This window comes from Corvus moneduloides, chromosome 18 (assembly GCF_009650955.1).
Source record: "Corvus moneduloides isolate bCorMon1 chromosome 18, bCorMon1.pri, whole genome shotgun sequence".
Lineage (NCBI taxonomy): Eukaryota > Metazoa > Chordata > Aves > Passeriformes > Corvidae > Corvus > Corvus moneduloides.
Genome location: NC_045493.1, coordinates 9,633,499 through 9,704,865, shown reverse-complemented (window position 1 = coordinate 9,704,865; position 71,367 = coordinate 9,633,499).

Below are 71,367 nucleotides of genomic sequence, written 5' to 3'. Positions count from 1 at the left end.
TGCCGCCCTCGTTTGCGGCAAATGTAAATTCCTATTTAAATCACTTCTTTGACATTTCAGATCGGTAGCAGCACTTTGCAATTACCAGGGGATAAGAGTGCACACACGACAGGGAGCTTAGGTGACCTGCAGCAACCTGTTAAGTGCATTTACTTATTTGCAGAAAAGAGAGAGGCAGAGTAATGAACTGAAAAGCTCTGACGAGGAAAACTCATTGTCTCGCCGTGACTTCCACATTAAACCCAGCCCCAGCCGTGCTGGGCACGGCTCCCCGTGACCCTCCCCATTCCCAAAGCACTCTGCTCATCACCCCCCTCCCGATCCATTAATCCCGAGGTCCCGGGTGGGTGGGAAGCAATGGATGCAATTCCCTTCCCAGGCGTGCAGATCCCGGGGCAGTGCTGCCAGACACCCCCTCACTGGGCAGTGCTGCCCTTGCCCTTGCCCCGTCCCCAGGGCAATGCTGCCAGAAACCCCCTGGCCAGGCAGGGCTGTCCCTGTCCCCGTCCCCAGGGCAGTGCTGCCGGAGCGGCGCTGGCTCCGGCGCTCATTCCTAAGGTTACATCCCATGAAAGGTAGCTCTGAGTGGAAAGAGGAGCCCGGCTCTTGAAATCCTATATCCCCCCACGTTCGGTGCACAGCTGCCCTTGTGTCTTTATTAACAGCCTCTCTCTGTGCTCCCATTCTAATGTTTCCTTTGCCTCCCCACCCTAACCCCGCGCTCTCTCTCCCCCCTCGGAGCCCGTGTTCAATTAATGCCTAATCTCCATGACTCTCAGCCGGGAGGCGGATCAGTTACTGCCACCAAGAATGACTCCATTTACGGGGCTCTTACAGCGGGCGCAATGTGATCCCGAGCCCATGACTTTCCCAGTCCATTCACAAAGTCCTTCAGACACCCCCCTCATTAAAGGGTCCCTCCTTGTCTCCTTTGGTCCCACCTTGCTGGGCACCGGAGAGGAGACGCATGCACTGTGTGGAATTTCTCCCACACAAAGGCAGCTCCAGGGAGCACGCCCCTCCCCTGCCAGCTGTGCGGCTCTGTTCAGAAGATGGCAGCAGTCTGGAGGGTGATGGCAAACCCCAAAACTTGGGGAGCTGCTGGCTCAGCCTGGGCTGGCCCACTGAACCCCAAATGTGCTGCAAGGGACAGCTCAGAAAAGTGGCGTCAGCCCAAAAGTGCTTGGCAAAAAATGGGAGGAAATGAAAGATTCCCAGATGCAGTCGCAGTGGGGAAAGCTGCAGTGGGAACATGGTGGTCCCGCAGTGTAGTAGAGGAAAAGCCAGCCAGAGGGGAGGCAGATGGGATTTCCCCATCCCTGCTGTCAGAGGAGGCTGGGTGGAAGTGAGGGCACCACAGGAGACTGAGTTGGTCTGGAAGAGGGAAGGAGGATGGCCCTGAACCCACCAGCTCCCTCCCAGCTTGAAAGGATCCAAGGGCAGTGACAGGGAAGACGGGATGGAGGAAAAGACACTGGGATCCCTGTGCCAGCTAAGCCTGGCATGGCCAAAGGAATCATGCCACAAAAGACAGTGCCCAAAACTGATCTCCCCTGCATTTAGTCTCTGATGCAGTAGCCAAAACTCTTTGCATGGGTGTTACTCAAATTATTGGTATTTTGGTCATAAATTGTTGGGAGTTTATTGGTGATAAACCACCTGAGAGCAGGTGGGATTGAAGGATTGAGGTTGGCTGTGCTGTGCCAGCCTGGAGAGACGTGATGGGCACAACCCTTGCTTGTGCGCCCTCACCACTTCTAGTTTTAATTTAGCTTAAATGTTAATTGTCCAAGTCACTGAATTTACATCTTTCTGGCCGTCTGTATTTGGCAGCTTGTTTGCATGACTGAAAACTCTTCTGACCTTTTACATCAAGTAGGTTTCGGATCCTGGGAAATCAGAGAACAAATTGTGTCCATCCAAAATGTTTTCATCCCACAAAAGCTACAAGGGCTTCCCCCCAGAAGGGAGGCTCTGGGTTGGGAAAGGAGAAGAATTAATTCCAGGTAAATATTAGTGCTGGGTAAATGGTAAAAAGTGCAGAGAGTACTTTTTCAGGTTCAAAATATACCTTTGATTTGGCTGGATTGTTCAGCAAATCTCACGTATTGATTTGCAGGTTTAGAGGCTATCAAGAAAAATTCTCTGCCCAAGAGCTTGAAACCAGTCAGAGTCTATGGAATAGCACATTAAGAGCAGAGTCAAAGAATCAGAGAACCACAGAATCATGGAATGGTTTGGGTTGGAAGGGAGCTGAAAGCTTGTTCCATCCCCTGCCATGAGCTGCCCACCTTCCTGAGTCAGTTATGAAATTATCTTCACATTTGGGGGCAAAAAAATAAATATTTAATTGTGGTAATGGCCATCATTTGCATCGAAATGTTTCTCCGAGCAAAAATTCCTCGCTAAATGACACCAAAGGCTTTTGAGAATGATGAATTTATCTGAGAGCATTGCTTTCTGTGCCGCTGAACGTCCTCACCAGAAAAATGGCTGAATTTAGCAAATATAAAAAAAACCAACCCAAAATAAAAAAATCTCTTTCCTCAGCTGTAATAAATACAGCGGGCAGTAAAGAGGAGCGTGAAGCTGTGAGGGATATTGTGGTTCGATATGTGGCAGAAAAGGCAGAAAGCGAATAAGGCGTTTTTATGCATCAAAAAATCCCCTAATCCCGGTGTGTTCCACATGCCCTGCTTCTTCCTGGGCTGTCCATGGGCAGACATTGATTGTCACACACAGCTCCCCGCCCTGCACAGGGGTGCAGATCGGAGCCACCATCCAGGGGATCTTTGGGTGCCCCCTTTGCCTGGGGAGCATTCTGGTGTCGTTCATCCCACATGTGGATACAATTCCTTCCTGAGGTCAGGCTATTCCACGTTATCTTTCCTCTGTGTGTGTGTGTGTGCCAATGGAAGATGCTTCTCTAACCCCTTGAAATTTTGTCTCCCGTTTTCCTTCCCAAGGCACTGCCTTATCCACCTGGGTGTCACTCACAGCCACGGGAAGCCCCAGCCTTTTCCCTTTGCCAGCTTTCTGAGCTGGTTTTTTTATTTCTCACAATTTCCTTTCAACCCTGAACACTGTTTTTATGCCTGTCCAGTCTGCTCCTCTGTGGAGATAATCCCATGACTTGATTTTCAAGTACATTTAGTGTCTAGACAGGGCACTGGATCCTTTGTGCTTCCCTCCCTGTTCCCTTGTTGATTCAATGGCACTTTCTAAATTCCAAAATCGCCAGTTCCTGTGCCCTCAGTGTCCCTCAGAGCTTCCATTCTTCTGCCAGACTTTCTTCTCACTCCACTCATAAATAGCCAGGAGAAAAAAAAATCTGTGGTGGGATATGGCTACTGCAAAGGAGAAGGGGAAAAGGAACACAGGGAGCAGCCACCCAGGTGGGAGCACCCAGCCCTGGGAGAGGGGGGGGCCCAGCAGCCCCTCTCACCCTCTGCAGCATCTCCAGGAGGAGCAAAGCTCTGTCCCTGTCTCAGGCATTCCTGGTCCCCGCCGCAGCCCCGGGGCAGGGATCCAGCACATATCCCTGTGAGATCCAGCCCATATCCCTGTGAGATCCAGCCCATATCCCTGTGAGATCCAGCCCACGTTCCCACTCTCCATCTATACATCCGGACAACCCAATTAAGTCATTTACCGTGAGGACCTGGAGATGGCAGCAACATATAATCACAAACATAAGCAGTTTGTACATGGTAATTATATATTCTATTTTTTTTTTATCAGTGCAATACAGACAGAAGATTATTTTATGCTTGATATCATTCTAATTTTTGATCCATTTCCCCCCCAACTTAAAAAGGATTAAGATTTGGCTTCTGGTAATAACTTTGGGAATGCCAACTCCTTAAGTATTGTGCAGCATTGTATTAAACTGATTATTAGGTACTTTTGCTTATTGTTAACACCGCTCCCCTTCTCTGGGCCAACATCTGAGACATAGGAAAGCAGATGGTTTGAATGGTCAAGCCAAAAGGCCAGAATATTTTTAAAGTCTGTTTTAAAATAAAACATGCTCTGGCTTTAAACTCCATCTGATAAAACAGAGTGGAGTAGATCGGCAAGGAGAGAGGAAACGCCGTGCCTGGCTTTGATCATTTTCAAAAGGAATTGTCACGTGTGATTTTCCAGAAGATGAAGGCACCAGGTGAAACTATTTCATATCCCAAGACCTTTCCTCTGCTGAAGCAACATCTGCTTCTGATTTTCTGCTGGTCTGAAGGGCGGCCTGACCCCCCCCCTCGGTGCCATCAGTCTTGCCAGCAGTATCAGTGGTCCAGCCGAGGGTGGAGAGGAGGGTAGAGGGAAGATGGGGAGGAGTTCACCCCCACCTGATGAGGGATGGGCAGGCAAGGAGCCCCTGCCAGCTCCTGGTGACACAAGGACCAGTCCCTGGTAGGTTTGCAGAAGGAGACCCTGGTGGGAAAGGTCCCAGCAGAGCAAGGCAAGCAGGACAGGGGAATTGTAACCCTCAGGAATGGGTGAAACCCGACTTCTTCCAGCCTGTGTTCCTCCCCAAGGACCCCAGGGAAGGCACTGGGGGGCTGCCCTGGGGTGCAGAGGGGCCGTGGCACTGGAGGCAGAGCAGCTCAGGCAGGAGGCTGCCAAGAGTGTTTCACTCTCCTGCTCCTCAAAAGCCCTCTCCTCTCTCCTGACTTTTTTCCTTTCTTCACAGCGTCCATCCCTGCACACATCCAGTGACTCACTGGCTTCCCATCACGCAGCAGCACCCACAGAAGTGGGCAGAAGGGCTGGAAATGGGAAACAGCTCCTTAGTGGGATGGTGGCAGAGCCCCCCATGCCATCCCCCATGGGGCAGCCCTTGGTCACATGCCCTCGCTGTCCCATGGCAGATGTAGAGGTGGGGTGACACATTCCCACCCCTCTGGCAATGAGGGAGAGGGTGGGATGCTGCCCACACTCGTGGGAACCATTGTCACCCTGCACATCTAAGGGTGGCAGGTCCCCTCTTCCCTGTGTCCATGACCCAGGGGTTGGTCCCACTTGTGCCAGCCCTGCTTGTTATCACAAGTGACCCTGCCATGGGGATGTGCAGGATGGTCCCAAACCCCAGAAATATGGCTGTGACACAGCCCCCACCCATTTCAGCACCCCAAGGTATCTGCCTAAAGCCAGGCTATGGTCAAAGCCAACATTAATTATAAGTAGTTCCCTAATAGCTGAAAATAACTAATGCAATGCTCTCCGTTTGGTGCCAGTAGGGAACAAGCCTGGAGTAAATGAGCTCATGGTTGGGAATCAAAGATTAACAGACTATCGAGGAGTAATTTCTTCTCCACATGAATTAGCAAATCGTGGGTAATTATTGTGGACAGAGCTAGGCAGGTTCATTTGACTAGGTCAGTTAAGAATAGCCTGGGATAATTAAATTGTCTCTAGAGGCAGCAACAATGCTGGAGTTGGAAAAGGCCCTTTCTCCCTTGCTGTTCCTCTTCTGGATAAATCACACCTGCCCTTAGTGCCATCCTTGGGGGCAGATCTGCACTGGCAGGGGTGTTTTTTTGGTTATTGGTTTGTCTGGCAACAGACTAAACTGATTTGGGGGCGGCTGGACCCAGGACCACAGCCAGGCTGGTCCTGAGTGGGGTCCTGGTCACCCACTCTTGCCATGGGGGCTGCTCTCAGGGCCATCCTTGCCTTCTGCAGGGGGCTGGGCGGGGAGGTGACAGCCATCCCCTCCAGTGTGACAGGTGCTGAAGTGGGTGACACACTCGCCTGGTTTCAGCAGCCTCGCCTGTGGCAGACACAGCACCCCTTGCCTGTGTCCCCCCCCTGCCCAGCGAGCCCCCATGCACACGGCAGGACCTGGCCTGGTGGTGCTTTGATTTTGCCTTCCCCTACAGGAAGGGAGTGGGATAAACTGTTTTCAGAAAGCCTGGATGAGCGGCTGGAGTCAGTGGTCACTCACACGCCTGTGGCTGCCCAAAAGGAATAACCTCAGCATCCCTTGGGAACGGATCCTGGCGTGGGGAGAGCTCGGGGGGCTCCCAGCTCTGTTGTTTTCTCTGGACATTACCTGGACGTGGGATGCACCAAGCACCTCTCCTGGTGCTTGATGCTGACTGGAAAAAGGATGCAGCATCATTAAAAATAGAAGCATGAAAGATTATTTACATTTCAAGAATAGCTGAGGTCCTTAAAGAAACTTCCATCATCCTTTAAAGGCTCTTAGTCAAACGCTGTTCATTATTAATGCCTGTTGGCTTTATTTAGCCTATGACTACAATTATATATTTATGAGGTAATCAGCAATTGGAAATTTCCCTGTAATGGTAACTGGAGCTTGGCATCCAAATAAAATGAACACCATTAAGAAAGTATTGCGGTCATTGGGGTGGATCAAGTGTGCTAATAGCCCAACTAACAGCAATTAAGTCAATTAACCATTCAGACATATGCTGCTCAATTTCCCTGCTTAAACAGCCCGGTGCATCTGCGAAATTTGTGGAACTTATTTATGGTGTAAGCGCCTGCGAGTCATTATTAACCAGGGGAAACAGGGAAAATAAGGGAGGCTTGTAAAAAATTAACTACTGCAGCAAAAAAGATCCGCTAATTGCCCGTTCCCCTCACCACGGGGGAAGGTTTCGTTTCCCAGGATATTTATTTATTACGTTTTCAGTGGCTCTGAGCGGACCGTGGCACAGAGAGTACAGGCGGATGGGCACGGGGTGATGGAGGCGCAGGATCCACAGGGACAGAGCCACAGGATGGACCCAGAGCAGGAGAGCAGGAGAGAAGGAGAGCAGGGGAACAGGGGAGCAGGAGCAGTGCTGGGCGCTGTGTCCGTCTGTCCCCTGGGGCTGTGACTCAGACATGGGGGAAAGGTGCAACAGGGGTAAGGAAGGAGACCCTGAGCAGCCCCTCAGCCTGGGCTCACAGCTCCCCACACACAGGGGACACCCTGGGGCTGAGCACCCAGCACCCAGCACCCAGTGAAGGCTCCATCCTCCTCCTCGCAGCCCTGACCCTCCCCAAGCCCCTTGCTTCGCCACGGCTGTGGGTCCCAGAGAACCCTGGGTGGTGACACAGCCCGGAAGCCACCAGCGTTTCCATCAGCCACCCTTCAGCTCCCGAGTGGAGGGACTTGGTGACACAAAGTGCTTTTCCTCCTCCTTCCCCGTTTCGGTTTCCTGCTGTCTGTCCAAACGAGGATGTTCCAAAGTTTTGTTAAGTGCCTGTTTTAATGAAGCCCATTAAAGTTAACCTGGCCATATAATATACAGGAGAAACCCACCATAAATATAGGTAAATAGAGATTGTAAAGATATATAACCGTGCAGGTGTGTGAGGAGTGATAATGTGCTCTATTTACTGTGCTCCCATAACGGGCCAGTAAAAGATACTGCGCCTTTAATGACTCACTTTCTGCTGGCAGCCGGCACTCACCGTTAGCAAGCTAAGGATGCAGTGACACAAAAAGCTTACAGATAATTAAATATTGATTTTTGTTTTCTAATCCTATATAAAAATTGTCCTGGGTCTCCCAATGGTAGTTTCATCTCACTAGGACACAGGGAGGGCTATTAACCCTATTTGGTTTCAAGCTGTTGTAGAACAAATAAACAGGGAGGCTTGGAGAAGCCAGGCAGAGCCAGCTGCCAGCCCTGTCTGCCCCCCATGGTCTTGCCAGCAGCCCTACACCTGGGCAGGTGACTAGCACTGAGGCATTGCAGCTGCAGGCATTTTGGGGAGGATCACAGCAGTTTTGCCTGGGTTGGTTGGGGTTCCTGTGGCACAGGCACCTCTCAGTGCCCCCAGGAGAGCTCTGGGGTTTGGTGTGCAGGGGGCAGAGTGGGGATCTCTGGGGCATCCTCCGTGCTCCCGGCAGAAGGATGAAGGATGCCCAAGCCCATGAAGGAGGGGCACTTCGTGCATGATCCCCTGTGCAGACCCTACACCGCAGGTCTCTGCTTCTTCCGCTGCATCGCATCTCTACTGTTCTCCGAGGCTCCTAAACCCACCCTGTCCCCAACAGGTTTAGATCATCCCAACAGATTTCTCTGGGAAGATGCTGTTTTGAGTCTCATGCAGAATGCACACAAAACTGCAATGCTCTTTCAGAAAGTTGGATTTCCACTTCTGGAGAGTGTGGCAAGAAGCTGTTTCATGAGAGGAGGTGGCTGGAGGAGTGCAGAAGCAAGGACAGAGGGACCAGGTAGGCCCTGGAGCAGAGGCTGAGGGTACAGCTCCCAGGGCCAGGGCAGGAGCCAACAGGGACTTCAAATGGCCTCATCAAGTGAGACAGCACAGCCACAGTGTGGGGACTGAGGGCGATTCTGCACCCACACTGACAGCCCAGCCTGATGGCGACTGGAGCGTGGGGAGCAGGGGGTGACCCCGCGTGCCTGCCCCAGCACACAGCCACCTTGCACTGCAGTGAGAAGAAAGGTACTAAAATAATATCCTCTAAGCCTGCCGTGCGTGATGTTTGCTCTCGCTGTTGGGAAAGCAATTGCCTCCAGCAAAGATCTATTTCCTCGGCTGCTCATTCTCGAGCACGCGGCGAGTGCGGCGTGCACACTGTGGAGCGGAATAAACCCCACAGCCACCACTGAGTCGCTCATTCACAAACCAAACCAAGGGGCCTCCCCTCTCAGTTATCTTTTCAGAAGCTCCATGCAGCATAACTCACACTGTTTACAGACTTTGGGCTGGGAGTAAATCCTGTTGCTTTACATAATTCCTGTCCTTTGGTAAACTGTGCCATTTCTGAAGGGAGAGAACACCCCCTCCCCGCCCTCCCTCCAATGCTCTGTATAAATGAGGCTGCCGTTCGAACACTCCAGATGAGTCTGATCATGGGGAAAAGAGCAAAACATCCTCCTGAAAAGCTGCATGCACCATTTGCTGAGAAATCTTAAATATTTTCCTTGCAGAAGCCTGTAGACTCAATGCTTCCCATGCCGAGTGTAGGCAACGTGCTGTGAACGCTAAAGCCCACTCAGCCACGAGGGGCAGTTTGAGAAATAATGAATTCAAGCGTGCCTGAACTTTGTGCTGATCCCAAACATCCTGGGACGGTGTGCTGGGGCTGTGATTCCCTCATTGCCACGTCCACAGGAAGCTCAGGGCTGGCGCCGTCCCCTTGGACCAGCCTCACAGACTCCACTCCGTCCCATGTCCCACCTGGCCTGGGCTCACCTGGATGAGAATCTGCCTGTCCAGCACGCGAGGAAGGAGGGCTGGATGAAGCAGCAGACCCAGGAAATGCTCCTGAACCTGAGCAACCACAAGGTCTCTGGTGGTTGTGTGACTCCTCTCTGCTCCTCTGGGGTTCTTGACTCCGTTCTCATGCTTTCCCACCAGCCGCTGATCCCGGCTCACTCCTCCTCTTGTCTCCTCCAGGAGACCCAGCACTGAGCAGGGAAAAGTGTCGGCACTGCCAAGCGGCTTCCCCAGGGGCACCAGGGGGGTGGGGAGGCAAAGCAATCCCAGCATTGCCACTGCCCCTGTCCTCAGGCACAGCCCTGTCCTGGGCATGTGCTGCCTCCCAGCCAGTGACATCACCGGAGCACCTCTCCCACCGCCTGTGGTACTGGAAATCCTGCGGGACCATGACTCTGCCTTCCCTTCCCTCTTCCCCTTTGCCCCCCGAGCCATTCCCTCATGGGAGCTGTGGACTTGCTGCAGCTCAGGTCTCCATCAGATACTGCAGACTCCCTGAACCCGCAGCCACCCAGCCCCCCAACCTGCACTGGGGTCTCCTGAGGAGGCAGCTGCCTGCAGCCTGTGGGGAGTGGGGCCGGAGCTGCGCTGCCAGCCATGTCCTCTGGAACATCACCAGCACAAACATCGGTGACATGCCAGGACATCTGCCCACTCCATCTTCTCTGTGCAGCAAAACCACCCCTGCTCCTGCCAGGGCACGGCCAACGCAGCCCCCACCCCAGGAATGGTTTGTGGGTAACCTGGCAGCTGAAGCGCTGGGGGGACCTTTCAGACACAGCCACCCGGCAGCCGCTGATTGAGACTCAAAAGAAATTCTTTGAGGGCAGCAAGATGTCAGGCAGGAACAGCAGCAGGTTTGAGAGTACAGACGCGTTAGTCAGAGCTGATGAATGCTGGCTTGTCAAGCCTCCCCATTTCAGTCCTGGATTGCCTTTAAAGTTTGCCAAGTCACTTTTCAGCATTTGTGTGGGCAGAAGGAGACGTGCAATTAAGCTGCAATTGCTGCACCAAAGCCGAATACTTTCAAGTTTGTTATTTCCTCAAAAATGACAAAACGCTGGGATCGAGTCAAGGAACAGGACGGCAGCTCCTGTTGCAAAGCCGCCGTCGGCACGGTGCTGCGCTTGTCCAAAGCTGGATCCCGCTTCTGCTGAAGGATGAAGACGTGTACATCAAAAGCTACATTAGCATTTGAGAAACAGGGTGGGGAATGGAGAGCCGGGATCCAAACCCTGCTGGGAGCGCAGGTGACGTGCAGACCGTCGGTGTGTCTGTCTGCAGGAACCAGCGCAGCCTGCGGGGACACGGAGCCGCTGCAGCACCCAGGGGCGGTGACAGCGTGTGGCACTGGGGCAGGACAGGGGGCTGGGGGTGGTGGCCGCAGTGTTGTCCCGAGTCCGGATTTTGGGGGTGAATGAGCTCACTGAGACCCTCCGGAGCCTGCCCAGGCCGCGCAGCTCCCTCCACGCTGGGCTGCCAGGAGGGACAGGGCTGGCGCCGCGGTGGGCACTGCTCGCAGCCCCCACGGGCTCTCCATCCTGAGGCATCCAGGAGGGTCCCACAGGTCTCCCACTGCTGGTGAAAAGCCACTGGCCGGGTGGGGATGGACGGCAGCGATGGCTCTGAGCGAGGTGTGTCTGCCCTGGCTGTGGCTTCTGCACCTCTGCCGTGGCACACACCCGGGGTACCCCCACTGTCCCCTCTCTCTCACCCTCAATCCCAGCCCACGGTGCTGCCACCCACCCATGCCACACCCGCCCACGTCCTTTTTCTTCTCTGCCTTTCTGGGGTCTTGGCACGGCTGGGATCAGGGTTTTCCTGCAAGGCTTTGGCAGCCTTTTGAGCAGCCAAATAACTATTATTCCCAAACATAAAAGGGACAGTTTTGTGGATCCCTTTCCCCCCGAGGTTTCCTGTCAGTGTCTGCAGATGCAGAGCCGTGTGCTGCAGCCCATCCGTCCTGCCCATAAACCATCCCGGCTGCAGAATGAATCGATTTGGAGCCTGTTGGCTGCTAAACTGAATTAATTTCACCCTAAAGGGCCTCGCTGAATTGCAGCAAAAACCCCACCAAGGGACCCAGGGGCTGGAAAATGGTGAAGTGCCTGTGCTGAGAGCTCATCGGGCATGTCATGATAATCCCCGAGAGTCACCAAGCAGCAGGGACAGGAGTCACCCACTTGGTGCGAAGCTTTTCGGTAACATATTGCTTTTTAATCAGCACTTAAACACGAAATGCTCTTTTCCATCTAATCCCTGCGATGATTTCACAGCAACTCCTCCTGCCACCCAGTTTAATGCAGAGACCGACTCTTTCAGCAGGCAACATTTACCCAAAATATGTGATTTCATTGAACAGTCATTTTCCGCCGCCTTTTTGCTGACTGCACAAAGCTGCCTTTGGGTGCGAGCGGCTCCACTGCCAGCTCTGCTTCCATTCCTGCTGCACACAGGCAGCAACAACTACAAAATATGGAATTAACCTGCACAAATAACCCAACAGTGGGATGGGGGGAAGGAAACATCAGGTTTTGGTAGCGTATCCTCAGCATGTCACCGTGATCCTGGTGCACATGGAAGGGAGTGAGCTGCAGAGTTGTGGGGTGATCCCTGCAAGTGCTGGGATTGCGGGGAGAGCCAGAGCTGGGCAAGGCTTGGCCCTGGGACCCACGTGTGCTGAAATGAAGGTAAACGCAGGAATGAGTCAATTTATTCCTCGGGATGGGAGCATCTTCCATGGATCATGGATAATTCCAGCCACACAAGTGCATGGGGCTCACTGTCATGGGGGCTGCCTGAGCTCTGCTCAGGCTCTCCAGTCAAAATGTCTAAGTTTGGTGAAGTCTGGGCTGGAGTGTGGTCCTGGTGCTCCCTCCCAGGGAGCCAGCACTCGCTGCTGGGCTGGCACAGGCTGTGGGACACAGATATTACCTTAAACAGAGCCCAGTTTATCTTATTCTGGGCTGGTTAACTCAGCCATGGGTTTAAGCGTGGCTTAAACTGTTCTAATCCGGAATGGAGGAGGTCAAATCCAGAGACTTACACTGGCTTTAGGAAGTGATGTTGAGCAAAGCCTGCAAAACTCACTGTCCCTGTGAGCACTGAATGGAACTGCGACACCCTCAGAGGTTGATGGGATTTGTGTTGCATCCTGGAGCCCAAATTTCTGATCCATCTTTCTGGGAAAGCTGGTTTTTTTTCCCAAAGCAGAGTGTTCTTCCACACTGGGGCTCCTGAGGATGTGAATGGCAGAGCCAGAGGTTGCTGGGGCTGAAGCCTGGACACATCTGGTCCAGGACAACCAGGGTGCACACCTGGCTCCCACCCTCTCTTTTGAGGCCCTTTCACTACTGATGGTCAAAAATTGAGTCCAGAAACCATCTCTTTGGAAAGTGCTGTTTTGTGGGAACAGACCTCCTGCGGCGACAGGAGATTTTTACAAAGTTTAATTCCAAAGAAAATTGAAACAAAGTATCTCAATAATGCAACAATGTTCTTTTTAACATTTTCCAAATGTCACAATTTGATATTTCACTTCCAAATGTCTTTTCTTTAGAAATTTATACTAGTTAAGAAAATTAAGATGAGATTAGATTTCTTCCCACATTGCCCCAGTATAATGTCTGTGGGAGCTCTGTGGCTGGGCAGGGCAGGGCAGGGTGGGCAGTGGGACCCCAAACCTGCCACCCCTGGGGGATCCATCTCCTGTCGCAGCTCCTGGCTTCCCCCCAAAGCCTTTGGGTCTGCAAAGATGCACAGACTGAGATTTTGGGCAGATTGCTGGGCCTGAAAATCCCTTTTGACCTTGGAATAAATACACAGATGGACAGAAAACCAAAAAAAAAAAAAAAAAGATAAGGTTTGATGTAAATCAGACTGGAAGAGACTTGGGGAAAATTCAGAAATGCCCTGTTTGGCACTGGCTTGGAGGAGACTCATTTCAGAACTACCCAGAGAAAGGAAACTCTATCCTGTGCTTGGAAGAAAAATGGAAGAGAAGGGAGGAGAAAGGGGAAAGCCTGATGGTGGGGCATGGGCTGGCTGGGGAACTGAATCCTAAAACCAACAAGAATCCAGGGCTGCAGGCGATGGGCTTGGGCTGGGGCCTTCTCTGGAGTGGAGCTGTGCTGACCAGTCCCTACTGCCCAGTGTGGGAATGTCCAGTGCCAGGCCAAGGAACTGAGAAGGGAGAGAAGAACTTCTTGTGTCAGTCTCTCCTGACTGTAGAAGGTGATTTCTGAGCGTCTCAGAATATTTTACCTCCAAGGCAGTGTGAAGTGGCAAAGGTGACATGGATTATTGGGGATTTCCTCAGAACAGGGAGCGGGAAGGATCTGTGAGCCCTCAGTGCCAGGGCAGGGGCCACACCAGCACTTCACAGTCTCCTTTCAGTGACAGCTTCCAGCAGAGCTGTAGAAGGCAACGACAGGAGGAAAAACTGCTAAACCCAAGCACGGGCAGGGATCCCTTCCCCACGAGGGTCTGAGGAACAAAGCGCTTCCCAAGCAAGTTCAGCCACAGCCTGTGCACAGGAGCCATATGGGCCGTGGGCGTGCGTGGGCGCCTGGCAGGGCGCAAGTGCCCACTCCTTCCTTTCCCCACACACCCCCGGCACGGCCTGGGAGAGGCAGGACAGGGAGCCGGGAGGGGGGTCTGTGTGTGTCCATATGTGTGTGTGTGTGCACGCGTGTGCATCCGTGTGTGCAGGCTCTGCTGCAGGCACAGGAGTGTGTGGGCGTGGTGGGGGAGGAGTGTTTCTGTGCTCAGAAGCCCCACTAATCCCCCAAGAAACACTTCTTACATGCGATGTCACTGGCTGTCACAGACGAGCACATCTCTTTTTCTGTGGTGGATCATGACGGCGGTGCAGGAGGGGACACCTGCCCCAAAGTGTGTTTGTCCTCTGGTGTCACTCCGAGCCCAGCCCCACTCCTCAGGTGCGTTTCTGCAGGACACTGAACCGACAGCGCTGCTAATTATCCCAGGACAAGGTTATTGCACCACGATAGCAATGCCCTGATGTATTCCATAGAGCTGCAGAGTGGCACCAGGTGGCATAAAAGTCCAGGCACCCACAGGTGGCTGAGCAGAGCTGTGGGGTCCCGGCACTCAGGGCACCGGTGGCACTGCTGGCACATGCTGAGCAGAGCTGTGGGGTCCCAGCACTCAGGGCACCGGTGGCAATGGTGGCACCACAAGCTGAGCAGAGCTGTGGGGTCCCAGCACTCAGGGCCCCGGTGGCAATGCTGGCACACACTGAGCAGAACTGTGGGATCCCGGCACTCAGGGCGCTGGTGGCACTGCTGGCACACACTGAGCAGAACTGTGGGATCCCGGCACTCAGGGCACCGGTGGCAATGCTGGCACACGCTGGGCAGAACTGTGGGATCCCAGCACTCAGGGCGCTGGTGGCATTGCTGGCACACGCTGGGCAGAACTGTGGGGTCCCAGCACTCAGGGCCCCGGTGGCAATGCTGGCACATGCTGAGCAGAGCTGTGGGGTCCCGGCACTCAGGGAGCGCTGGAGTTTTTGCTGGAGTTCACTCCTCCCGCGGGCACCTCGGCTTTCCCGGAACCTGCACAAAAAACGCCCCCCGCACAAAGTCTTCCACTGGCTCTCTACAACATCTTCAAAGACGTTTTCCCGCAGGATTTGCCGGGGTCTTTTCAGCTGCAGCCTGCTGCGATCCCTCTCTCTCAGGAAGGGGAGGAAGCAGCCGCTGCAGGTCGCGGCTTGCCCCGTGCGCGGTGCCGGGGATGGCTCTGGCGGAGGCGCAGCGGCAGCGGGGCATCCCCCGGCGCTCCATGTGCGGCTGCCGATAAGAGCGGGGCCGGGAGCCCCGTGCGTGACGGGAATAGCGAGCGCCGCTCCGGAGGCTGTGAAAGGAGCCACGGCCCGCGGAGATGGAGCAGCCTCCGCACAGCAGCAGATAAGGGAAGATAAGGGCAGGCAGCGGGAAGCCACGAGTCACGGGGTGGGGTTTGTACGCACTTAAAGAGGAGGTTGTGCCCGGCTCCGATGGTAGGATAGCAGACCCTTGCTCCTTCTGATATTTGAAAAGGCTACATGAAGGCTTAAAATGTAATTCTAAATTCAGATTCATGTCTCCTCCTCAGCTCCTTCAAAGCCCTAAAGGAGCAGTTAAAATTTCAGAGGAAATTTTTCCTTCCTCTGCAGCATCCTCGGCATCACCTTTGCTCGGCAGCCTGTACCAAACACAGGGAACGAGACAATAAAACATGACAGGTATGTTCTGCTGGTTGAAATCCACCTCCATGGACGAGGAAGGAGATCCAAGACTCTGTCGGGGGGGGGGGAATTGCGGGGGTTTGTGTAGCTGGTGGTTTGTTTTTCCCTGCTCCAGGGCTAGCACCCAGAGCTTGGCTGTTCCAGTGGGGTTCCCAGCGCTGACCACAACACTGTGGGTGCCAGGTGGCTCCAGCCGGGAAAGGGGGATTCCGAGGGACCATCTCTCCCCACCAAGACTGGGATGAGCAATGCCAATGCCCTCAAATCCCTTCTGTCTCATCCTTGCCCTTGGCTGAGGATGAGCCAAGCTCCGGCCCTGGCACACACATGCTACACGAGAACCATTCCTGTTCCTGGATATTTGGGTTTATGGGAACTGAGCTGCTCTTTTAAGCTTAATTTTGCTATTGAGATCTGAAGCTCCTTCCCCCCTCCCCGGCCCCCACAAGAGTGGGGGACAACCTGTCCTGTGAGCCCTCCTGTCCTGCCACCTCCCCAGCCATGGACAGAGCCACCAGCCAGGCTCTCCCTCGGTTGTGCCGGTATAAATCCACACTCCACGGGGTTATTTCAAATTTATGCCGGCACAACTGAATTGAGCAGGTTAATAAATGGCTCCTCCATTAATAAATGGAGAGCTACTTAAGATCATGAACTTCATGATGATGACAAGGTCGTGCCCACCACTTCTGCCCTCATAACTTCTCCAGCATTAGTACCACTCGCAGTTCAGCTTCCCTGTGTATCCAAAGGCAAGGAGGAAAGATGTCTAAATGTGGGAGTGATGTCCCAAAGCACCCTGGGATGGATCCCTGCAGGAAGCAGAGCTGAAGTGTCAGCACACCCCAAAGGTGGGGGGCCCCTCGGGTCTCCCTTCCCCCCATGACTTTCTCTCCCCCCTTCTTCATGGCTCCAGCTCTTGAAATTATGTCACTCTCTTCTTTAACCATCTGGCTCCTGCAAACAAATATAAGTCCTCCTACACAGACCCGCTGGTGAGAGGCCTGATCCTTCCCTGGCTGACACCAGCATCTCTCCTCTGACTTGGGAGAAGCCGCTCCTCTTGGAGCAGCCTTCCCTGGAGAGGCTGCAGCACCAGCAAAGCAGCACCTGGCCCCAGTGTCTCCCACCTCCTCCTCCTCAAGGTGCTGGTGCTGGTGGGTGAGCTCTGCACTGGGCACCCCAAGGTTGGCAGCAGGACCAGGCAGGGCTGGTGTCACCCTGCACCCCAAAATCGGCCCCTGCACCCACCAGCAGTGGCTGCTGCATGGCCGGGGCACGGCGGGTGCTGGGAGGTGCCAGGTGCCACCTGCCCTCCTCCTGGACCCTTTGCAGGTGCTGGTCCTGCCCTGGCATCCCATCAGAACTCCAGCTGGAGCAGCAACAACTCCCAAAGTGTTTGCTCAGACTGAGGTCCTGGCCCTCGTGTGCTCCCAGGACCCGATGGTGTCACCACCGGCACGCCCCACAGGACTCTGTCACAGCCTCGAGGGGTGGCTGCTGTGGGATGGCTCCTGGCAGAACCAGGGAATTCCAAAGGAAATCCCAGACTTTTCTTGTACTCCAGATGTGAACAATTCCTCTCAACACCTCCCTGGGAAAAAAAAAAAAAAAAAAGAGTGTGTGTTTGGGTCAATAAAAGCAGTTGGCTGAATAATGGCCATAAAATATTTCATTCTGACTTTGATTTTGAGAAACTATTAAGGAACAAGATGAATTTGAAAATGAAACCCCAGCAGCCCCTTCCAATGAGGCCCCAGATAATGCTTTAACCTTATTAAAAGGTGTGGGGGGGTGTTATTTCAAAGCAAAAACTTATTAACATAGAAATGTTCCTGCAAAAATAGTTTCAGCTTGATACATTTCTGACAGGTAAAAATTGAATTGCAAAGCTGTCAACCTGCTGTGCTTGGACCCTACACCTTAACTGGGGTTTGGAGGGATACAGGTAATGGGGTTTCCTCACATCCAGATTGTGTCTCATGTTCAGAGCTGAATGAAAGAAACATTCTCCAGTTCACAAAACACACGAAAATTAAATAATTTTTCACCATTGGTGAAATCGAAAGTTCTTACAAGCCAGTTCTGAGGCGAGCAGAGCAACTGCTGGTGCAGAAAGCATCTATTTCTTTTTGAGTACTATTTCCATATTTTCTTTTGACTCATCAAACAAATTTTGAAAATCATCGAACTATTTGGGTCAGAAGGGACCTTAAATCTCATCTCATTCCACCCCCTGCCACGGGCAGGGACACCTTCCACTACACCAGGCTGTTCCAAACCCCGTCCAACTTGGCCAGGGACGGGGCTGTCGCAGCTTCCCCGGACACCCCAGCCTGCTCTGACACCTGAGGGGGTGTCAGGGGTGGCTGGTGGCTCCTAGGGCCACTGACCCATCAGAAAGCCACCCTGACCCTGGACAGGGACCCACTGCACTCCCAGAGTGGGAAACTTCCTCCCAGCCCCAGCTCATCCCGGGAGCGGCCGCCCGGTCCTTCCCCTTGTCTATTGGTGTCTTTTGATTACAAGTCTGCTTTGAAGAGACACTAATTGCAGCCTGCACACAATGCTGGTAATTATGCCTATTACATTTTGATTCATTTCCATATGTCAACACTACTACAAGGGGGATTTTGGGGAGGGGGGGGGGGTTGGGGTGGGGGCAGAGCACCGTTTTATAATCGTTATTGTCTGCAAAAAAAAAAAACCTGCCCAGAGCGTGAGTGAAGTGTTCTTTGTGGAAATTGAAAATAAGATTATAAATAAAAGTCTTCCTCTGACATCCAGAAAATGGACACTTTAGAATAAATTGCCACTGTTGATCAGGAAGATTGCCACCTCCCTTTTACATTAATGAGGCAAAGACTCTTCAAGGCCCTAATAGCAATATGTTGGAGGATGTCATTTCAATAGCTTCTTTCTTAATAAAGCTTGACCCTAATATTCCCTTTGCTGTCACAGGCTTTGTCCTACCAGACACTGCCGTGATTTTTAGCTGCTAATCAAGAGGAAGAGGCGGGGGCGAGAGCAAGTGGTGCAAAGAGCTGCAGAAGCCCCAGCCAAGGGGGTTCTCCTGTCCTCAGCCATGGTGGGACCCTGGCTGGTGGCTGCTGGGGGACACTGTGCTTGCAAGTCACAGCAAGAGGTGTCTGAGCCAGCACCAGAATCCCAGAATCCCACCAGGAACTGCTTTTCCAGGAGTTTATGCTCAACCCAAAAGCCCAAATGTGAGTAATATGAGAAGTGGCTGAGGGAGCTGGGGAAGGGGCTCAGCCTGGAGCAAAGGAGGCTCAGGGGGGACCTTGTGGCTCTGCACAACTCCCTGACAGGAGGGGGCAGCCGGGGGGGGTCGGGCTCTGCTCCCAGGGAGCAGGGACAGGAGGAGAGGGAACTGCATCAAGCTGTGCCAGGGTAGGGTCAGGTTGGGCATCAGGAGGAATTTCCTCATGGAAAGGGTGGTCAGGCCTTGGCAGGGGCTGCCCAGGGAGGTTGGAGTCCTCATCCCTGGAGGTGTCCAAGGAATGCCTGGATGTGGCACTCAGTGCTCTGGGCTGGGGACAAGGTGGGGATTGGTCACAGCTTGGACTCGATGCTCTTGAAGGGCTTTCCCGACCCAAATGATTCTGGGTTTCTGTGAAAATGCCAACCCTGGGTGCCCACTGTGGGCACTGCAGGGACACTGACTCACCCCCACCTGCTCTGGCACTTCCCCTCCTCCTCTGCCTCTATGGCTCATTCCCCTCCAGGTACTGCAACCAGCTGATTCCAGGACTTGCTAAAATGTGGGCAGGCCTTATTTAGCAATCCACAAATACAAGTTAAAAGGGCATCGTGGTTGTTTCTGTAAAAATGCTCCTTGAAAAATCGGGTTCCTCACGTTTGCTGGCGGATCCCCCTCCCGTCACACACTGCATCAGTCGTGTCACGGTGTGTTTGAAAGCACAGCGTAACGTGATGTGACTGGTGCAGCAGGCAGGAGCTCACAAAGGGAGTCTCTCTGCCAGGCATCCAGCCCCTTCTTTTTGATAATCATAGTTTGAAGATAAAAAGAGTTGAGTTTTGTACCAAGCACTGAGGCAGGAGGGAGTTTTTGGAATGGTTATCAGAGAATCAGAGAATACCAGACTGGATTGGGTTGGAAGGGACTTTGAAGATCATCCCATCCCACCCTTTGCCATGGGCAGGGACACCTTCCACTATCCCACGTTGTTCCAAGCCTCATCCAGCCTGGCCTTGGACGCTCCAGGGATGGGGCAGCCACAGCTTCTCTGGGCACCCTGTGCCAGGGCCTCACTGGAATTATGGGGGTAGTGGGCAGAGTTCACTACGAACTTCATGACAACCCCCCCACCTGCCTGTTCCCAGCCCCAGCACTGCCCCCACAGCCCCTGCGCTCAGCCCCTGCCTTGGTCCAGCCCCAGCTGCACACGCAGCTCCAGCGGCTCTGCTCAGCAGCGAGGGAAATGTGTGCGAGGAGAAAAAGAGAAGAATGCAAACAATGCAGCAGTCAGGGTGTGTTAAACCCCCCAGAACTGCCTCCAAAATAATGCAGCCGGTTTTGAAGGCAGCCAGCAGAGGGGTTACTCCTGCCCCGGCTCTGCGGGAGGGACCCTGCGCTCACGGCGATGCTCACGGCACAGGGACAAGGACAAGGACACGTCCGCCGGGCTGAGCCTGCGTCCTGCCCCACCTCCGGAACGGAATGTGGCAAGGAGGAGCGTGGCCATGGGGGAAGCCCTGAGAACGTGGAGAAATGGAGTGAAAAATAAAACGGATTGCTAAGAATCCATGCGGGACACTTCGGGACCTGCCGTCCTCTCCGACGGAGCTGCCCCAGGAGCAGGCACGGCACCAGTGGCGCCCGCAGTGTGCCAGGGCCACGGGCACCCCCTGCACCACAGGGCACCGGTCACTGCAGGCCAGCCAGCCCTCGGGGCTGCTGTGCTCGGCCGGACACCACTGCCCAGCAGGAAGGACATTTCCCACCGCCGGTGCTCTGAAGGAATGCTCCGGAAGATTTCACAAACTAAACGGCTGCTGGGGCTTCGGTGCATGGAGAAGGTCATCATCTCTCAGGATTTCAAGAGGCTCCTGTTTTAAGGAAGTGAAATTTTAAACTTCAAAATGGCAGAAAAGCCCCATTTTCCCTGGAAATAATGGCAACAAAAATTTTTCCTGGATTTGTACCAAACTGGGTTACATAAAAATGAGATAACTTGAAAACATAGGGGGATGTGAAGTGTTTGATTTTTCAGGTTCCTGATCTGAGCCTCTGCACACCCCCAGGCCCACCGGGTTGGGATGGGAGCTCGGGAGATTGCTGCTGGCAGGAAAACAGGAGGAAATATCCAAATTATAATTAGCCAAAAGTTTGTTCTCGAAGCATGACCATGTGAGCTCCCTGCACCCCCCTCACCAACCCAGCACTGCCCAAACCCTTCCTGTGCCTATTCCCAGCCCAGCCCCCCCGAAGCAGCTGCTCCAGGAGGGACCTGGTGGAGCTGTGAGGGTTTGGGGAGAGGAGCAGAGGGATGATGTATTCCATTTTTAATTGGGGCTTGAGAGCACGCAGGCAGCTGCCCACACAGGATATAACCTGGATGTAACACGCAGACTGGTAAAAAGTTTCTGAGAAGGAAACATTATGACTTTCTGCTGCAGCTCACACTAAACACTCCCTCGGTGAAAAGCCCATGATTGGAAGATTCCTTATTTATTCTGATAAGTTATCATCAGTGTCACCGAGCCGAACATTTAGGCAGAACAGCTCCCTGCCCACACACTGTGTTTGCTGCTTAAAAATATTGCAAATAGCTCCGTGGCTTTAAATAAATAAATAGCTAATGAGTCACACCAATCGGAATTGAATGTCAAGCCGGAGGAAGCGCCTGCCTGGTGCCTACCCAGAAAGTTTATTAATGTTTGTTAACCCCGTCGGTGCTGCTCTGCTGCCAGTGAGAGGCGTGGGGCAACCCCTGCCTGCGGATCGCGAGCCACCGGAGGGGAAGGGATTAGGGAGGGCTCGCTGGAGAGCACCTGGAAGGATAAATATCGTTTGTCTGCTCCCTGCACAGGGCTTCAGCCCGGGGACACGGTGCCAGGGAGCCGTCGTCCCGAGATGGAAGGCACCAGCCTTTTCCTGGAACCAGGAACAGAGCCCTCTTTCTGCTCCTCCTGGAAAAGGTCCCCGCGCAGGGACGCGGTGCCCAGGGAAAGGCACAGATGGCATCACCGGCGGTTGTTTGCGCAGCTGTTCTGGCAGCCCACGGATCGCCTGTGCTGGGCAGTGGGATGGGGACAAGGCGCAGGGACAGGGTCACCCCAAGACAGCCTGCCACCCCCTCATCATGCCCCAAGTCAGTGGTGTCAGGGGGGTCCTGCGAGTGCTGGTGGTGCCAGGGTGTCCCAGCACAAGCTGGGGCTCGGGGCCATGCTCAGTGGGACTGTGGTGCCAGGGCTCCAGAGAAACCCTTGGTGCCCACCCACACGCCCGGGAGTGATTCACCAGAAATGTGAAAGAAATTCAACAGCGGCTGTTGGTGTGCCAGGGAGAGAGTGGGCGCTGGGAGGTGGCACCATCCCGCTCCTTCATTCATCTCTTGCTGATGGAGCTGCAGAGCTGCAGCTGAGCAGCACCGAGGCCGATGAGCCACGTTCCCCTGCCAGGAGCACAGGGATTTCCCCCGAGAAATCCAGCCCATATAAGAACAAAAACCTTTGTACCAGCGAGCAGTTGGAAAACCAGGCTCAGGAGCCGTCGCAGTCGTTTCCCAGCCTCAGTGGACCGATGAGGCTTCCTGATGATGACCCACCTGAGGTCCAAGCAGGAGCTGGAGTTTTTCAAAGGGAAGTCATTTTGCTATTAGAAAAATTCCTTTACTGAAAGAGTGGTCAAGCATTGGAGCAGGCTGCTCAGGGAAGGGACGGAGTTACCATCCCTGAAAATGTTCAAAAAATGAGTGGACAGGCACTTTGGGGTATGGTTTAGTAGGCACGGGGGTACTCACTTGAAGGTTGGGCTTGAAGCTCTTGAAAGTCTTTTCCAGACTTAATGATTCCATGATTCTGTGAACCCAATTGTCAAAAAAAAGCCCCCACTCTTTTCAGTCAAAATAGTTCTAAAGGAAAATGTTCAGCGAGTGCCATTTCCTGGCAGGTGGCTGGGTGCTCCCATGGCACGGGAGGAGCCAGGGCAGGGGCGAGGGGGGCCCAGGTCTGGCAGCCAGACCCACGGCACAGAGCCGGCCCTGGCACTCGGGGCTGCCCGCTGCTGGCAAAGCCGCTCCAGCCTGGGGCTTCGGTGGGGGAGGAGAGGAAGGAATGGAAAAATCATCACACACATTGCACAGATGGAAAGAGTTTACAGCCCTCCTCACTTCCTCATCCTCGTGGTGTAAATTATACGGACAGATGTACAATCTGGGAAGTTGTCCAGATTTTTCTCTTTTTTTTTTTTTATTTTTTTTAATTACTTTTTTTAAGAAGAGGGATGCTAAAACAACACGAGCTGTGCCATGTCTAGTCCTTGGCTCTCGGTGTTGGCTATGGGAGAGAAGAAACCAGCACTCCTGGCAAGTGGTGAATGATCCAGAGAAGTGTGGAGCTCGCCCACGGCACCCTCCCCTAGTCCAGCCCCTCTCCAGCAGACAAGGGGGGCACTGCCAAGGTGCCCTTGGCGGGAAGGAGGAGATGGAACCCCCTGACTCCAGTGGGACCAAGCACCACAGGGGTCCCTGCCGTGGTGCTGGGCTGGGTGGCTGCTTTCCTGCGCTTGGATACAAGCAGCTCCTTGGATATTTACCCAATTGCCAGGAATGAGAGGGAGGAGGTGGATGACAACATGTTTCCAGCGCTTTGCTTTGTGCAGAGATCCTCAAGGCAGCATGTGTGTGTCTGTGGAGGGCTCCGTGTGCTTCTCAGTGCTGCTTCCAAACAAGGATCAAGTCAATTTTCCAAAGCATATTCTCCCCCGTCAAACACTGCTCTCACTTTGGAGACTGTCCATGGCTTTGACACTCCTGTGGGTTTTCTACCCACATCCCTGTGCCAAAGATACCTTGGCATGAGTGGCAGGTTGTGCTTGGCTCCTGCTGGAGGGAAGCGAAGCCGATCACAGAGCCCTTGGGGCCGGGCTGGTCCCCAGGGCCCAGCTGGCAGCTGCCCTTGGCTTGGCCACCAGCGGGGGACAGGCTGGGACTGCAGCACCCCCCCATCCCCACGAGCACCCCTTGTTGTGGCATGGCCACAGTCCCACAGCCTGGCTGGGACACAGGGTCCTGCTTTCTGAGTGCTTTTATGGTGTCTGTCCCTCTGGAGGCCTGCTCCCTTTCCAGATGCCTTTTTAAGACAAATAAATAATTAATACTGAAGAAAAAACCCCAGTAACCGTGATGAGAAGTCCACCCTGAGGCACACATCGGTGCAACACTCACCTTGGGGCTGTGCACCTGGGAGGGAAAGGTCTGAGTGAGCAGCTCCTCACTGCCCAGCTGCCAACCACGATGCCACCAGCACGTTTCTGCTGCCCTCAGCCTGTGACACCCTGCTGGGCTCTGTTCCTGGCTGTGCAGCTCCAGCAGAGCCCTGTCCCTGCAGGGACTCCCCGCCGCAGTGCTGGAGGTGGCACAGAGGGAGAAAGAAGGGTCGGAACTGCAAGACGAAGGGGGAGTGACACACCAGGGAGTTCCACATCTGGCTGCTCTGCAAGGAGCCACCCAGGCCCCCGGTTTGGGAATCAATCACTGTGCAGAACCCTGCAGGTAATTAAAGGGCTGGGCGACTGAAGAGAATAAAGGCTTCTTTACGCCTGGCTGCAGTGGGGATCCAGGGCTGCTCGCAGGAATTCCCAAACCCAGCCCTGCTTTGCTTTGTTCTTCTCAGGGATGGATTTTTATTCTAAACCTCCAGAGAAGCAGTGAGAGCTTCAGCCTCAGGTTGGTCTCCTGTGACTGATTGCAGCACCACAGAAAACATCTCCACGCTCTGGCCACAGTGTTCCCCCTCAGCTCCCTGCCCCCGGGACCTTTCCCAAAACTTGTGTTCCGAGCTGCACCAGCTGCTGGCACCAGAGAAAACAAGTTGCTCCGAAGCAAGGAATAAAATCCGAGGCATCTGTGTGCTTTACACTCTAAACAGGCACTGCCCTGCCACCTCAAACTCCGTACCAAATCACAAGCAACAGAGCAGAAAACCAAATTATTCTCAGCTGTTACACTGCTTAATTTAATATTTCCAATGAGATCCTTTTCCTTCTCTTCAAGAATGAAATGCATATTTGTGCTGTGTCACAAAACATTAGATTTTGTCAAGGCAATTCATTTTTCAGTGGTAATTTGTAAGTGCACACCACACCACACACGGGCTGGGGAATTTTATGGCTTCTTGCAGAGGCAAGGAAAATAAGAAGCACTCAAAGTAGTGATGAGAGCATGGAAAATAAAAAAAAAAAAAAGTGAGAAGAGGTGACAATAACAGACAGAGCATTCATCTCTCTCAGCCACACCAGCCTGGGGAAGTAGAGAATACCCAGGGAGTAAACACGGGCGCGGGTGCTCCAAGGCAAACCCCGGCGGCGGCGCTGGCGGGCGCGGAGCGCGTGTTTGCAAAGCGCTCCACAGAATTTCAAACACAGAATTTAATGGGGCATAAAACGGGCTAAATAACCTCATCAGCTTAATAATAAAGCAAATAAAAACCAGCCTGGTTTTCGGCTTGTTACGGCGTGAGGGACTGTGGAAGACAAGGGGGTTCTCTAGCGGCACAGGGAGCGCGGGCGCGGAGGATTGGTCCCTCTGGGGTGCCAGGGGGTGCCAGGTTCTGCTCAGATGCCCCCGACTCAGCTGGACGGCGGGGATCCATCAGCCGGCCAGCCAGGGACATCCCAGGACAAGGAGGGACGGAGAGCTGTCATCCACCTGGGATCTGTTGAAAGATGTGGCTGCAACCGCTCCAGACGTGCAGGGCAGCAGCCAGCAGCACCAGGCGGAGGTGCCAGGATTCCAACACCAGCTCATGAGCTCTGCCTTGGCTTCCAGCAGAGCTGGACTCCACTCTCCTCTCCCCCAGTCAGCCCCACAGTGCTGCTGCTCCTGCTCCCAAACCAGGGACGCTTCCCACACAGTGCCTGTGGGTACCAGGAGCAGAAACACCCGGGGATTATCACTGGTGACCACAGCACAGCGCCTGTGTGCTCCCCACAGCTCTGCAGAAAGGTCCCAGCAGGACTCTCCCTCTGCCCCAGTCACCAGGGTCCAGCTGTTTCCACTCCTGCAGTCCCTTCTCCTGCAGCAGGACCCTCCCTCACTCAGTGCATGTGACTCCACACCTCCCAGACATCCCAGGTGAGGTCCTGGAGGCCAGACAGGCTTCAAGACAGAACTTGTTTGGTTCCTGGGAGGAAGGGCGTGATGAGGGAGGGTGATCCTGTAATTAAACTTCTGATTTAAAGGTGAATTATATCACAACAGGGGCAAAAGGAGACCTGAGCGACTGTTTGTTGTGCTGCGCTCACAGGCAGCCAATTAATTAAACTGGCTTCAGGGACTTCCACAGGCCAGACACAGCAGCAGGAGCGAATCCCTGCCCAACACACGCCTCGGCCTCCAGCCTTGTCCTGCTTCTCCACCTTTGCCAGGAGCGTCAGGCGCAGCCACAGCTACAGCAGGGACAGGCTGCAGGTGCTGCTGCTCCTGGTGGTGCTGACAGCTCTGGTGCTGGGGTGCTCTGTCAGGATTAAACTGACACTTTGGTGTCAGGAGGGATTTTTTGCAAATCCAGCTCTCTGGCACCATTTTGGAGGCTGTGTTCCCATATCCAAGCTGAGCATGCCGGAGCCCTGGGCTACTCTGCAAAGCCGGGCTGGCAGAGCCGCACCCCAAGTGCCAGCATGGGCATCCGCCCTGCTCCTGGCACTGCCTTCATTCACCACCTCTATTTTGTATTTGCAGCTAGTCTCGAGTTAATAGCAGGTATCCAGCCTGTCAGAGCCTGACATGTTGTGACATACCGTAATGTGACAAGTCCTGAGTGATGCCACTAAACGGGATCTTACTGCGGCAGTGCCAGACAGGCAGCGGGATCGTGCAGGTTGGTAGTAGGATGGCCCCCACCTCAGACAAAGAAATAAATACCCATTCCGTGCCACCTGCCTTTGGGTACTTCACTCGCTCTTCTTGCCACCACCAAAGATCATCCAGAGGGGTTATCGAAAGTTTGGGAAGCCCTCGGAGCCTGGCAAAGCTGGGAACAGCTGGCCATGGCTCTGTCTCCCTCCTCCTTCTCCTCCAACAGCAAAGGACCCTGAGAGGAGGGAGGTTTCAAGCGTTTTTAGCCCCCTATGGCCCGTGTTAGCTGGCACATTGTAGTGCAGCACCTCAGCCCCAGCGGCAGCAGAGCCCGTTTGTGTCCCTGAAGCTCCGTGAGAAAGGAAGGGAGTAAGATTTATAGCAGATTTTAAGGTTAATCAGGAAAATCTTGCAGGCAACTGACTGTATAAGCTGCTATTGCAATAGCATGATTTATAACGCTGAGGAGTGATTGGGAACAGCATGGAGAGCCACAGGAGGAGAGGCCCCATTTGGCAATGCCAAACCCGTTCCTGTGGCTCGGTGGGTACTGGCATGGCCACAGCACAGACACAGTGTCCCCCATGCCACGGTGCCAGCTCAGGAAAGAGTGAACACCCCTGGCAGCATCCTGACCCACCAGAGCCACAGGAGTGGGACCCCAGCCTGCCTGCAGGGAGGTGTGACCAGGCTGATACAGAAAACCTCTGGAAAACCTCAGGAAAACCTCATTCTCACACACCACAAAACCACGCCTCTTGTCCCAAAATGAAATTTTGGTAGTAGTGAGGAAAACAAAGTAGAGTTAAAACCAGGTTCAACCTTTATTCCTGTAGCAATTTTTAAATTATCTGTTGTGAGATTTTAAAAGTCTCAAATGAACTGATTTGTTTCACCCCCAACAATTCTTCTACCAAATTACACACCAGCCTTCCTGGAGTGGGGTTTTCTTGCCTCCCTGAGAATTTTCCTGGAAAAGCCTTCAGCTTTAGTTCCAGCTAGAAGGAAGCTGAGCACCCAAATCCCCATATCCCTGTGCAAATTGACTCTCTGTCCTCCCTGGTGCTGACAATTCCTGTCTCCTCACAGCTCAAACACTTGTGGACACAGTGAATGTGCAGCGTGTAATTAATTACCTTAATGAGTTTAGTGACCTACCTGTGGATAACCACAGCTAAATGCTTCCTTTAATAGCTTCTCCTCCTCCAGTGAGCCAGGGAAGGAGGGATGGGGGAGACCAGGCGTGCCAGGTGCAGCGGCTGCTTCCTCAGCATCTGGACACATCTGCAGCTCCTCCGCATCCCCTTTCCCCGGGGTTTTGGTGGCACTTTGAGGATGTATCCTGGCCCAGCAGCTGTGGCCATGGGATTGGCTTTTTGCTGCTCTTCTGCCATGTTTAATTGCACCAATTTAAATTGGTCTTGGCCACTGTGGGGACATCGGGGCTGGGCCATGGCAAGGGGAAGAAGTGGGGTGGTTCCCAGTGAGGGAACTCATCACAGAATCACAGAATATGCTGAGTTGGAAAGGACCCACAAGGGTCATTGAGTAGGGTCTGGAGAAGCTCAGTCAGTATTTAAACCATATTTCTAACCCAAAATTACCCAGAAAATGAAACCCAGAAGCAGTTCCTAAGCTGGCACAGGAGTTCTTGGGGAGCAGCCAGCGAGGGGACTCTGCTAGTCACTGCCAGTGTTTATTTGCCTTACTTAAAAATATAAAGATTTTCTCTCCAGTTCTGGGCAGGGGAAAGGTTAATGAATTCCTTCGGAGTAAAGAGATCCTCAGCCCTCTCAGCGGAACAAGGTCAGAAATCAATGCTGGAGGTGGAGCAGGGAGGCCAGGTTGGAAAATAATGAAAAGGGGAAAAAAAATACATAAATAAGGAGGCAGGGGAAAAAAAAATTATAAGCTAAACAAACGGCAGGGTGACACTTGCTCAGCTCCCCACAAAGAATATTGAATTATTGTCTATAATTTGGACTATCGAACCTAAATTAGGGCCTCCAGTCTCCAAAGTGCTGCATTGTGTGAGGGTCCAGGAAGGGTCAAACGCTCCTTTGGTTTGCTCGTTACTCGCTCTGATCCCAGGCTGTCATTAGCGGCAGCGGCACCGCACAAAGCGCCTCACAAAGGCAGCACACATCAATGGTGCTAATTAATTGGATTAATGGAAGGGCAGCACAAATTAGGTCTGGCTTGGATAATTTCAATGAAAACTGAATACCAATCCCCAAAGTCATTGGAATATGGATGAGGCAAATTGAGTTAAAATAGAGGAGACTGCTGCATTCATTAGCCCGCCCACCCTCTGAAGTAGTTGTTTAATATGCAAACTATTAATATGCAAATCAGCACAAATGAAAAAAGTGTGATTTTTTTTTTTTTTTTTTTTTTTTTTTTTTTTAAACTCTGCCTAACACAAGCAGCTGCCTGATGTGACAGAGCTGTGCTGCTCCACGCTGGCCGGGGATGGAGGGACCAAGAGCAAAGAGGGGCTTTCATGGCAGAAATTCCCTTCTCGTTCTGCCCTCACTCAGCCATGTGTGAACCAGGAGTAGGAACCTCTTCTCTGGGCACCCTCTGCCAGGACCTCACCGCCCTCACAAGGAACAGTTTCTTCCCAATATCCCATCTAACGCTGCCCTCTGGCAGTGGGAAGCCATTCCCCCTTGTCCTGTCACTCCTGGCCCTAGTCCAAAGCCCCTCTCCAGCTCTCTTGAAGCCTCTTTCATTAAGGAAAGGTGATAAGGCAACTTTCTTCCTCTTTATAACTTCTCCCATGGGAGACTTGAAGACCTGAGAGCTCTTCACTGAGGCAGAAGTGAAACAACGTTTGCTCCAGCTCACCCAGGGCCGCAGGGGCTCGGGCAGGAGATGCCGGGGCAGCGTGAGACACCTGCTCACGGTTCGTGTAACCCAAACCGCCTCGGCCAGCACACGAATCGCTGAATCCATAAAGATTAGCAATAATTCCCAAACCACTTCAGGCTTCACGGTTCCAGCCCCGTAAATTACAGCTCTATTGTGGTGCTTTCCCAGCGCTGCGGTGCCAGTGGCCACCCCCCGACAATTACAGAGCCAGTGCAAAACTTCTTACAAATTGTAATTACCCCTAAGAACTGTTTCCCTCTTCAGCGTCCCTTGCTTAGCGGGTGACCCTGCAATGTTGTGACAAACGCCTCGTTTGGAATGATTTTTCCATCTCTAGCTGCTCACCAAACACGCCACGCTCTCGGGTTTTGGCTGGTTTTTCTTCTTGTTTAAATCAGATAATAGGTGAGATTATCTCACCCCCCCACGTTGGCAGCTCACCCTGTGCAGGTGCTGGTTCTTGTGCCCAGCACAGGTCAGGGTCTGCCCAGGTGCCACAGAGGCACCTTCCCCTGGTGCTGCAGCAGCGGCTCCGTGGCAGTGCCACCACCGTGTCACTGTGCCGGGTTGTGGCCCAACAGCGTTTTGTTTCAAGAGAGCAAACTGTCCTGTTGATCCAGGAGGGACTGGATGCCTGTTTCATAGAGGGCACCTGAGCTTCTTCAGGTCCAGAGACCTGTCCTGAGCTCCACCGAGCTGGTTCACAGTCAGCTGCATTTTTGTGGTCCTGACGCAAACCAGAGGGAAAGAACAGAGCTGAAGAGAGCAGAGGAAAGCAAAAAGCTTTTACACAGCAGCAGGGAAATAACGCTGGTGATAGCAGGAGGTATTTATAGAGTGGGTCTCACCACCACCCATCCCCATCCCCATCCCCATCCCCATCCCCATCCCCATCCCCATCCCCATCCCCATCCCCGCTGGGTGGGTCGCTCCCTTGATTTGTAGGCGTGGCCACGGCACCTACTAATTACCCCGTGATGAGCTTCACCTGTGTAATCTGATTCCAGGCCCTCTTGGCTAATCGTGATCTGCACCTCATTTAATGAGCCACACCTGCTCAGCCCTGCTCCCTCCAAACACCTGAGGCTCTCCGTGCCCCTCAGCAGCTCCCGGCCCTGAGTACCTGTGGCTTGGCTGCTGCCAGAAGAGGAGCTGGCAGGGCTCCGACAGGGACACACTCCCCTGCCACGGGGATGGAGGGTGGCACAGGGGACACAGAGTGGTTTGGGTTGGAAGGAACCTTAAAGACCACCGGTTTTCAACCCCCTGCCATGGGCAGGGACACCTTCCCTTAGATCAGGGTGCTCCAAACCCCGTCCAACCCAGCCTTGGACATTTCCAAGGATGGGGTAGCCACAACGTGCCGCCAGTCCAGCCCTGCACAGACCTTGTGGAAGTCAAATGAGAGCAGAACACCAGGAAACTTTAATGACACTGATTAAGAGTGCAGCCAGCCTTCCTTAATTAAAGTCCAATGGGTTCCTTGGGCAGAAAGAGCCCATGGCCGCGATTTTCTCAGCGAGCTCATTTGGTTTGTTTTTCTGCGCATAAGGGGATGTTGCTGCCATCCCTCCAGGAGCTGGCAGAGCCTCTGTGCTCTTGTCACTCTGTAACAGCTTCCTGGATTAATGATTCTGCAAAGGGCTAATTCTTAAGAGGGCAATGTCTTTTGCAGGCTGGTATTGATCTTTGTCAGCTTCCCCTTGAAAGAAAGAAAATATTGGCTTATTTACAAAAGGCAGCTTTTTGCTGCTGGCAAGTCAGTCTTGAGATCCATGGCTGCTCACGTCCCTCGGAAATTAGAAAGGCTGGGGGTAGTTCCTCGAGTGTTAAAATCCAAGTCCTTGAAGTTCAACAGCCCCCACAGAGTGTCTGGGGTGGGAGGAAATGGGTCTGACTCTGAGCAGGTGGATGTGTTGGACTCTGTGTTGTGGGAGCAGGGCCAGGAATGGGAGAGGGGCTGTGAGGTCACTTCACAGCTGAAACACTGCTCCTCACCTTTGGGGTGGGTCCTGAAGTTGAAAAAAAACCAACATGTTTTGACAGTATGTATTAAATAGATTTTTTTTTTTTTAAATCTTGTATGTAAATCTATGTAACAGCAAAGTAAAAAATATAAAAAACATTCAAGATTGAAAATGAAAAATAATGTAAACCCTTAAAAATTATTCCAGCAGACAGCCAAAAAGATCCCTTCCATAACCAGCACTCCGCAGAAATAGGAATATTCCCACCACCACCGTTCCTTTCTCTGGCAGAAGGCAGCCCTGGGCACAGATGGGCAGCTTGGCATTCCCTGTCCCTGTTCTCCATCCTCCCTCTCCTGGGAGGTGCCCACAGAGCCCCACACAGAGGAGCTGCTCCCTCACTGCCTCCTCGAGACAAACCCTCGAAATATCTGTGTGTGAATCACCAAGCCGGGGCTGAGTCACAGTTGCTCCCAGCACACTCCGTACCCCTGTGCACCTGTGTGCATGTCCAGGTGTGAATGCAAATACCAGGGGTATTTGCAGCTCAGCTGAAGGGGGAAATATTAATTATAACATGGAAAAGATGTAGGAAAACACAGGGCTGCAGGAGGCTGCTGGGGTGAGCCTGTGCCTGCTGCTCCCAGGGCTGCCCCTCCTGCACCCCTCTCTGTGCCAGGGCTCTGGGCCAGCCCAGGGATGGCAGGAGCCAGTCAGCCCCCTGGCACAGCCCCTAAACTGCTCTGCTGCCCAGCCTTAAAATCCTCACCCACCCCCTGCCTTGAGTTGGCCCCTTGGGAGAGCCACTGTTCCCATTGCTGCTGCCTGCCTGGCTCCCCATGCCCAAAATGGTCATCAAAGAACAGTAGGAAGTTTTGGGTTCAAAGGGATTTTAAAGCCTATCCCGTTCCACCCCCTGCCATGGGCAGAGACAACTTCCACTATCCCAGGTTGCTCCAAGTCCCGTCCAACCTGGCCTTGGGCACTTCCAGGGATGGGGCAGCCACAGCTTCTCTGGGCAGCCTGTGCCAGGGCCTCCCCACCCTCCCAGGGAAGAATTTCTTCCTAATCTCTTATCTAAACCTATTCTCTGTCAATTTGATGTCCTGGAATTATTGCTGTGACCGTGATGACCGTGCTTGGGGCTGTGTCACTGAGCATTGAACTGGCCCAAACATTGATCCTTTCACATCTGACACAAAGTGACCACGATGTCCTGACCGGACGTAACGGGAGTGCCCGTCCTGCCCACGCTGGTGGGCACTCGCGTCAGCCGGTCTGTGGGCGCCTGGCTCCGCAGCCCCCGTTCAGCACTGTGCTAAACAAACAATATTACACACTAAAACAAAACAAAAAAAAAGTAAAAAGCTCTTCCACCCACTAACTCCTGCTGTGCAGAAGGTGCCAAATCAGATTACAGTGCACAGTTGCCACATTATCCTGTCTCGACTTCACTAACGCTCATTAAGCTTCTAAAATCCTTTTTATGGTGTTTATAACACCTCCAGAGGAGTTTACTGTGTAAATATTATTCTACCATTAAATCCTGCAACAAGGCAACCGTCAACAAGTGGAATTTGTAATGGGCCTGCCGAGAGGGCTCGGCTCGCAGGCTGCGGCGCCTGTGAAGTGAGGCCAACGAAAGCAGCCAAGAACACAGTACGGAGTGATAAAGCACTTCATTTTGATGCTTTAAATCTCCTACCACTTGGGCCTGCTTAATGTAACAGGCCCACTGAGACATTAGAGTTGGGCCTGGAGTCAAATAAGCTACAGGGAGCCACTTACTGAAAGCAGCCTTCCACGCAGCGGCTGCATTAGCGGTTTAACCCGGCTAATCCGGCCCGGAGCCGCCGTGGGCCAACGCGTGCCCAGCCAGCAACGGGGCACAGCCCAGTGCCTCTGGGCAGCCACTGCTCTTGGCCCTAGGTGGGGATGGGACACTGGTCACCCTCGGAGCGAGGGTGGGTGTCCCTTGGCTGCTGGTGCAGCCCTGGGATGCTCACACGGTCGGGGAGCAGAGGATGCTGCGGCTGCACCAACCTGGCCCCTCTGCCAGCCAGGTGAGGCAGGAGCACCACAGCCCTTCTTCCTTCTCCCCAGCCCCTCGCCGCACCCAGCGGGGACAAAACAGGTGCAAAGAGAAGAAGCCACCTGGGAAAAAGCAAAAGAAAACCAAAATCAGAGAGGGCAATGTGGGCAGCGGGAGGGAAGGGAGGAGAGCTCCTGAAGGTCCCATGGATCTCTGCTCCCAACATGGGATGGGCACGGGGCAGAAATGTGTCCCTGTTCCCTTCCCAAGAGCATCCGGCAGTTCACAATCACCAATTTGCTCTTGCTTCAGTGGCAGGAAATCAACCCAAAAATAAATATATAGAACTGCAGGGCAGCAAATGATTAAAAGGCTGTATGGGGACAAGCCTGAAACTCATCTGAAATACTGTTTCGTGCTAAGTTGTGGAACCCATTTCCCTCAAGCTTTCCCTCCAAAAAAAAAGGCAGAACCCCAAATTTGGCTGAACTGATAAAAGCCACTTTGTGATGAAAAAATCTCGGTTTGAAAGCGGCAATCTGAGACTCTTTGAGGTTTTGGACAAAAGCCAATCATGCCTCCCTTTTTGGGCCAAAGTCTCAGTCCAACTCAAGACGGAGTTTACAAATCACTTTGTTTCCTCCCAGGAGTGAATGCCCATCCCTACAAGGCATCTTTCCCTCACTGGGATGCACCAGAGCACCCACTGCCCGCCCCAGCCCCAGCCCTGGGCAGCGGCCCCGGCGTGCCTTGATACCCTGTGCCTGCGTGGGAGCAAAGATGACCAAGTTTGGGAATGTTGCTCAATAACTTTTACCATGTGTGTTGCTGTTGCTGGGTCAGTGCCGGCGGCTGAGCCCCAGGCAGGCTCAGGTTGGTCAGGCTCCTCCTGAGACCCCCATGCCCGGTGCTCCTGAGCCCCTCACTCCCCCCAGCCCTCTCCTTCACTCACCACACAGGAAGGAAAAGCATCCCTGGGAGCTGGAAATCAACAGCACCCGGCAGAGCTGCTGCATGAATTCCAGGTTTCAAGCAATTTTTTGGAAGGAGAGCAGAAGCAGAGATTTTTAATCTGTGTGTGGAGGAAGGGGCTGGAAACCCTCGCTGCAGCTTAACTAAAACCTTTGAATTTTGACAAAATCGCTTGGATTTCATTTTGATTTTGACTTCAAGCAAAATAATTCATCATGCAAAATTAATATAGGAGACAAGAGTAACAATGCAAAACACAAAACATAATGTGATAAATAATGAAACTATTGAAATACGGGCTGGTTCAGAATTAAAAATTGAAACGATTTGATATGAAAATGTCACACAGGATGCTACAGCCTTGTTGAATCTTTTTTCCAGTTTTCCTCCAACACAAAACTCTGCTGCAATCAGGCCCGTCCCGCACAGCACCGAGGTGCTGGGGGTGGGAGGGAGCCATGGAGGAGTCGCAGCAATAAAACCCTGATAAGACACCACAGTGAGGGGCCAGTCAGAAATGCCCTCCTAATTAATATAAATTGTTTGGTTAGCTCTGATAAACACTGAACACCTGCTTCTGGAGAAAGATGAATGGCAGCCCCACATCAGCAGCTCTCCCCATCCCAGCCCGGGGAACAACCTGGCCCTGGCATGCCTGGGGATGCTGGGGACACCAGGACCTGTGACCCTCCAGCTGCCACCATCATCCCTGTGCTCAGCAGGGACTCTCCATGTTCCAAATGTTTCTTCTCCTGGCTTTCATGGCACAGTGACCACCCAAACACAGCTAAGAAGAGGAGGGTACCTGCGGGCACAGAGGTGTTGCTGGCTGTGCCCAGGCCCTGGGCACTGGAGGATGGATGGATGGATGAATGGATGGATGGATGGATGGATGGATGGATGGATGGATGGATGGATGCTCCTGCGCACTTTGCATGGTGCAGTTTGGAGCTCGAAACGCCCTGACCTGAGCAGCAGCACGTGAGAAAACAAACGGAATGCTGAGGGCATTCCTGAGCCTGGAGAACGCTAATTAAAGGGTTTCCTTCAAAAGGCAGGCTGCGGTAAGGATCCCAATTATCCCAACAGGGACAGGGATTTTAATGGGCACCGGCACACCCAACAAAGGTCTGCAGGCTGCTCCTGACACAATCCCATTCAGGCAGCCTTTATGCGGCCGAGGGCGGGGGTTTGGGAAAGCTCCCGTCCCTCGGGGTAGAGGGTGACTTTGCCTTTAGGAGAGCTCTGGGGCAGGGAGGCACCGAATTTCCCCCCGCCTGTTCCAGGTGCTGCATCCCAAGGGAACACAACGCTTGGACACCTCAACACTAACAAAATGCCCACCACTGTGCTGCTTCCATGGATGCTCCGCTGGCCTTTCCCAGGATTCTTGTCCCATGGTGCCACTCCCAGCCTGGTGCCAGCCTCCTCCTCGATGCAGTCGCACCACGGTGGCAGAAGCAGCTGTGCCGTGGCCCCAGCACATGCCCAGGGAGCCGGAGGGGCAGCGGCTTCGTGGCAGCCACCCAGGCACGGCAGCGGCAGCGGCGCAGCGGTGACTCAGCCGGCAGGAATGTGGGAGTTCTGCGCTGAAAGCCTTTTAATTCCAGCCTGGTGATGAATGGGCAAGGCCTGAAATGAAATGTTCGGAGGCTCAATGTACCGGGCCTCCCGCTTGTAATTATTTTTGTACAGAATATGTCAAGTGTCGTGCTTCACAAGAACTCGTTTAGCATGCAAACATTTTGTGATTAAGTGAGGCTTACTTAATTAAGCACTTTGTAATGACTCTTAAACCAAAGAGTAGTGGATTAGTGCGTCCTATTTGTGTCTATCATGTTAAAGGCGCCGTAATAACAGGTTGCTGCAGACAATTAGGGTTAGAATACAGAGTGGATGGAGGGAGAACCAGCAGGCACCCGGAGCCCCGCCACTCGCTAATGTCACCAGTTAAAGCCGCCTCTGCGGGGACAATGCGAACTCGCTCCTGCATCTGCCACCACGCCCAGCCCCGTGGCCGTGGCCGAGCCCAGGCGCTTTGCCCTGCTCGGTGTCTCTCACCACGACGTGCCCACAGCAAACAGGCCAGGTAGGGTGAGCATCATCCCGGGAAAGGGTCCCCGCTCCAAGCAGAGAGCTCGAGCACCCGCTTGCCAAGGCAGGAGTGGGATGAGGATTTTCTTGTGGCGCTATGGCACACCACCTGCACGCTGGCACTGTCAAAGCACACACCCCGTGCGTGCTTTCAGCCCCTGGGCTCAGCTGATGTGTAGATGTGGCACTCAGGGACATGGTTTAATGGTGGCCTTGGCAGCAGGGCTGGGGGAGTGGGCAAGGGGCACAGGGCTGGGGGCAGTGGCAGTGCTGGCGGGTTACTCTGAAGCTGCCGAGGGTTTCCCAAGGAAACCACCCGACAACAAGCCCAGAAATGCCACTGTTTGTAGCCGGTGGCAGCCTCAGCACACCCCCCTGCCCACCCAGGCCCAGTGGGTGGCCACACATTTTTCACCCGTGACATCGGCTCCCCCCTCCTTGCTGCAGGGAGAGAGGACAGATTATCTCATTACTCCCCAACCACTAACTCAGTTAAAGGACAAAGCAAACGGCACATCCCAGAGTGCACACAGGGAAGGTGAGAAGCAGCACAGGCCCTGCAAACACGTCACACCCCAGGACCTGTGTGCGAACAAATCACACTCCAGGACCTGTGTGTGTTCACATCACACCCCAGAACTCGTGTTGGGACAGCACGGGGCATGAGGCACCCTGGAGCATCAGCCTGCCAAGGACACAGCCCCACAGCTACACCACTCACAGGCTCCATCCCATGCTCGAAGCTCACCGTGGCTGTTCAGGGAGCAGAGAAGTTTTATCAGGTTTTGTAGTTTCTCTAAATTGCTGGTTTTTAGCCCTGGCACCTCTCTCCACCCTGAAAGGGAGAGAGCAGCTCAGGGGCACCCCAAGTGTGATGCCCCAGAGCAGAGGGTCTCGCTCTCTCACCCCCGACCATGCAGGCTGCTCCCTCATTAGCAGAGTTAATAAACCCGACACTGTAATTTACTGGGTTTGCTTTTCCCTTCACCTTTGGAACAGGAAGAAAAGCAGGAGTCACCACTCCTGAAAAACCTTCGCTTTGAGCCGAGAAGCATTTCTGAGTTCAGTAAATAAACATCCTCACCTGCATGTGCACGGGGCGGAGGAGCTCAGGGCCAGTCTGATAGAGTAAGAGCAATTCATTTTTTTTATCTCAAAAAGCACAAAACTCATTTTTTTCCTTTGATACGCCGGTGCCAGGAGCAGGCAGTGCCCCAGGAGCCGGAGGCAGTGCAGGCGGTGGGGAAGGCTCGTGGCTCACAGCTCTGATCCCACGTGGCCCCCGGCCTCCAGCTCCCGGCTCTCAAATGCTCAGAAGACAACAGGTAATAAATCTGGATATTTTACACTTTTTCATTTCCTCTTACCTCACACTTAATGAGATTTTACCCTTAACAAAGGTACTATTGAAGCTGACTCTTAAACAAGGCCAGACAAGGGTTGGGATATTTTGGGGATGGGTGGGGGAGGAGGGCTGCAAGAGATGGGGGCAGGGTGAGGAAAAGGGAGCTTTAAAGGAGGGTCAGCCTGGCTTTTGCTCAAGCTTTGAGTAAAGGTTTAAAAGTGATTTTGTTTTACCACACACCTGGAACTCACCACAGTGTTACCAGGGGTGAATCTGGTTTTAGCGAGTCCTAAGCAGCCCAGCCATCCAAGATTTGGCACTACAGGGACCACAGCTCCACTACTGTGGGTGGAATTTAGACTGGAGGGAGCCAGTCAAACACCTCTGCTGGGCATGAGCAGAGGGATAAACATGAGGCAGGTCACACTGTGCCAGTGCCAGGGGCTGGGCACTGCTCGCTGTGCTGCAGGGAAATTCCCTGTGCTCATCTACCCCTGCCTGGGCTTACCTGACTCTTCCAGCCCTGCCTAGGGTAACCTGCTGGTCTATTCCCTGCCTGGGGTTTCCCAGCTCTTCCAACCCTCACACAGGGAAGACATGTCAATTTTTTCCAGAACTAAATCAATCCCCCTGGAACAAGCAGCAAACCCAGCAGATGTAAAACCAGAGGAAGAAAATTCCCGAACTTCAACTGCGGCTCTGAACTCGAGAGAAGCCAAAACATCTCGTGAAACCTCGCACTCCACAAGGTTTTCCCAGCCCTAAATACTGGATATTTTAGTAGCTGTTGAATTTCAGAAGTTCAGTGTTGCCACGAAGGCGATTAGTGAGGAGAGAGAAGGAGGGGATCAAAGCTCCCAGGCCTGTGAGCACTCTCAGAGGAGGCTCCAGGTAGCAGGATCCTCTCATCTTGGCTGTGATCACCGTGGCTCTGCACACACTCCCCTCTCTTCCTCTCCCTTTTGTTCCTGTTGCCAGTTGCTTCGTACAACTCCTCCTATTTTTTGTGTCACAGAGAAAAGGGAAGGGAAGGGAAGGGAAGGGAAGGGAAGGGAAGGGAAGGGAAGAAAGGAAGAAAGGAAGAAAGGAAGAAAGGAAGAAAGGAAGAAAGGAAGAAAGGAAGAAAGGAAGAAAGGAAGAAAGGAAGAAAGGAAGAAAGGAAGAAAGGAAGAAAGGAAGAAAGGAAGAAAGGAAGAAAGGAAGAAAGGAAGGAAGGAAGGAAGAAAGAGAGAGAGAAAAAGAAAGAGAAAAAGAAAGAGAAAAAGAAAGAAAGAACGGCCATATTTTAATCTGCTTTGACGTTTTTCAAAGCTGTTTTTCAGGGCCAGGTTGCACCGCCAATAACCTGCGCAGATAAATGCACCCACCAGGGAAAGGGGAAGAGCAGGGTACAGGTGTGATCATGGAAAAGAGCACAGTATGGTTGTGGTTAGGGGAAAGCACAGTACAGGTATGACCATGGGGCAAGAGCACAGCCCCTGGGAGCAGAGTACAGCCCCTGGGAGCAGAGTACAGCTCCTGGGAGCAGCCTGGCTGCAGCCAGCCCCCCGCAGCCAGCCTTGACATCTGCAGTGCTGAGCTGCAGCCCGTGGGTCTGGAAAAGCACTGCTCTGGTTTAGTAACTCCTGGCCGTTGGCAGCTCCCTGTTAAATCGCAGCGTTAATCAGAAACACATTGTCCATATTGTCAACACTTCGTTTAACCACTTCTATAAATTCAGTATTAGTGTTAAAAAGATTCTGATTTGATGGATGAAATAGTCATCCTCCTGCAAGCCAAACCCAATAAAAGTGAGCTAATAATTCATGGGAATAAGGCAGAAGATACTCCACAGAGGCACAAATGGGTGAGATTTCCCTTCATTTGCATCCGGTTGGAAAGAGCGGCCGGTGTCGACAGAAGGATGAGGGAGGAGAGCAGCCCTGTGCCGGCTCCTCCAGGAGCTGCTCATCCCCTGTGAGATGTGGAGTGATCAGGTTACAGCACAGCACCCCAAAACTGCACATCCACGCGTCACCAGGCATTGAATGGGATGAATACACCGTGAATGTTTCATCCTTTAAATACAGAACAAGCTGCCCTGGCACAGCAGCTCTTCCAGGCCTTTCCTGGCTTTGTGCAGCATCACCAAGAAGCTGGTTTGGGGGCGTATGTGAGTTATCTCATTAATATCATTTTCATTAGTACCTCTCTAGTCAGCCCTCCCTCAGTGGGATTAGCTGGGGAAATATCCATGGGAATACAGATACCCCAGAGCCAGCCAGAGCTTGCTGTCCAGCCCTCTCTGCCTGAGCCATGCCTCACCATCTTGGTGCTCCCCAGCCCAGCCAGCAAGGGGGGAATACCCTGGTATTCCAAGTGACAGGCTCTTAAAATGAATCTTTAAAGCCTCAGTATATCAGTCTGGGTCACCCGTGTGGGGTGGATCCGGGGCAGCTGCAGGGAAGCAGGGCTCGGGGGCAGCGGGAGAGGAGCCACGGCACGAGGGATACGGCGCTGGAACAGCTCCGAGCACAGCGCTCAGCATCCAGCCACCCACACCCCTGAGATCCTGGCGGCCCAGGATGGGCACAGCCAAGAGCTGGGTCCTGCCTGTGCCCCTCAGGCTCCTCCAGCGTATCCCCAGGAGTGGGATTAGCCCGGGAAGCTCCGCAGTGACCCGAGTTCCCCACCCTTCTGCCCCTTAATAACAAGTCAGGCCTCAGATTCCCGATGTAATTGCAGGGACCGAGGGACTTTCAGCACTTCTCATCCTACACAAATAGTTTCCATTTTGATTCCCAATCTCCTCAACAAAGTATTTGAAAGTTGTTGTTTTTACTGCAATATGAGTATGAAAAAAAATAGCTCCACTCAGTGAACTTGGAAGTAATGGAATAATAATCCAACAACACAAGCCTTCTTGGAAAACTCTTCTGAGAATACCAGTGCCCTTGGGCATGTCTAGAGCCTTGTTTATTAAAACAATATAGTTTAAGAATTAATGCATTTATAAAGCAGGACTTATTACATAAGAATATTGTGCTTCTTTCATCGTTGCAAAGGATCTGGTTACTAAATTAATGTAACCCATTTGAAAGGTTTTTCTCTTAATCTTATTTGGATTTAGGTAGCTGTTTTTGAGAAAAATATGGAAGAGGGAATAAAAGGAAACCTTTGCACAAATACTTCTGTCAGCCAAACTCTTCATGGGTTCTGCTTCTTCAACTGAAGAATGCAAGGAGAGATCAAAATTAGGGGAAATAAATCACATTTCCAGAAAAATCTGTATTTGTGTTGGAACAGAGAATGTCTGACAGAGCAGGGAGATATTGGAGGACTGGGCAAGTTGGGAAGAACTCAAAGCAAATGAAGGCTCCAATTCTGCAAACAATTATGCCTGTGGTAATTGGGCTGTGTGAGCCAGGCGGGCTCTGCCTCTGCTGGGCACTCACGTGGCTGCAGGACCAGCGCTCTGGTGGCACTGGCCCTTGCTGGGAGCACAGGGACAGAGCTGCTCCCAGGCTCTCTGTGGGAAGGGGAGGCCGTGGCCAGGACCCTCTGCCCGTGTCTCTGCCAGCTCCTGAACTGCCAAGGGTCTGAGGAGGAGCCTCAGCCCTTCTGCCACCACACCAGGGCTCATCCTGCTGCTCTGGCCCTGCCCTGTGTCCCGGCAGCTGCTTCCCTCCTTCCCAAAGCCTTCAGGGATTGTTGGGCTGCTCTGGTTTGGATCAGGCTGCTTTTCCTCTTCTTCCAGGAACTTGGTGTGATAAATCAAGGGAGATGAGCCAGGCTGCTGAAAGCACCTGGAATGAGCCACCGGGCTGGCTCATCTCCTGTCTCCCAAGGGGGCTAGGCACGGAGCAGGGATGGGATGGGATGGGATGGGATGGGATGGGATGGGATGGGATGGGATGGGATGGGATGGGATGGGATGGGATGGCTGCTCCCTCTGGCAGCCAAAACAATCTCCCATCCCACATTGTGTTTCCCCAGTGAGGTGCCCTTTGCCATCTCCAGTCCTTGTGCTGTGAGGCCCTGGGGGGGTTATTTTAAAGTCCCTTTTGGCTGGGAAAGGTCTGGGTTTCATAAGCCCTTTTCAGTGTGAATTTTTTGCAGTTTTTCACAGTGATATCACTTTAAGGTTTTCCACAGCCACAGAATTTCTTCCAATTAATGGAAAAAACATTTAGGAAAATAACTTTTCCATTGCTGAAGAAACTCTCTGGTTGTGCCTCAGGCAGCAACAGAGTCTGGATGAGCAGGTCCTGGAGAGCCCCAGAGAGCACAACAGAGCCACACAAGGGGCTGGGACAGCCCTGCTGAGCCCAGGTGTTCTGTGATGTGGCCTGGCCATGTGCCAGCTGTGCTGTACCGTCCGTGCCCAGGTGTGCTTCCCATCACCTCCTGCCCGAGGGGCTGGGGGTCACCAGGGCTGGCAGAAGAACCAGAGGCTCTTTGGTTTCCCTCAGACAACCCAGACCTGCCCTTTGCCCGTGCAGGAGTCAATCTGCCAGTAGAAGTCCCAGGCTGTGATATGGATGATGGAGTCTGCCTTCAGCGTGTGGGCACACCGTGGTACCAGAGAAGAAAATATTGTGTATAGAGCTCCATGTGGAAGCTCCCAAGTAGCAGGGAAAAGCCACATCCTATTCTTTCTGGAAATTAAACCAGAATTCATATCGAACATCAGTGACACCGAGAAACCTGCATGGCAGCACAGCCTGGCAAGGAGCACCTTGGGCTTCTCAAAAGATGGAAACCAGCTAAAAAGACATTCCTCCAGCTGGTCCTGGCTCCTGGGATGTCACTGGGAAGCACAGCTCATGCCTGGGTGCTGCCCTGAGTGTGCTGCCAGCGTAACCCAGCACTGGTGCTGGGACAATAGTCAGTGACCAATGATCCACCCCTGTCTGGTAAGGGACACCCGCACATTCAGGGATGTTATTTGGGAAAGATAAATATCCCACCTCAGAAGTGAAGTATAACTTTAGCAGGATGGATTGTCATGGAAAAGCTGCCTGAAGGACCTGCCCTTGCTGGAGAGTCTGAAGCAGCAGCAGCAGACGCGCAGCTCTGAGGAATCTGAGATTGCTGTGAGAACATCATCCTGCTCCTCCCCATTATTCCAAATAAAAGGAATTACGGGTTTTTTGGTCCCTGATAGGTTCGGTCAGTCCCCAGGACAGTGATCAGACGGTGTAAACAGGACACGCTTCAGCAAGGCTGTAAATACAATTTATGGCTGCTGCAGCCTGCCGTGGTCAGAACATGGGACCCTTTCAAAAGCACGTGTGCCTTCTCCTTACTTAGAGATTTCAGCATTTGGGAACATTTGATCCCCTGACAGTTTTTTGGGATGCCAAAATGTCTATGAACAACGTTGAAAAACTGACAAGCATTTCAGTGACCTGCTTTGCTCCCCTGTGCCGTGTGCTGCTGTTTTCTGCACGCTCAGTTCAGACACACGTCCTTTCACGGGGCAGAATTCAAGCCCATGGTTCATTTTCAGCATGTGCATTGCACAGGACTAGGGTGTGACCTGCTGTGGCCAATATTCCCAAATTTGGCTTCTACCTAGAAATAAATTCACTCTCTCCACTGGCTTGCAAGTTCTGTGACCCAAGATCTTCCTTTAGTACCACAAGATCAAGCACCTGGGGGAAAATATGCGGGGGAAAAAACAGGAGAAAAGAGAACAGCAACAAACAACCACACAGGACATTGCTGAAGGTGTTGCCATATTTCCCTTTCCCAAGGGATGTCCAGCTGCTCCTCCCAGCCCGTGCTGGGTGTGATGGGCAGCCCCCATGTGCCCCAGGCCCCTTCTGGCTTGTCCAGAAGGGCTGAGGGGTTGGAAACTTCGCTCCTTCCAGCTTCGGTTTTCAGCTGAAACCCTTGGCGACATTTCTGTTTTGCTTAAGATCAAGTTCCACCTTCTCCCTGTGGTGCAAGAGCTTGGACCGGGTCTCAGAGGTCTCTGGCACTGGCAGCAGCCTCCGGAGCAAGTGGAAGTCTCAGGGTGATGGGAGGAACTGCTTGGTGCTGTTGGCTCTGCTGGGGAGCAAACCCCGCTCGCAGACACAGACTGAGCAAAACCATCTCCTGTCCCTGTGGCAGGGAGGCAGTGAGGGTTCCTGGGGAGGAAGCAGGACAGAGGCAGCCTGGGGAGCAATGGGGGGAAACCTCATCCTGACAGAGACGGGGAGACGGGAGCATCCCCTCCCCAGCCCGGAGATGAAACCGTTAAATTCAGTGACACCACGGAGAGGGATTTTCTCTCAATAAAGTCTTGAAGGGTTTTAAAGACTTAACAAAAATAGCTTTGAATGGTGTCTGAAATGGTTCGGTGCTGGGGCTCCAGGCTTTGAGCAGCATTGTAGGAAATTTTCTGATGGAGCATTTCCATTGGAATTGGCGGTTTCAGGGAGCTGAGGACATTTCGCAGGGATAGATTGATTTCAAGGACATTTTAACGTGGACTTTGTTTTGCTACTGCTGATAGTTTTCTTTGGTGTTGATCTTTGCATTTCACCAAATATTTAACAAGTAACAATAACATTTGCTAAGAATATCAAATTTCAGCAGACTTTGAGGCGTGACTTTCTCGATTCAGAGCACCACTTTAACAACCATTTTCTGCATGGGATACACGCTGCTTTCCAGCTGGTTTTAATCTCCAAATGCGAAACTTCACTCCGATTGTTGCTTTGAATGATGTCGATTCAGGATGATGAAAGCACTGGTGGTGACGTCATTCCTGCTGCTTGGCCATGGGAAGCTCCTTGGTGGCGTTGGCACAGGGAGCACCGGGGCTGCAGGAGCCCAGTGACAGCGGGAGGGCAGAACGGGGCCACATGTGGGGCTGTGTGTTATTCTTCTCCTTGGCTGTGCGTTATTCTTCTCCTTGGCTGTGCCTTCTGACTCTTCCAGGGGTCCCCACACACCCTAAGCCAAGGGAGTGGCAGGAGAAGCTGAGGGGAAGCAGAGCAGTGGGAGCCCCATGGCCCCACAAGGCAGTGTCTGTGAGGGTCCCCATTCCCGCAGGGATCTCTCCAAAGAATCTGGGGGCTGCTGGAAGGGCTGGCAGCGCAGCAGGAGCACCCAGACAATCCTTACCTGGGGATTTATTCCTTGGGCTGCTCCCTTGCCAGAGGCTGATGAACCAGGGCCTTAACTGGTGTGAGTATGGGAAATAAGGCTGAAATCAGGGTAAGGGAGGAGTAGCTCCAGTAAGTACCTTGCAGGCACCCACAGCACCCAGGTTCTGCAGAAGGGCAGAGCCGGGGAGAAGACCCCGAGTGCCCAGGAAAACTTCCAGAGGCGCACGCGACCACGGCGTTAAACTCCTGCGGGATTTGTCAGCAGAGTGATAAGGGCGGCGATAGGGGGATAACGGCGGCGATAGCGCTGCCGTTGGAGCTGATGCTATCACGCCGGGGCTGAATGGGCTCCGGGAAGCTTGGAGCTTTCCTTTGGAGCCTGAAGGAAATAAAGCCCTTGGTACAATAAGCGGATCAGATAAGCCGGGAGAAAAACGGAATTGCATAAAGTAAAAATAACTCATCTCTCTGGTTTTCACCACACACAAAAAGCAAAAGCTGATCCCGAAAGATACCTGACACTGCTGCTCTAGGGATCTTGCTTTTAAGAAAACCAGGGAGATCTGGAGGTGTAGTCAGCACATCGCCCCTTGCCATCCTTCCAATAGCACGCAGGGAAGCTCTGAAACCCAGGAAGTGCTAATACTATATTTTATTACATTTTAAAGAGACAAAAATCCTCTGGCTCGAATCCGCTGTGCAAAATAAACACAATTTGAGTTCTGTCTCCGCACGCCGGGGCACTCGCTCCGTGCACACAGAGTGACTGTAACATAACGCTTTCCTAAGGGCTCCCAAGCTCCAGCGGGGCCCCAGCCTGACTTGGGGAAGGAATTGGGTTCACATAACCCTCACTTAAAAAATAGACTGGCACATTTTTGCTTTATCAAACTCTATTTGCAAAAGACTAGGGCTAAATGATCTGAAAAGGTTATTTTGAAACAGGGTCACCCTCACTGCCACAGGTCTAATAAAACAAAACTATGGCCAAATTAGAAACATATTTCATCTAATAGGGGAAAATATAATTGGTGAATCTGTCTGGTGTTTGACCTACAGTATTTATGCTAAATGAAAGTTTAAATATATCACAATGCAGCACGAACAAGAAAAGCTGCATTCACTCTCTGTTCTGTGGTTTGATCCCTTCCCCTTAACCCTTAGCTCCGCACGAACGCCAACATCAGCATTAGCTTTGGCCACGCTGCTCAGATGCCGTGAAAGAGAAGGGATGGCCAAGGGCTGCAGGAGCAATGAGTGATTCTGGGAAAATACCCGGGAAACCAAAAGGGGGTTCAGAAACTGCTGCAGTGTCTCTCTAGAGCTCAGGCCCCTCGGGTGGGGAGTCTGACATCCTGCTCTGACACTCTCCATGTGCCTGGTGAGATTTGAAGCCAGGACCTGACTGATGCTGGACAGGAGAATGAGGGGCCACTGTGTGGGGGTCCTGGCTCTGCCATCCTCATGACACACAGAGCCACGTGGGCACAGAGTGGGTACCATAAAAACAGGGATTCTGCATCATCAGAGTGAAAATACCACGCCCTGGTCACAAATGCAGCGTGCAGGGCTGGTGCTGAGCTCACGTGCACTCACTGATGATGCAGGAGGTGCAATTTGTGGTCAGCCAGCTGTTTGTAATTCCCATCGCCCAGAGAGCCCCTCCTCCCACCCCCAAATTATTTATGTTCCGCATAAAAGCGAGAGGATCCTTGAGCAGCAGTGATGGATGAAGGAGATTATTAACAAGGATATCATTTTAAGAGAGTCTGTCTTTTGGTTCCTCGCCGTTACATAACATTTCATAAATTTCATAACAGATTGGTTCCTGACTGGTTCACCTGACAGCAGCACCTCGGCCAGCCCGGTGGGATCGCAGGGTGCCATGCCCTGAACCCCAGGCTGAGCAGAGTTCCTGGGCTCCATCCACAGGGATTTGCTCTCACACAGGTCCTGCTTCCCCAGTCCTGGCCCTGACTCAGGTGAAAATAGCTGGAACAACCACAAGGGAATTGTTCTCGTCGCCTCTTGCCGACGCAGAGAGAGGATCAGGTGAGGTTTTGGCAATACAGGTGAAACAAGAACAGTTTATCCAGGTCTAGACACCAGCTTCAAGCCCCAGTGTTGGCGTTGGTGCTGCAGAGTCCCCATCCAGAGTCCCTACCCTCAGCCAGGAGGAGAAGCCAGCCCACCTCCAGCCACAGCCTGCCCCCCACCCCTCGGCTCCCCCCAGCACGAGGGGCTGGTTGGACAAACAGCACCAGGCACCTTCCAGGCACAGCCCCCTCCATCCACAGCTCCCTGCCTTCCCTGCCTGCAGCCCCCACCCGGAGCTCTTTCAGGGGATGGTCTCCCTCCCCCTCGCACGGGGGAGGAGCAGGATGGCAGGGATACACGGAATCTGTGAGGAGCTCTCCTGACAGGGACATGTGCCGGTCCCTGTGTTCCCCTGCATTCGGCAGCTATGATTCATCCCTCACAGGAGTTCAGGCTGAAAACAAAAACCTCAACCAAACAATCCTTTCAGCTCCAAGCCCCAGTAAATGGCCTCCTCCGGCAGGAGCAGGGATGCGCAGCTCTTCCCACTGGGACACCAGGGGAGTGCAGTGCAGGGGCAGGACCAGGCTCTGCTCTCCGGGCCTTGCTGTGCCAAGCAAGACACGGTGAAATCCTGAGCAGAGCAGCAGGACTGCAACCACGAGCTGAGAAAATGGACTGGGGAGACAGGGATCTTCTTTCTTTTCCTTTATCTCCCCCTTTTTTTTCTTAAAAACCTTCATGTGGAATAGAAAGGGGCTAATTAAATTCTTTTGCTGAACATATTTAGCGAGTCTTTCAGAGAAGTGATTGCGTTTGGCCGCAGTCCAACAGCCAGGAGATAGGATTGTGCTCAGGAACAGGCAGAGCAGAGCACTGATTTAGGAGGATCCAGGCAGATCCCAGCTGACGGGGTCTGGCCTGTCTCAGGCACTGTGGGAGGAAGGATGAGGGTGGCCAAGGTGGCTTTCTTGAATTCCTAGTGCGTGAGGTTAAGGCAGATCTCGTCTCCGTGGCATCCTCCAGGGCTTAATTTACAGCGTGCCCCGAGCGTGCACCCACAGCCGCGACCGCGCTGCCTCCCCGGCACTGAGTTATTGTTTAGTCAGCACCGAGCATCCCATGCATCCAAAAATCAGCAAAACTGCTTGTTGCACCAGCAGCCCCAAGGCCCCACTCAGCCCTGCAGCAACACCAGCTGATGCAATGGATCCCGGCCTTGTTCATATTCAACAGGCACCAAAACCACGTCTGAGGTCGGATGCTGGGCTGAGCTGATTTCCCTCTGATTTCCAGCTGAATTCCAGACTCCCATACTGGGTGCTGGCTGTCCCAGGGTCGGGACCCTCCACGCAGGACTGTGGAAGGATGTGTGCTGCCCACTGCAAGTGCTCCCGGCTGGGGGCACGGCACCGAGCACCCCTCCGGAGCCTTGGGGATGCTCTGCAAGCACCGGGGTGCTCAGGACCCCGGGACCACAGCATCAGCACGGCCAGGGGGGCTTCCCTGCCGTGCCACGGGCAAGGAGGAGGCACAAGGCAGCCCGGCCCTGAAATCCCCCTGCCTTCCCGTGGCGGGGGGATCCCCTCGGGCAGCCCCTGCCGCAGGCACCGCGGGACCCTCTCCCCGAGCAGCAGCTGCCCGGCGGGACACCGGCCCCTGCGGGGGGGCACATTTCCATCGCCTCAGCACGTTTCCATCTCTTCACCTATTTCCGGGGCAAATTGCCTGGTTTTATGGCGCCTGACCGGCTCCCTCGGGGACAGCATTAGACGGGCAGGCAGTGAACCACGACAAGAGGTTTTGCTTTTCCCACAAGGTTCCTGTGAGAAAGCCCTCCCTTCTCCCCTCCCTCCCTCCCTCCCTCCTTCTGCCTTCATCTCATCTCCAAGGGCGCTGTGCTCAGTCCCTCGGACCCCCGGGTGCTGAGGAGCCCCACGTTGCTCCAGAGCACCCGCCAGCACCAAGAGCTGCACCCCAGTGCTCAGCTGCTCTCTTGGCAGGCTTTTCCCCCAGATTTCAGCTCTTTGGTGTGAGTGGCCCTTGCGCAGGAGAACCCTGGAAATGGCTCTAAAGCCTGAGATGTGCCAGGTATAAATCCTGTTTCCTTCATCCCAGGGCCATGACAGTCACCAGCCTCAGGGCACCGAGGGCTGTGCCAACACTGGGGTCTGGCAGCCAGCACCACACTGTCCCCAGCACTGCTGTGTGTCAGGAGGGGGCCACGGGACCCCCAAACAGCCCTGCTTGGGTCAAGCTCTGTCCTGGGACAGCGGCTGCAGTGACCGTGCTACCCAGCAGCATTCCCAGGAGCACTGGAGATCCCACGGGAGCCAGAGCCCCAGCAGGGCCAGTTAGACAACGCAGGATGGTGCCTGATGTCCCCTGCACACTCTCCCCAGAGCTGGGACTCCCACCACCCCACTCACATGAGGTACTGGACCGGGAACATCCTGATGGCTTCAGCCCCGGCAGATGTTTCGAATTTGTTGTTAACCCATATTTATTTGGACTGATAATAGCAGGCAGCCCTCCAGTTGTGCCGAGAGTTTTACAATAAACTCAAGCTCACACTATCAAAAGCAAATCAATTAACGGCGATATTGTGGCCCCACCCATCCACGTGATTCCCACTGGCATGTCCAGCTCCCTCCAGGATGGGATCTCCCCCAGTGCAGGTCCTGGAGCAACTTCTCTGAGAGTCCCCTCAGCGCCACAGGCTCCCTCAGCCCCTTCTCCAGCTAAAGCTCCTTTTTAATTGCCTTCCAAGAGGAGCAGTGACTCTCTCCACAGGGAGGATTGATTTAGACATGCAGTTTTCTCCACAGACTTCGCAAACGGTTGTAACAAGGTCACAGAGAAAAACAATTTTATCCTCTGATTACTGTAACATGATATGAGCTCGGAATTGCATCCACTTGGACTATTTATTTAGGCATTGCTTGTCTGGTCCCTGAAGAAAACTCCTCAGTGGAGGAAGCACAGGCAGACAGGGCAAGGATTGCTCCCAGTGTTTCCCAGTGCTCCCAGTGCTCCCCAGACACCCGCAAGGGCAGTTCCTGGGTGCTGGAACAGAGCTGCTGCAGCTCCAACACCAGCACAGCTCAGCACGGTGCAAGCCTCAGCCATTAAAAAATGAGGTGCATTTCCACTGAATGGTGTCTGGATGAAGAACATCTTCCTGCATCCTTTCTCGTGAGCCCAGAATGGCCTGTTTAGAAAGAGCAGCAGGGGAAGCACACAGCTCATCATCTCTTCCTGATCAAGCCAAATCCACACAGAAAAATGAATCCAGCACTTGCAGGTACCTCACTGTGTGAGAATACTCATCCAGAGTGAAATATTACGAATATTCGGTGAATTGTCAAAATAATGGGAAAGTAACAAGGTCAGAATACTGAGACATCCAATCATCATCAGCCCTAATTCCAGCAAAGCCACATTTAAAGGAGATTGTTTTGTCAAAGGTTTTTCATGGCCCAGTGGCTTTGTAGCACAAGGTTGTTTGGATCAAGTCATTTCTGATGAACATTTATTATGAAAAGGAAATGTCACATCCATTCCATGCCGTGAAAGTTCATAAACTTGCCCAGATAATTTAAGAACTTCTCAGCCCATCACCTGTTGCCTCAGGAATTATTTAAATGCAGAGGACAGGCAGAGCGTGAGCTGGGACAGTGGCACCCACTGAGGGATGCCAGGACTGGAGGACACAGGTACAGCAGGAGGCCCAGGGATGCCCACCCGACACAGCTGGCACAGAGCTGCCCCCACCACCTGGGAATGGACCAGGCACTGGCACGTGGCGTGGAAAATGTGGACAGCAGGGCCCAGGGGTGCCAGAAGAGGGTGGGTGCCCTGGGATGAGGGGCTGGACAGCATTCAGGAGAGTGTCCCACCACACCCCGCCACGTCCCCGCCGTGAGGGTTAACTCTGCTCGTGGAGGGGGTTTTGCTGACTCTCTGCTCTTACATCACGGCTGTGCTATGAGGCCTGGCAGGGCTCCCACTCTGCAGCTCCGGGCTCCAGCCTCTGTCAGTTTTGGCGCAGGCAAAGGGAGCCTCGGCCAGGGCAGCAGGGAGGGGGCAGAGGCGCTGAGGCCGCCCAGCCCTTTGCTGGGGCTGCAGGGGGTCAGGGTCTCCCTGCGGGGATGGAAGGGGCCACAGATGCTTGTGCAGCTCCCAGCTGTTGGCTGGTGGGGAGATGGCTCTGAGCAGCACAGCTCGGCATGGCAGTGTGGCACAGCGTGGCACAGCGTGGCACGGCACAGTGTGCTCCCTGGGATGCCCTTGGTCCATCGGGACCGGCCGTGAATCCGTGCATTTCCATGGCACCGGCGGAGCCGGAGCTGACCCAGCCCGGCTGGATGCGCCCAGCTCCGGCCCCACGATCCGACAGCGAGGCACCGGCCTCAGGAATGAACTCACAGAGCAAAACCAGGCAGCCTGAGTCAACTACTCCCTAAAATCATCAATTACACCATGACAGCCCAGAAGGAGAGGAGGGGAAGTCAGGGACACGCTGCCGAGGGGAGGGGAAGGCCAGAAGGAGAGAGCAGTAGTTAAAGCCCCGCTGTGAATCAGGAGGCACAATGGCAATTCCAGATGCACAGAGCCTCGGGTGGGTGTGTGACAGCTCCAGAGCCGGAGTTTTGGGAGCTGGAGCCGAGCTGGAGCAGCGGGATAAGCGCCGTGGGGGAATGGGGGGGTGTGGCACTGGAAGGCACCTGGGCCCATGGGGCTCATAGGCAGCACTCATACCCTGAAAGGGACAATAAACACACTGTGGATAAAATTTACAGGTGAGACTCAGCTGGGCTGTGTTGGGATGAGCTTCACATACCCCCAACAGCAAAAGACATGGAACTTGGGAGAATTAGGGCAATGCAGGATATAACCAAACATGGCTGAGAGAGAGCACAGCTGGAACAGCCAAGACATGAGGGAGTGAGAGGGAGGAAGCAGGAGGATCTGGGTGGGAGAGGTAAAAAAGATTTCAGACAGAAAATCAGGGATGAGCCTGCAATGACGGATGGAAAGCAAAGATCATTTCTAACCCTGCTGTCGTTTCAGTCCATGGGGCTGAGGCAGATCTCAAGCAGTTTGATGCTGAGTCCTACAGAGCCTGCCCATGCTCTGGACTGCCCCAGATCTGCCACGAGGGACCCAAGGGGATCCACAGCAGGTCCCTGGAGGGGCTCTGGCACCCCCCAACACAGCCAGGGCACCCTGTACCCCCGTGCCATGGCCAGCCCCACAGCACATCACCCATCCAGCAGCGCCAGACCCACCCTGGACACTGATTGCAGCTGCTACATGATCAACTTTTAATTTAAAACACAAAAATATCCACAAAGAACCGGCAAGTGTGTCCTCTCCATTTAACATCTGGAACATAAATAAAAGATGGACGGAGAACCGGATTTCTTTGGAGAGTAGGAAACAAAGTGCCTTGCCACTAACTTATTTTAGTGTTTCTCCGTAATGTGATTTCCAGTTCCTTTGGTTATCAGGAACCCCCATTGTTTTCCCACTGAAGAGGTGATTTCAATGCCCAGCGCACTGCGGCCCATGTTTGGGATTCTGGGGTAGTTTTTTGATATCCACTAATTTCTCCATGCTGAGGCAAATTTGTCACACGCATGGGTCTGTTTGATTTCATTAAACAGAATATTTAAGCATAAAAATTGTTTAATCGCCTTGTGTCATTATGAGATGAATTTCATTTTGCATACATTTGCATATTTCATCAAAATTAAGGCTGCTAATATGCAAATGAGAGCCAGGTTGCGGCTGAGGTGTTTATTGTAATAGCTGCAGGCTGTTCCACTTGAAAAGCTTCTGGGCGGCGCAGTGAAGGGGGTGCAGAGACCCCTCTGAACACCTTTTAGAATCAATTTGCTGGTATTTCTCCCACTAATGTCCCTCGAAACTGCCGGGGTCTGGGATGAGCACCCAGGAGCTGGGATGTGCACCCAGGGCCTGCAATGGGTACTTGGGGTCTGGGATGAGCACCTGGCTCACACCCCAGAGCTTTGTCCCTCCGAGTTGGGAAATCTCTCCCTCTTCCCTTCACTGCAGCAAGAGCCATTGCAATAAAAACAGCCCCAGCCTCATCCCTGTGGCAGGAAGATCCCCCCAGGGCCAGGGCTGCCCCCAGGAAGGTCTCTGGGGTTAGGAAAAGTCCCAGAAGTGTTTTTTTCCCCCCCCCAAAGCCAGGGGAATGAGGCATCTCCCTGCTCTCATTGACGCAGTGAAGGTCAAGCACCAAGTTCCTTCAGACCCATTTGAGAGGCCCAGACAGACAAATCATGAAAATCAATCCACAGTGGCTAATTAATGCAGCCTTCATTAGCACGCAGCAGCTGAACGATCCACATCCAGCGTTCTGTGCTTCGTGGCAGCCCAATAAATCGGGATGGATCCCGCTCTCCCAGCACCAGGCACTGCCTCACTTTTCCTCCCCGATCGATGCAAAGGCCTCCCCAACCCCGGCACCATCAGCACTTTCCCTGCTCAGAGTGTGAAGCTCCAGGAATTGTATATGATGTGGCATCAGGCCCTTACATTTCATTTTTAAAATCCATTCTTTGCTTGTTTTTAGTTAGAGATTTTACGCTTTCAAGCCATTCCAGAGCCCTGTTTTTGTAAAGAGCCGCCCTGTGCCTTGGGCAACTGTTGGGTTGTAGATGCTGCAGGAGCAACATGCAAAGCCCTTGATGAGCGATCAGCTCCTTCAAATGGAGTTTAGCAATTAAAGCAACATCCATCCATCCATCCATCCATCCATGCCTCCGTCCATCCCTCCATCCATCCTTCCATCCCACACGGAGCCCATCCTGCTGACTCAGCCCCCGGCTCACAACAAGCTCCTGCCTGGCCACGGACAGTGTGAGCAGCACAAAGGAAAGAGCTCGTGGTAATTTTTAAAGCTTTTAGGATTCACATTTAAAGCACAAAAGGCTTTTTCAGCACGTGTTAGTCGAATCAAAAATTATATCATCACTTCTCCAAAGAAAACTCGAGCAGTGTCTTTGCTTTCGTGCTCAGAGATAAGCGCTGCCCGGATATTAAGCAGGGGTATTCCTGGGTTTTTAGGGGCATTTTTGTAAATATTAGCCCTGAATGGCCACTCTACAGCAATTTATAAGGGAAGGTAACCCTGCACTCCCACAGCACAAGAGCAAAGGAATGCAAATCCCAGGGCTACTCCCAGCGTGTCTCCTCACACGAGGAAGGGGAATGGGACCACCTTAAGCCTGTCTGAGAGACTGAGGCGAAAAGGTATTTGTTTAAAAAAAAAGTGTAGTGATTGCAGAGAAAAGAGAAACCTGAGAGCTCCTTCCCGAGCAGTCAGACAGGGTCACCAAAACCAGACTAAATAGTCTGACTGAGGGCAAAGCTCAGGGCTGGCTGAAAACTGATCCTCGGGATGGAGGAGCAGCCACAACCAGCGGGGCAGGACGGCCGGGTGGGAAAGCAGAGCCACCGGAGGGACCGCAGTGTGACAGTGCCACCGGAGAGGGGCTGGAGGTGCCACAGAGCCACCAGAGAGCACCTGGAGGGACCAGAGAGTGGCTGAAGGGACCGTGGTGTGACAGAGCCACCAGAGAGTGTCAGGAGGGACTGAAGAGCATCCGAAGGGACCACGGTGTGACAGAGACAGTGAGGAGTGCCCAGAGGCAAGGACAAACCCAAATCCCTCCAGTGCCTGAGGGAGAGGAACAACTCAGAGAGAGCTCATAACTCATCCTTATTTCAGAGACCTGAAGCCAAATCTAGGAACTCCTGAGAACTGGCTGCAGTAGAATCAGATCGAGGTCCTTGCTCTCCTCATGGCTCACAACTTCCCAGTACCTCTCTAATAACTGCTGTTCTTTCCCAAAAGGGTGGCCTTACTCTCAGCCTAGAAGGACCTTTCCCAGTGGTCTCAGAGAGCAGCTGCAGAGGAGCTCCCAAGGAGCAGAGACTTCACTCTCTCACCACAGCTGGGGACCATCCCCACCAACATCTCCCAGAATGCACGAATGTCTATTTTTGTTTCAGAAAAGGACTAAAATCACATTTATTCCTTTCCCAGAAGCCACACCCCTACTACAAGTCCAACCCACAAAAAATTTACCCAAACCCAGTTTTCCACAGGGCTGAGACCCTCACCCTGAGCTCTGCTTCACCTGCCCCAGGTTCCCACCTGTGAGGAGCAGGATGGCAGGAACAAGCCCCCCACAACCTTTAAAAGCCAGCTGTGAGCCCTGTAGCTACGTGCTGAGCCAGGCTGAGGGGCTCTTCTTGGGATCCTGGGGGCTCTTCTTGGGATCCTGGGGGCTCTTGAGGACTGCCTGCCACACCCTGCCCAGGGCTGGACCATGACAGTCTGTGTCATTGCCAGTGTCATCATCTTCCTGAAGGTATTTGCCCTCTATGTCTTTGTATCCTGCTGCCCTTCAGGGTTTAAGGTTTGGGTTTTTTGCTTGCTTTGGGTTTGGGGTGGTTTTTTTGCCAATTCCTTTTGCTCTTCTGAATTTTCTCACCTTTTTCCTACTCTTGAGTTGGTTTCTTCCCTTTTTTGAGAAGAACTTTGGGAGCTGAAGGGCATTTTCCTGAGTGTGCCCATGGCTGGGATGAGGGGAGCACACAGGGTTACAGAACCAGCAGCAGATGACTGAGTAAACACAAGGCGCTGCCAGAGATCAGGCAAGCAAGAAACACACGGTCAATTCTTTTAACTTATGACTGCACTTAATTACTGCCTTTCCTCCCTTCGTAAGCTACATATGGGATTAATAATAATGCTGAATCAGATATGGTCTCTTACAGAATCATGGAATCGTTTGGGTTGGAAAAGACATCTAAGATCATAAAGTCCAAACGTTCGCCCAGTGCTGCCAAGGCCACCACTGACCCAGTTCCCCCAAGTGCCACATCCACATGTCTCTTAAATGCTGCCAGGGATGGTGATCCCATGCTGCCCGGGGCAGCTGTGCCAGGGCTGGACAGCCCTTTAGGGTAAGGAGCTACTCGAGGCCATTTCCTCTTGTCTTCCAACCCCACCTGGCTGCCCCCTCCTGTCAGGGAGTTGTGCAGAGCCAGAAGGTCCCCACTGAGCCTCCTTTTCTCCAAGTTGAGGACCTCCTGCTCCCTCAGCTGCTCCTCACATGACCCTTCCCCAGGTCTGTGACGTTTCATTGTGGTTTCACTGCGCTCCATTGGTTACTCCAGCCTTTACCTGGGTGCAGTGCTCAGGGACACCTCAGCAGCAGGAAAATGTGATTCCAAAAGCCCAAATTATGTGCTAGGCTATGTCTGACTGTTTACCTGTGATGTTTGCCAACTGCTATCTCATTAGCTGTACAGGAAATATAATTGATATTTCTGCAGAGACGTGACACTTGTGCCTTTGCTGAAACGGGAAGGGTTTCTCAGGGCTTCACATCACTCCTGTTCGCTGCTTCCCATAAGTGGTACTGCCTCATTTTGGGAAGGATTCCAAGAAATAAGAGCTTACCAGAGAGGCCTCTTGAAAGTATGGGCAGCTTTATGTCAGCCTGGGAGCTCCCTCAGACACAAATCTTCTGGAGGAAAGAGTGGATTCTCTGCTGTTTGCAAAAGGGCCACAAATGGGAAATAAAATGTTTGTGCAGCCCTTTAATGTGAAAAACATCCATTTTGGAGCAGATTCTGTGTCTAGTCTGGGTGAGACAGAGCAGGCAGCCTGCGAGGGGCTGCAGAGGGAGGTGAGGGCTGTTTTTAGAGAGCCCTGCAGCCATGACCACTGGGTCAGGACATCAACTGGTCCGAGCCCTGCTAACTGGGATGCCCCCAGTCAGGGAAGCAGTGCTGTGCACGTGTCCACATCTGGTCCCAGATGTGCTGTGACTGGGGGCCTGTGTGATGCAGGGGAGATGCAGAAGACCCTCTCCCACTTCTCCCTCTCACTCTGGTGAGAAGCAGTGCAAGGCAATTTAAATTCCTCTGGGGATCACAGCTACTTACTGCCATCCTGAAACCTCCCTCCAGGCACTCTCACTGCTCCCCTCTTGTCATCAAAAGGTATTTTTGCCACTTGCAGACTTTCTCTTCCCCACACCCAGCACCCGCCAGCCAAGAGGCAAACGCTGCTTTCCCTTGGGAGGTGGCTCAGGGGTCCTCGTGGCACTGGGGTGAAGGGGCACCACGGCTGGGTGAGCTCTGCCAGCAGCGAGGACACGTGGGGTGGCACGGCAGGGCTGGCAAGAGAGAACACGAGTGGGATTTCTGTCAGCAGAAGGGAGAGTGTTCGGGCCAGAGCAGCCATTCCCAGCCAGTTCCGAGCCCGAGCTAAGCAGGTATTTCTGTACCTGTCTGCAAGAGCAGCTCTCCCCTCGGGACACGTCACAAACCTGTAGGAGAAAAGAATTTCTGGTTTGGTGGTTTTGTGTTCCTCATGTTTTCCTGCTCTTTATTTTGAGAAAATATTGGGCTCCACTAAAAGGAGGAATTCTGTGCAGAGCATTCCGTGTGCTGGGGACGCTGTGACAAATGGCTCTGCTGCCGTGGCCGCTCCCTCTTCTCTCCTTCCACTCATCTGACAGTTTCTGGTGTTATTTCTTGCCATAAAGCCTCACCACCTCTCCTTTGAAATTTGCATGGAGTTCATACATAACAAGGCTTTTTTTTCCCTGGGATGAAACCTCTTGAAATCTGATCCATGAACACATCTAAACAGGCACACTAACAGGAAACTCGGAGATATGGAAATGTAAATGAGTCCCCAATCAATAAAGGTAATTATAGTGAGAGATAGACTGACATACAGTATCTTGAGGCTTTTTTCCTTGTCTTCCAAGGGGCTCCCCAGGGGCACCACAGACACTGGTGAACGCCTTTCCAAGGCTTACTATGGCTGGGCAGAATTGTTCCCTGGAACAGGCGCAGGGATGACGCTGCCAAGCCCACAATGTGCCCACTGCCACCGGAGCCAAACCTCTCCAGCAGGCTGGGGGCAAGGAATCTGAGTGCAGTCATTGCTGAGGGATTTTCAATTCTGCAGTTCAATTTCTCTTTGACATCCTATTTTTTTTTTTTTTTGTCTGTAATTATAGCCAGCGTGATGAAGAGATCAGCATTATTTAACTTGCTTTTTTACCTTTTAAAAGATGTCACTAATTTTACCCAATTAGCCATGGGTTTTAGCAGTTCTAAATACAAACTGCAGCCAAGTTTTGCACAACCAAGAAGGAGAGAGAGGTTGGTCCCCTCCCCAGTGGTTGGCTGTCAGTGACCGCCTCGCCGGTGTGTTTCTTTAAGGGCTGATGGGACAGATCACCCAGGATTTTCTGCTGTGGCCACTTGGTCAACAGGCACTGGGAGCAGGGAAATGGAGGAAGTGCAGAAAAGCCTGAAATGGGAACAGTGGAGAGGAACCAATTAAACACACAGCAGCTTTGTTTGAGCCAAGAGCTCCCTGAGCTGGGTCACCACATCCCTCCAGCCTGTTCTCCATGTCCAAAGGGGCTGATGGCACTCAGGGGTCAGCGAGGAACCCCCACACCCCAGTCCTGTCTGAGCACAGCCCAGATGTGGCTCTTCTGCTGGGTCTTGATGAATTTGCTCCCAAGCCTGCCTGTGTTTCAAGAGCTTAGTCCCTCGTGCCCAAACCTCACCTCCTGCCTAGCGCTTGTCTGGATCATCTTTATTTGAGAGAGGAGCTTCTAAACTTCCTCAACAAAGTTCATCGTGTTTGAACCACGGAAATAGTTCCTAGTGCAAGCTCCAAGAAAGACCTTTAAAATTTTCCTGCTTGAACCTCTGTCCCTCGCATGATGCATGATGGTCGCCTACAAGGTCATCTCCCCATCTGCTCTCAGCTCCTGCAGAAGACACGTCTGACAACTTTGACGCAACCCCAAACCCAACGCATCTCTTCCTCCACAGCAGTATTTTAAATATATATATCTGCACTTGGAGAGGAGCAAAGCTGTGAAGATAGCGGTTAAGGTCATGCCATTATGGGTGGTTAAGGTCACACCATCTGACACATGTCAGATGAAAAGCTCGAGTAAGAATATTCAGCCAACTGCTCAGAGCAGTTTTTCATCCTTCTGTGGAGGGAGCAGCGCTCTTCCCGCGGAGCAGCTCCGTACGGTGAGCGAGCCCATCCCTCCCCACTTGTGGGGCAGGAAATGTGTTTCCTGCAGCACCAGCATAACCAGGCACCTCTAACGAACACTAATGCCACACTTTCTCCCCTTCTTCCCTCTCACAGTCATATTTAACAGAGCAAGAGCGGATATGCCTTCTACCCATCCTCCTTCGCTTTGCGTGCTCCCTGAGATGGGAGGGGGCTCTTGAAGCTGCTTTGGAGCAGGACAGACCTTGCTGTAAGGGACCAGGCTCCGTGTTGCTCGGGGTCAGCCTGGTGTCCCGGCACTGGCAGTTTGCACTTTGGGGGTGCGGGCGGGGCCGGCTCAGCCCGGCAGGGTCCCCGCCGCGATGTGCTCGTGCCACGCCGATAGCAGCCGATAGCCCGGAGCGCTCCCGGCACCAGGCTCGCACTATTTGCCGCTCCGAAGTACAGATGGCTCTGGGGTGGCTTTTCTTGGCACCTCCCTGCAAAGCCTAGAGAGGGCATCTGCTGAAAACAACTGCTTTGGGATGGCGGCGGCCCGGCCCGCTCCCTCCCGGCGCTCCCATCTGGATCGCGCTGACCCCGCGGCCGCGGGCGCTGGGTTAAACGCGCGAGCTGCAGTTCCGCACCTCCAACAGCTCCAGGCAACGAATGGATTTCGTGCGCAGCCCTCCTGTACCTCTCCTTGATGTTCTGAGGCAATGAGAAAGAAGTGTTAAATTTGTTCTTGGCTACTTTTCCTTGCAACTCCCAAAGGCACCGGTTACAAACTGAATCAGTTATCAGCTAGTTAGGCTGGCAGTTCCCGAAGGTACCGCATGAATACTGATAGGGACCCATGCATTATTCAGTGCGAAGAGCAGAGGAAAATGAGCAACACGTCCAAAACAAGAACAGCAGTGGCAGTAAGGGAATAATTAGCGAGCTGTCACTTGTCCCTGTCAGTATTCCCTCCCTTAACACATAAGGGAAAATAATAAAAAAGGGTAAGATCATCTTGCAAGCTCTGCTCTTAAATATGCAGCTGGTAGGTTAAAATACAATGATAAAGGGGAGAGGATAGAGAGCTCTGATACAGTTTTCAAAAGATATGGCCTCCATTTCCATGGAGACTGTGGGGGTTTTTTTATTTTTTTTAATCCCACAGGCACTGGGTTATACAATAAGTCCCTGCCTTAAATATCAGCCCATGTGCAACAGCATGAAAGGGACGTGGCTCTAACACGGGAGTTTATCCCAAGGAAAATATTTAGGATTTTTTTTCCCCCTCCCTTTGTACAAAACACTACTGAAGTCGATGTATTTTAGAGAAACCAGGTTGACTGAAATTGGCTTTGCTGAAAGACTCTGCAGCTCCAATGCAGAGCGTGAGAGCAGGGGAATCCTGTGGCCGGGGTGGTGTTCCTGGCGCTGCTCCCCCATCCCAGCCCCTTCCCCTCTCCGGAGGGGCTGGGGGCACCGGGAGGCAGCCGAAACCGCAGACTGGAGAGCTCAAATCAAGTTAATCTGGAGTAAATTTTTAACTAATTAAGCAGTTTGTGGGCTGATGAGAACGAAGTCATTCTGCTGCAATCTCCAAACAGCCTCCAAAGCTGCTCAGGAGGACGCAGCCGCGGCGCCGGTGCCCACGGGTGCGAGTGCCCGCTGTCAGCAGCGCTCTGCCCACGGTGCCGGGGAAGGGTGCCACACATCCTGCGGGGGCCGGCTCCTGCTGGGACCCCTCGGGCTCTCGTTAGGATTACAGTGAGCGCTGCTGCACAGTCAGGCTCCATCCCCGCAGAGCTGTGCGGGTCCACCTGCCTCCATGACAGCCCCTCCGTCTTCACCTGCAGCAGCCCTCAGAGAGCTCCGCGCTGCCAGGCTCGTTCCGAGCAGGGAAGCGATTTGTACGACGCACAGAGATGCTGTATTCACAGCAGTGCTAGCGCTGACTTCCCTAAAATATCCTGACATGGATCCCTCCAAACAATCTGCTACATCACGGCGAAGCTGCAGTCGAGCGGAACAGGGAAGCGAGCGCTCCTCGGAGCATGTGGCCCACAATGGCTCCAAAAATGTCGGGATTCGCCAGCAGATTTCAACCCTCTCACACAGGGAATGGCCATGGAGATCATCGCCAGCCACTGCAGTGTTTAGCAAAGCCATTAGTTAGCCCGGGTTATTTCGGAGCTCTGCAACACTCACGCCACTGAGGACCCACTTCCCCTGTTCTCTGCCCTGATTTCTTAAAAGGAAACTCTGGAGAGCCCGCCGGCAGCAGCAGGTCCTGCAGGGAGCGGGATGGACATGAACTCCATCCAGGAGCTCCTGGCTAGGGGTGCGGGGTCAGGGTGCTGCGAGAGGGAGCGAGGGGCTGCCTCTGACAACGGCTTTAACTCAAAACAACAGAAAAGAAAACAAGGAAAGCCTGGGAAGGCTTATCAGGAATTCCTGCAAATGGAGCCTGTCCAGCTCCCCAAAAGTCAGGAGAGGTCCTTCAGCAACGTTCTTCCCCCACTGGGAGGATGTCTCATTCCTAGTTCCTCTTTTTTCCCCAAAATACATTTCATTGTTTTTCCCTGCTCCTGCCTGGCAGCCCGTGGGATAACAGCTCTCCTTATATAGTCTCACACTACAAAAATGCACACAAAGTGAAGCATTTTCATATCAGGTTTTCCTAATCCCTTTCTAGCTCCTGACTAATCCTGCGCAGCCCAGCCCCTGCTGTGCCACAGCTCCCTCTGAGATGGTGCCACAGATTTGCAGAGATGACTCTGTTTGATTGGCACTCGGTGCTATATACAGTCCCCTATTGAACCCTGCTTCCAGCACAAATCCATGGGAAGGTTTTTGCTCATCAGACATCTTTCTGGCTGTCCTTAAGCCACTGGCGAGGTGGCCATTTTCCTTATCCATCACATGAGCTCTGCGTCGTTCCAGGCCTTTGATGAATGATTCTCTGGATAATGTATTTCATCCCACCAAGCCCGTGTACGTACTAGGAAAAGAAAACTGGAGAGATTTCACATCAGCTAAACAAGCATCTCTGGTGTCAAGTGTTTGTGTTTTTGCATAAGCACCCACCAGTTCTTCTCGGTCTCCCTCTGAATGAGATCCCCGCACGGATGAATATTCATGAGAATTAAATGGTAGAGCTGCGATTTTCAGCAAAGGAAACTTTCCTGCTGGAGGAGGAGTGTACTTTTGCTGATGCTTCTCTAGTGCCTGCTCATCCCCAGGTGACACCTTCCACGCTCCTGGGACAGGGCTAGGGAAGCCACTCGCTGCTGGCATGGAGCTTGGCTCCAAGCCACAGCCCATCCCATCCCAGTGCTCCCCGACAAGGCAAGAGGTGCAGTGCTCTGTTGGCCCCTGACCTCCATGGAGCCATGTGACCTTAAACCAACCCAAATTCGGATGGGTTATTTTTAATGCATGGTTACAGGACAGACCCTAGGCTCCAAAATCCACAATTCTAATGGTAAGAGAGTTTTCTGCCTTGCTCTTCGTTGGATTTGGATGCTCAGCCGTTTTCCCTCCTGTATCTCCCTGTGGCTGGAGCTGCACAGACGGCGGGGCCGGCGCTGCTGGCAGTGTCGTTACTGCTGTCACACGCCCGTCACTGACAGGCGGTGGGAGCACCGGGAGCCTGATGTTCCACCACTCCTTGCCCAGCTCTCCACATCTCCGCTCGGAATTGCAGGACCTTTGTTTTCCAGCTGCGGCTGCGGTTGTGGTTTGATTGCAGGAGGATGCGCGATTTAGCCAGTGGAGAGTGAATAATTTGGCACGGAGCATTTCCTTGTTATTCCGCCGAGCAGTCTGTGTGTCAATCGATGGGGTAACAATTATGATCAATGTCAACAGGAAAAAACAAACCCCCACCATTAAGCAAGCACAAATGTGCACACGCACAAAGCAGCCTCGCTGCTGCCTTGCTGTGGCTGCCACAGCCGGTTCCCTGCATGGGGGAGGACCCAGTGCCCCCAGGGGAGGGATGGGGCAAGATCACAGACCCGGCTCCTCCTTGGCCAGGCCCTTCCTGACGCTTTGGAATGAACTGCTGAGATGCAGGATTTGGAGTTTGCCAAATCACGCTCCCCAGCAGAGGCTGGGTGAGCTCAAGGGCAGGGGAGCATCCGTCACCAGCTCATTCCACGGCAGCACCGGAGCAGGTGATCCAAAACCGTGTCAAAGCCACTGTGACTTCGCCAAAGAAACTGAGCTGTGACCTGCTCTGCCTTTTTTACACTTGAGCTCCAGTGCCTGAGACAGGGCCAGTGAGTCACCAGGCTGGAAAACCTGTGGGGTGCGTGGTCCTGGCAGGAGAAAGGTACCAGAAGGGCTGCTCAGGTGGCCCCAGTTCAGCAGCACTGAGCCCAGGCTGGTGCTGGTGTCTGGCTTTTGAATGTCAGCTCCATGACCTCTCTGCAGGTGTCAGCAGTGGCCGGATCCCTTCCCAGCTCCTCCAAGATGTCCTGGTGACCACAGCAGCATCAGTGGAGTGAGTCCTTCAGCTGCAGGGATGGGGGGGCTGCGGCGCCGTGCCCAGACAGGCTGGCATTTTCGACGGCAGCATGCCTGGCACGGGCTGGCAGCACCTCCCATCATTAATGCAGCTCAGCCACACCTTAGGTGCCACTCGGGCAAGATGCAAGAGCATTCCAGAGGAACACTTGATGTCCTCTGTCACTCACTGCCAGGGATAACGCTCCTCGCTGCTGTCACACTGCGCCTGTAGGATGTTGAATTAAACAGTGGGTCTTTTGATGCTGCTGAAGGAACTGTTGCATTAATTATCCATAGAATTTGCACATGCAGCTTACAGAGTGGAAAAGGTGCATTTCCCCCAGACTGATGCACATTCAAATCTCAGCCCCCTCCCTCCGAATCGCCCCTCACTGCGCTGGGCCCTTCCGATTGTTTATTGATGAACCAAACCTTGGAAGGGTGAGGTCTTTGCCAGGGGTTATTTTTTACTACCACGTTAGTTAAGGCTGAGAGTATTATTTTACATGCCAATGAATAATTTACCTGCCATTAAAAAACTTACTCGGAAACAATCCTCAGCACGGGCTGGCGTTACCTGTGTGCCTCATGGATGCGGTGGGAACACGCTGGATGCAGGAGCCCAGGTGTGCAGCAGGTATCCTGGAAAGCTGCCATGGAAGGAAAGTCCTAAATGGCTGAGTAAAATAAAATGTCCCCAGCACTGGTTTCCACGAGCTGTGGCTGCATCTCCAAATTTATAGCTTAGAAAAAAAGAATAATTGCGAGACCACATTTTTCACTTGTGCTTTTCCTGAGATCTCTATTTTCCCCTTGGATTCTCCACACCTCCTGATTATTTATAGCATACCACAACTCCAGCCTTATAAAATACCATGCATGACTTCTCCTTGCACTCAGTGCTCGGGGAGACCAGGCACTATTGGTAAAAGATTTAACTCATTAATAGAGAGGAGCTGGAACAAAGCTCTGTAATTCAGTATTGGCTTCCCCAGCCTGATGGTGTTTATTTAGAAAGCAGCAAAGACACTGGCATGTGGGGCTATAAATCAGCAGAAAATCAAATGCTAACATGTAAATAAATTGCAAATCAGCTGAGAAATTGGTTTCATTTTGAGACGATAAAGCATATTTCTCCTGTACTTATTTTATAAGGTGCCCCTTAAGAATTGTAATATTTCTGTGTGGTAATGATAAACATTAGTGAGTTGCTTTAGAAATGAAAAAATGGCAACCCTGTGGGGATTTGAAAAACATATGCACTTCAAATTTGAAAATCCAATTTAACTGTCCATTATATGGAGAATAAAAAAAGGTAAGGATAGGATAATTTTGCAGTTACACAGCATTTGACTAAATCTGATTCAGGGATGACAGCTACACTTTAAAAGCTACATGTCTGAATGTAAGGAGACAGCAAATCATTTATTTATGATTGTAATCTAGCTCCTGTCTAACAAGTTAACAACTGTGCAGAGTGCTCCCTGAGTGGAGGCAGCCTGTGTAGGCTTGTCAGTTAGCACTTTTAAAAACACTTTTCATAGAATTTCGGTTAAAAAAAAAAATAAAATAAAAGAGACAAAAGAGAGTCCCTGTCAGATTTACCAAAACAAGCAGATGTTAAAATTGCAAAAGTTTGAAGAAACAAATCCTGTTCTTAATTCTATGCAAAGCACCTTGTGCAGAGGGTACACAACAACCAGAGAGGCCGATGCAGGGATCCGGTTGTTTGTGCATCCTGAACATGGCAACAACCTCGTGTTTTGTTGGAAGTGTCACTTCTTTGACACCAAAGGCTTGGTTCCTGCATCCATGTCTATGGCATTTTGCAGTTTTTGACGCCCATAACTCTCTCTGCGCCCTGTTCCCACGTGCCCTGCCCTGGTTCCAGCTGTGCCTCAGAGCAGGGGGCAGCTGCACAAGCACAGCAAGCTCAGAGCCATGGGCTTGTGGCTGTACCTCTCCAAGGTGAAGTGTTGATGTCAGAGTTTTAAGGGAACCAAATCACCTGCACAGTTATGAAGAACAGGAGACGGGGAATATTTGCCCAGCAGCTCGAATGGGATATAAGTAATCTAATTCTGGTATTTTATATTCTTTCATTTTAATTGGAAGGGACCATAATGTTAAACCAATCCCACCCCCTGTCATGGGCAGGGACACTTTCCACTATCCCAGGTTGCTCCAAGCCCTGTCCTGGCCTTGGACACTTCCAGTGATGGGGAAGTGTTCTTAGTATGAAAGGTGTGAAAGGTGATTAATGCAACCAATTTTTATGAATAGTGACAGGGTGGTGGAGCTGCTGTCCATGGCCCCAGTGCCCACATCAGACACTTGTGGGACTATCCACCAGCTGGAGAACTGGGACAAACAGGGGACAAGCTGATGTGGTGTTGGAAGGCTGGGCAGGGGTGGATGAAACTGAAGGCAGATAAATGTAAGTTCTTGAGCTCTGGGGGGGTTATAGAACCGGAAATCTCATCTTGATGGGCACAGAGGACTCTCTAGTGGGGGCCAGCACCCAGGAGTGAAAATTGAAGGCTGCAATAAATAACTCTGTGAAAACACTAGTTCTACATCCAGTAGTTCCAACCAAATATTGGGAATTATTAGGGGGAAAGTAGGGATTGAAGAAAAAGCACTGTGGTGTTACTGACATCTGTGTGGCAGCCCTACCCTGAACCCTGCATTGTTCTGCTCCCAATCCACGACACAAAATCGGCAATAGATGTGAGAAGGGTCCAGAGAGGGGCCCAGGGATGAGTGAGGATAAATTCAGGATTCCCTGGAGTGAGGCTTTTCAGCCTGAGAAGGGACACAACAGAAATCTGTAAACGCAGGACAGTGAACAAGGATTAGCTGCTGGTTCGAGGGGTGTGAGGGGGCTGGCAGAGGTTGAACCCAGCAGGAAGGAGGCTGCTCTGAGATCTTTCACCAAGACTGTGCAAACTAAAATTAACATGGGTTCAAAAAGGTACCGGACAAATTAATGTCAGAAAAATCCATCATACACCCATACACAGACATTATTTCTGGCTTTGAAGGATCTTGAGCCATAAATTGCTGGAGGTTAATAGAGTGTTTGATGAAGTATCATTGTTCACTTGCTCTGTGCTTGTGCTCTCCAGTGGGTGTTCGCCGTTGCTCTCTCCCAGTTACGAGCCACTATGGCTATTTTTATGCTCTTAACATGTTCTTTTACCAGTTGGAGATGGATCTAATGTTCAACATAAATCAAACCTCCTCGTTTGATGTGACTTGCCTCGGCCTCCTTGGAGCCTGTGGCTCTCGTTGGTTTCAGTGGGGTCTAGACTGTACCTGTTGCACTCAAATGCCAGCACATCCCCAGAGTTGTCCCTGCTCCGAGGGGTGAGAGCAGCACTTCCAGCACCTGCTGCCCATCCCACTTCAGCCACCTCGCCAAGGTGTCTGTGCACTGGCAGACTGTATCCTTCCCCTCGACTGGGACAAGCCCTCCAGCGCTCCCGGGTCCCGCAGAGCTGTGCCGCAGGTGTAGGGGGGGTGTGCGAGGTGTCCGAGAGGTGCGGGAGGAGTGGAAGGTGCGGAGGGGGTGCGGAGGGGGTGCAGGAGGTGTGCAGGGAGGTGCGGGAGGTCAGGGAAGGTACGGGAGGGCTGCGGGAGCGGTGCGGGGGGGGGGCTGGAGGCAGCAGCAGGAGCCGGTTTGTTTATTGTGCGTGAGAATCACAAGAGACTAAAGCGAAGGGAGAAAGTTTGAGCTGGTGGTTGTCAGATAGTATCACCCTCACACCCGCCGGGAATGCTAATGAGTGTCAGCAAACACAGGGAGTCTCTGCCTGTTTATTTACCCGGGATTGGGTCAGTGGCTGAAAATACACAGTTTTTGCTTTTGCAGATAAAAGAATTCTTTTCCGATAGAAAAGGCTGGGTTTGTAATTCAGGATTTTCCCGGTTTTGACGGAGGGGAAGAAATGGAACTGTGGAGCCTCGGTGGTTCAGGGGAAGCTCGGCTGCTTTTAAGTGATATTCTGCCAATACGAAGATAGTTAAAATGCACTTTGGAAATAGCCATCAGCAGGGTGTTTTGGGAAAACCGGCAGTGGAAGAGTCAGGGCTGTTCACCCCACTCGCACTGGCCATCCTCTGAACTGATTATTCTCCTATTAGAAAGGAATGCCAGGAGTGTTATTTAAATTAGGTTAAAAGTAGAAGTGGTTTCGATAGTGTAGGAGTGTGCCCCACTCTTTTCTCTTTAAGGGAGAGAGAAGGAAATTTCAGAAATCCGTGTTTAATTAGGCTTGCTGAGGTCTGGGGTAATCGCAGTTCCCCCACCCCCACCCTACCCATGTCTTCACGCTTTCAGCGTTTGGAAAGAACAACAAAAAAAGTGTTATTACTGTGGTTTTGAACACAAACCATTGGTTGCTCTCGTGTCACCGCGTAGAGGGGACACGTCCCCGTTGGTGATCGCACAGCGGAGAGGCTGGAGATGTCCCCGCGGCTGAGTGACAGCCCGGCTCAGGGAACAGCCCCTCCGGCAGCCGCGGGCTGGGCCAGGCCGGGCTCGGCAGCAAAGCCACGAGGCCGTGGAGAACGGCACAGTTAGAGCAGGCAGCAATCTGTGGGGTCTCCAGAACCTTATCATCCATGCGAGTCAACAACTGTGCTAAATTGAAATTGTAGAGTTGATTAAACGACGTATTTAAGGCCCCATAAAAGAAAGCAAAGCCAGGCAGGGAGGGAGCGGCGTGCGGGGGGCGGCGGGTGGGGAGGGTTTATCTCACCGCGAGCAGCAGGCTCAGCCACTGATCTAATCAAATTATTCAGCATTAAAAAACTGCCAAGGCATTCCAGTGCTGCAGCTTCCAGAGGCCCAGCTGGGATCAAATGCTAATCAACATCTCCACGATATTTATTCCCACTGTCAGTCTGGTACGTGTTTGTTTTCCGAGCGCTGCATACTAAACTGAAAGATCAAGATGAATCGGTGGAGATGGGAGATGATGAGCAGCCAGGCTAAACACTGGGAAAAACACCGGCTACTGGGAAACGGGGACGGAGGGAGAGGGAGATGGTTGGAGGGAGATGCGCAGCAGCCCTGCTGGCAGCGGGGACAGTGACCCAGCCCGGCACGGCACAGCCGGGATGCACCCACTGCTGGCGGGAGCACCGTGCTGGACACTCACACCCCTCACACCCGGCTGCTGCTGCTGCACCAGAGCCCCCTTCGTCCTGGCAGCATCAGCGACTGGTCCTGCACCACGTGTGGAGAGGACAGCACCCAGTGACACGGGACAGCCACACTGCGCGGTGCCCCTGGGGGACCCTCGAAGGCCGCCTGCCGACCAGCAAGGTCCTCCTTAAGCACTAGCCACTGGAGCGCTGGGAGACTAATTAATTTCCTTTTTGTTTTTCAGAGTTTCATTTTTAAATTACAGTCTTCCCTCCTCTCTAATAAATACTCAACAATTAAAGCTTTTTTTTCCCTGACATGCGATTCCAACATCTCAGTGTCCCACCCTCCTGTCACCTTCCCTGCCATAAACAGATTCGTAAAAACTGCTTTTGACGCCCCAGCTGCCATTAGCCACTTAAAATCCCATAATTATCATCCTATCATGGGCCTGTTAACGAGCAGTAAAAATAAGGCCATTGAATATGGTAATTTATTCGTAAATTAGCCTAATGAGAATAGGTTTCAGACACTGTTTACTTTCTAGCTGCCTGTTTCCGTGCGGTGCAGGCAGCCTGCACGGGGCTGCAGAGCCGGGTGGCAGTGCGGGAGCCTCAGCCTGGGTGGCAGACGCAGCTCCCGCGCCGGTGGGCACAGCCCCGCTCCCATGCCAGCCCTGCTCCCATGCTGGCCTCCCTCTCCTGTCATCGGGGCCAGCGCTGCTGGCGTGCACGACACCATGGTGTCCTCACCGCCAGTGTCCCCAGAGCCATCCCACGGGGCCTGTCTCGGGGAAAGGTTTCTGCCGACCACCACGACCTGTCCCTGCATTTCAAGACTTGGGGAAGAACACCAGGATGAATAAATGCAACAGAATGGTCTGGTGCCATCACCCTGCAATGAAAACCAGTAGGAGCTGGGCAGGGTGATGGGAGGAGATGGTGGGAATATGCTGTTGTGTTCCTCATCCTCCTCACCCTCCCCGTGGCTTATTTAGAAGAACTGGATATGTTGCTGCTAGCAGTTCCCGGTTTCAACAGTGGGACCCCACTTTCAGGATTCTCTTAGGGAAGGTGTCATCACCTTTGCACATACGTTAAGGTAAAGCCTCTTTGGTGGCTAACCATCAGCCACAGCCACCACCTGCTCCTCCAGATCCAAATAAAAGAAGGAAGAAGAGACCCAAACTGACTCTGCTTTGAATTCAGCACTGACAGGTCTGAGCACTCCGGCACCTGGGCAGCTTATTTTTTCCAAGCTCTGTCTTTGCAAACAGTTATTCTCAGGCAGTGGAGTGGTAATAAACCCCTGAGTGAATGAGGATGAGAGGTCCTTTCAGGGAAGAGGTGAAGAGCTCTTGACTATGAGCCTTTCACCCTCTAGAGTATTTCCATTCCTGGGCTGGCTAAAAGCCAGGAAATAAATCTGCACGGCCGGAGCGTCTTGGCTGCATCTCTGAGGAGCCGGAGCCAGCAGCACCCTGGGCACTGGCACCCACCCCTACCCCTGTGCCCCCCAGGGAGGCTCAGGGCAGCCCCTCTGCAGGTCTCTCCCACTCAGCCAAGGATGGGCTGTGCCAGCATGCTGGGGCTCAGGAGCAGCCTCGTGCAGTAAGGAACACCTGCAGGGGAAGGGTCGGGTGTGCACACACAGCCACCGGCCTGGGGGACAGTGAGATGGTGGTGCTGAGGGGACCTGAGCACCAAGGATGCTTTACAGGAACCTCGGATGCAGTGCTTTCTTCCCAAAAAAGCCCTTTCCTGGCCCAAAACAAGGACACTTGGAGACCAACTGCATGTGTGGTGACTCTGATGGGGCCCCAGGGCTGGAGGGGTCCCTGGGGACCAGACACTCCCCCATAGCCAGCCCCAGCTCCCAGGTGCTGGTGGGGACTATAAAAATCACATGCACCAAGAACAGGGGCCCGATGTCATAGCAAAAGCCCAGAATTCATCATTCTGTGGAGAGTTCTAGCTGGTTTCCAGTGATCAGTTCCTGCATGGTTCAGGAGGATAAGGTGATGACAAAATCTCGGTTGTGGTCCTGGCTGTGCTGCCCCTGATGGCTCCTCTTGCCAGGCCGGAGCTCCCCAAACCACCCTCCGTGGTGGCTGCACTCCTGCCTTTCCATTCCCTAATTTAATTACAGCTTGTTTCTTTACTAATTATAATGCTCAAATCAGAGCAGAGCTTAAGGCCACTGTTAGAAGGGAGGCTGGTGGCTGTCTCCTTCTTGCTAAGATGGGCCCATTATCATTTCCCTTCCTTCTGATGGAGATTATAAACACTTTGTGTCAAACCACTTCCCAGCAGCTCTCACAGTGTGAAAACGATTGAGGTCAGGGGATGCACACAACCTACCCATCAACTCAAGTATATTCCTCAAACCCTGACATGCAGCGAGCTGCAGGGAGGTCACCTCTGTGAGAAACAAACCTTCCAGCCACCCGGCAAGTCCCAAATTGCAGTGTTGGGAAATAATCATGTGGAACATGCTGAAAATCGCTCCCCAGGTAATAAACAGTTAACAACAGCAGCCACCTGCACCCAGCATCCACAGGAGCAGGATCATAGGGAAGGAGTTAACCTGTTCGTGGGTTGTAATGGAGGGGGCAGGTCCCACAGCTGGGCAGGAGGGACTCTGCAGCGTTTGACACTTGGGAGGAGTGGTGAGGACACAAAGGGCACAGCAGGAGGAG